General features: G+C 38.8%; 1 protein-coding gene and 1 non-coding gene across 4 annotated transcripts; one reads left to right on the top strand and one right to left on the bottom strand.

Annotated features, from left to right (window-relative positions):
- Nucleotides 1-15,046: 15,046 nt before the first annotated feature.
- Nucleotides 15,047-49,653, bottom strand: CUL4B (cullin 4B). 3 transcript variants are annotated; one of them, XM_012475544.2, is made up of 21 exons: nucleotides 49,558-49,653; nucleotides 48,263-48,805; nucleotides 46,104-46,219; nucleotides 35,229-35,332; nucleotides 34,642-34,711; nucleotides 33,727-33,800; nucleotides 32,765-32,927; nucleotides 32,398-32,487; nucleotides 32,015-32,097; nucleotides 31,282-31,349; nucleotides 29,773-29,891; nucleotides 28,498-28,690; nucleotides 27,411-27,515; nucleotides 26,804-26,914; nucleotides 26,257-26,348; nucleotides 25,088-25,195; nucleotides 23,981-24,094; nucleotides 22,956-23,061; nucleotides 20,886-21,058; nucleotides 18,515-18,667; nucleotides 15,047-15,599 (listed from the first exon to the last, which is right to left on the bottom strand). In XM_012475544.2, the coding sequence occupies exons 1-21, from the start codon at nucleotides 49,583-49,585 to the stop codon at nucleotides 15,504-15,506; spliced, it is 2,709 nt and encodes a 902-aa protein (XP_012330967.1). In that variant the 5' UTR covers nucleotides 49,586-49,653; the 3' UTR covers nucleotides 15,047-15,503. The 3 variants fall into 3 exon arrangements, with proteins under 3 accessions (XP_012330967.1, XP_012330974.1, XP_012330983.1); XM_012475551.2 differs by having other exon boundaries at nucleotides 26,263-26,348; nucleotides 49,558-49,652; XM_012475560.2 differs by lacking the exon at nucleotides 49,558-49,653 and adding an exon at nucleotides 49,375-49,393.
- LOC135269391 (small nucleolar RNA U13) lies at nucleotides 32,600-32,703 on the top strand. Its single transcript, XR_010337682.1, has one exon. It is a non-coding gene; the product is annotated as a small nucleolar RNA U13 (small nucleolar RNA).
- Nucleotides 49,654-72,089: the final 22,436 nt, after the last annotated feature.

Here is a 72,089-nt window from a genome sequence, read left to right as displayed (position 1 = left end):
GTACCCCTCTATATATCCCTCCTTTCACCCCAACCCATACTAACTATTGATCTGTTTTACACTCTTAGTTTTGCCTTTTGCATAAGGTAATGTAGGAATTATATTGTATGTAGCCTTTTGACTTTGGCTTCTTCCACTTGGAATAATGAATTGAAGATGTATTCATGTTAATGAATGTATCAATAGTTCATTCCTGTATATTACTAAGTAGTAGTATTCCATTACACAGATGTACCATTATTTACCCATTCACCAGCTGGGGGTTGTTTCAGGTTTTACATTTACATATAGGCTTTTGTGTGAAAATTAGTTTTAATTCCTCTTGGTAAATACTTAGGGGTGGGATTTCTGGGTACCCTTAAATTTTAATATGCATACAGTCCAAAGTTAGTATCTTTATTCTCTTTTTGAACAAAACAAAGATCTTAATACATTTAACTCCAAACTTTTATCTTCTATCTTAGCTTGTCTAGTATTTTAGTGCTACTCTTATTGTAATCTTCCCCAACAAAATCAGTAATTTTTATTTTTAGTCAATGCTTATTTAGGTATTATGAATATATTTCATCAATTACTTTGGTCATCATTGCTTCTTGCATCCCACTCCTTTCTTCTAAAAAGCACATGTAGGCCAGGTGCAGTGGCTCATGCTTGTAATCCCAGCACTTTGGGAGGCCGAGGTGGGCGGATCACTTGAAGTCAGAAGTTAGAGACCAGCCTGGCCAACATGGTGAAACCCTGTCTCTACTAAAAACACAAAAATTAGTGAGGCATGGTGGCAGGCACCTGTAATCCCAAATACTCAGGAGGCTGAGGCAGGAGAATCACTTGAACTCAGGAGGCAGAGGTTGCAGTGAGCCGAGATTGTGCCACTCCACTCCAGCCTGGGTGACAGAGCGAGACTGTCTCAAAAAATAAATAAAAAATAAAAAGCACATTTTAATGGCGTGCTTTAGAAAATAAATTGGAAATTAAATTAGCAGAATGTTTTAGTGTTATACTAGAGCCTGATATCCCCAAAATACTCATTCCCAGATGACAGAATCTAATGATCTGTTTAAGGTAGGAATTATATATACTGGTTTGAAATAATATTTTCTTGTTCCCTTTAATTGCAAAGGAAGTGACCCTCCATTTATTAATTCCTACATAAGAGTAGGGTGAAAAGGCTAATATAAGCCTCATGCATTCAAAGAGGCTTGAAGTTTTCATATTATTCTTACCTTTGGTTAAAACATTTGACTTGTTTATATCTAATTTCCTCTTAAAACAATCACATGCAAAACCATATTGATTAAGTAGGATACTTGAAATTCCTGAACATTATATAAATTATGTGAAAAATTTAATGTTTGAAAGATAGAGAAAAATGTGCATACAGTTATCTCTCTGTCTGATAATCCTTAACTCAAAGAGGAATTAGAAATAAACCTTTGAAAGACGCTAACTCCACAGTCTGAATTGGTGCTTGTGTCTTAGGGCAAAAGTGTAATTCATTATGTAGGCCTGATTGTAAGAAAAACTGTCCTTGCTTCTCACTTGTGTTATCTTTTAAAAATCCAGCAAATTCCATACTGCCCTTTTAGGTATAATGTTAACCATTATGAAGACTCTTATGACCACTTTTAAAAATGCTTTCACAAGATAGTCACACACCAATGATTTAAACAAATCAACAACCAAATGAAAAATGCCTTTATACTTAACAAAAATTTCTTACTATCTGCCAAATGTTAAAAAAAAAAAAAAAAAGACTTCAGACATATAGGCTGGGTGTGGTGGCTCAAGCCTATAATCCTAGCACTTTGGGAGGCCAAGGAGTCCAGATCACTTGAGGTCAGGAGTTCGAGACCAGACTGGTCAACATGGTGAAACTTTGTCTCTACTAAAAATACAAAAATTAGCCGGGCATGGTGGCACATGCCTGTAATCCCAGATACTCAGGTGACTGAGACAGAAGAATAGCTTGAACCCAGTAATCAGACGTTGTGGTGCACAAAGATCATGCCACTGCACTCCAGCCTGGGCGAGAGAGTGAAACTGTCTCAAAAACAAAAACCAAAACCAAAAAAACAAACTTCTGACCTATAGACAATGAAAAGAAAATGCGTTTATGCATAGAAGGGATTTTTATATTACCACAAAACAATTGAATACCTAAAAGCAACTCACTCTGATATTTATATTGCTTTCAACTTAAGAATGTCTCATTGGCTATTTCAGACTAAGAAATATGAGAAAGATTTCATCTCTAAATAGGCACACAATGTATAAAGAGCTGTATAGAAGCAGTTTTTGTATATACTATACTATTGAAGCTAGGTTAGTATTAATTCATACTAGTTTGCTATAAACTTAAGATGCCCATCATAATCCCCAGGTTAACCACTAAGAGAAAAAACCCTAAAAGATACATATGAAAAGAAGCCAGGTGAGGTGGCATGCACCTATACTCTCAGCTACTCAGGAGGCTGAGGAGGGAGGATCACTTGAACCCAGGAGCTCTAGGCCAGCCTGGGTAACACAGTGATACCTTGCCTCTATTTAAAAAAATACACATAAAAGGAAATGAGAAGAGAATCAAAATGGTATACTACAAAAAAAAATCAATCATCACAACAGAAGGGGAGATTTACTCATCCTTCCATGGTTATCTCCCATGTAAACATGAGGTATACAAACGTCCCCCCTTATCTGCAGTTTTGTTTTCCCTGGGTACAGTTACCTGTGGTCAACCATGGTCCAAGTATATTACATGGAAAATTCCAGAAATAATTCATAAGTTTCAAATTGCATGCCATTCTGAATAGTATGATGAAATCTCATGCCATTCTGCTCCCTCCCACCCAAGATGCGAATCATTCCTTTGTCCAGCAGATCCATGCTGTATACACCACCCATTACTGAGTAGCCATCTTGGTTATCAGATCAACTGTTGTAGTACTGAAGTGCTTCTGTTCAAGTAACCTTTGTTTACTTAATAATGGCCCCAAAGCACGAGAGTAGTGATGCTGGCAAATTGTAACAATTGTTGTATTTTATTGTTGTTAATTTCTTACTGTGTCTAATTTATAAATGAAGCATAGGTATGTATTTATAGAAAAAAATGTATATATAGGGTCTGGTACTACCTGTGGTTTCAGGCATCCCCCAGGATTCTTAGAACATATTCTCCTCAGATAAGGGGGACCACTGTACAAGCTATTAAACTTTTTCTCTTGTGAGTCTATCTTTTGTTACAGGAGTCCACCACAACTACGGACAGAGAGAAAAGTATCTTTCCTCCCCTAGAGTTTCTGGCAATAAGGATAGGAACTCTGGAGTACCCTGCTCACTCTGGAACCTGCCAATGAGATCCTGGGAAAACTGATAGAATCTGGCTAAGGGTAAGAATTCTTACCAAAGTCAACTCTCCTGGATCTGTCTGCAGGACCTAGTAGAGAAGAGGAAGGCAAACACTTTTCCTTGTTCCTTACTTTCTAACTTTTGATTAGCAGGAGAAAAACATCTGTACAAATTGATTTTTTGGATTATGACTCTGGCTTGATCCTTCCCCTCTCAGACAGCTTTTGTTTTCCTGTTGGTCTCATCTTGTGTCCTGAAAGCTTAGCTTGGCTTTCTACCTGTCTGATTACACAGGTTATCAAGCCTGTGTTTGCAGGCAGCCAACTAAAAGCCTGGCAGCCCCCAATAATATGGCTGGACAGAAGTGGGGGTTGTATCCTGCTTGTAGCTAGGGTCCTACCAACTGTTGCCAGCTCTCAGAGGATTCTCTTTTGGCTATCTCTGGGAGTGGCTCTAGATCTTGGGAGGACCGTATCTTTGCATCCTCTATGGAGACACCTCTTGCGACCACAGTTAAGCCATTAAGGGCTTATTGGTTTTGGTCAAGTCACTTGATAAATATACCTTTGAAAATGTCCCCAGAGGGGTGACAGGAATTGCATGCTAGGTTCTGGACAGAAATAGTTATAATTAAAAATTAATCAGGCTGCCCTTTGGCCCACTTTCCTCTTGCTGAAAGTCATGTAGTACTAGATACTGGCTATTTGCATTTACATTTTTCCTACAGATAGGATCTCTGACACTGGAATCATAAGGCTTTTATTTAAGGACTACTTAAGATATTTTTCAGATCCTGAATTCCAGTGGAAAGGCTGAAGGCAACCAGTTTCAAGCTCCTCAGAGAAGAACCAAATCAGCATAAGAATATACTTTCTTTTCATTTTTATTTTTAAAGATAGGGTCTTGCTGTCACCCAGGCTGAAATGAAGTGGTACGATCATAGCTCACTAAAGCCTCAAACTCCTGGGCTCAAGTTATCCTCCAGCCTCAGCCTCCTTATTAGCTGGGGCTACAGGTGCATACCACCACACCCAGCTAATTTTTACTTTTTTTTTGTAGAGATGGGGTCTCCCTATGTTAGCCAGGCTAGTCTTGAACTCCTGCCCTCAAGCAATCCTCCCACCTTGGGCTACCAAAGCATTGGGATTATAGGCGTGAGCCTGGCCAAGAATAGTTTCTTCATCTCCGTGTCCTATGACTTCACCCTGCACTCTTCAACCAATAACAATCTCCACACTTTGGCCCACTCCAAAACCCTTTAAAACCCTAACCTGCAATTCCTCAGGGAGACAGACTTGAGGTTTTCTTCCATTTCTTTTTTTGGTTATCCTACGATTAAACCTCTTTCTGAGCCGGGCACAGTGGCTCATGCTTATAATCCCAGCACTTTGGGAGGCCAAGGTGGGCAGATCACTTGAGGTCAGGAGTTTGAGACCAGCCTGGACAACATGGTGATACCCCGCCTCTACTAAAAATACAAAAATTAGCAGGGCGTGGTGGCGCAGGCCTGTAATCCCAGCTACGTGGGAGGCTGAGGCAGGAGAATCGCTTGAACCTGGGAGGCATGGGCTGTAGTAAGCCGAGATTGTGCCACTGCACTCCAGCCTGGGCAACAGAGTGAGACTCCATCTCAAAAACAAAACAAAACAAAAAAAACCTCCTTCTCTGCTGTAACTCAGCATCTCAGCATATCAACTTGTGTGTACATTGGGCGAGAAAACTATCATGGTTACACCTTTGGTTTAAAAGAAAAAGAAAAAAAAAAGAGTTCAATTACACCAGGAATATTCTCTATTCCTTTTGATCCTGCTCCCCACATGGAAACCTCGGTCAACTAAAATTCCTTTCTCAAAATCCTGCAGACTATATGCTCTGCCAACTCTGGCCACCTTCTTTTTGCTGACACAATTTTGCCAGTAACTTGAAACTTCACTGGCTTCTTGAAAGATCTCCCCAAACTGGCTCTGAGACCTCTTCTTCCCCATTGCTTCAGCTCTGCCTTCTGCCACTTTCTATCTTTAATTCAGTTCCTTTGAACCTTTATCTGTTCCCCTTCCAAGCTCCTACCTCCTCCGTCCCTCTGTCTATCACTGCCAGACTTTTTACCTTCCCACTCCAGCCCCTTAGTCTCTTGAACTGTAGAACTCTGGCTCTCAAGGGACTTAGGGACCTCCAAAAGCAATTACCTGAAGCTGAAAAGAAAGGCTAGTTAGAAATAGACTGGATGTTGGGCCGGGCGCGGTGGCTCACGCCTGTAATCCCAGCACTTTGGGAGGCCGAGGCGGGTGGATCACGAGGTCAAGAGATCGAGACCATCCTGGTCAACATGGTGAAACCCCGTCTCTACTAAAAATACAAAAAATTAGCTGGGCATGGTGGTGCGTGCCTGTAATCCCAGCTACTCAGGAGGCTGAGGCAGGAGAAATGCCTGAACCCAGGAGGTGGAGGTTGCGGTGAGCCGAGATCGCGCCATTGCACTCCAGCCTGGGTAACAAGAGCGAAACTCCGTCTCAAAAAAAAAAAAAAGAAATAGACTGGATGTTTCATCCACTCCGATGGGCTTTGGAGATAGACAACCACTAGACATCTCCTCAGTCATCTACATTTTAGTCCACAGCTTCCTAAGACTGACCTCTGAAAATAGGCAAATATGCACAAAACTCCTAGGAGAGAACTTTCATCCTTTCTCTGTGCCTTTGAGATGTACAATTTCTTCTCTAGGGCCTGAGGGCTATCTCTTTTGAAATGAAAATCTCAAGGAGATGACTCTCACCTGAAGGGAAAAAAAGAGCTATTTGGAAACCAGGCAAATGAAAATCTTGTCTTTTCCACAGATATTTGTAAAAATCTTTAGCCATCTGAATAGGTAACCTTAACTTACTCTATCTGCCAGAAACACAATTTAGATCCAGCTATTCTTTTACAAACTAGTGAGTTTTATATTACTGTACCTGACACATGGCTAAAATTTTTAAATGAAAGCTGTAAAATGTTTGTATCTGTATGTTTATGTATGTCTATGTACATGTGACATTTTTCTATCCCCATGGTATTACCTAAATTCATTTGTAAACAAGCTCAACTTCACTGGCTTTAAGAAAAATATTCTTGGCTGGGTGTGGTGCTTAAGCTTGTAATCTTAGAACTTTGGGAGGCGAAACAGGATTGCATAAAGTCGGCCTCAGCAACATAATGAGACCCTCGTCTCTATAAAAGAAAATTTAAAGATTAGCTAGCCATGGTGGTTGGTGCATGTAGTCCTAACTATTTAGGAGACCGAGACAGGAGAATTGCTTGAGTCCAGGAGTTCCAGGCTGCAGTGAGCTATGATCCTACCACTGCACTCTAGTATAGGCAAGAGACTACTCAAAAAAAAAAAAAAAAAAGTGGCTGGGCACAGTGGCTCGAGTCTGTATGTAATCCCAGCACTTTGGGAGGCTGAGGCGGGCAGATCATCTTAGCTCAGGAGCTCAAGACTAGGCTGGGCAACATGGCAAACCCCATCTCTACAAAAAATACAAAAATTAGCTGGGTGCGGTGGCACGCGCCTGTGGTCCCAGCTACTCAAGAGGCTGAGGCAGGAGAACTGCTTGAGTCCGGGAGGCGGAGGTCGCAGTGAGCCAAGATTGCGCCATTGCACTCCAGCCTGGGTGACAGAGTGAGAACTTGTCTCCAAAACAAAACAAAAGGACAGAAGAAAAAAAAAAAGAGAAACCTCATAAGTGTGTATTTTCTCAGAAAACAGAAGAACTAACCCAAATGCTTTTCAAGTTCACTTGACTAGTAATCTTTAGTAAATATTGTTGGTTTAGTTACAAAAAATGCCTTCAGGGTTGTCAGCATCAGCATTAAATATAACGCAGACACACAACTTTTATTCTATCTGAGTTTACTAGTCGAATAAGCTTCTGTTATTTCTACCAGATGTTTATAAAATTAAATTCAACCTAAGAATAAATGTACAAGTAAAAATGCAGTATCCATCACTACATATATATCAACCACAGCAGTAAAACAAAAAACCCATGATTTTAAAAAGAAACACACACAAAAGATGACAGTAATAAAGCCATTAAAAAACAAAAAAGATGATATATAGAAAACAAATAGCAAAATGACAGAAGCCCTTCCATATCAGTAATTATTTTAGATGTAAAATAATTAAACTCTCCAATTTCAGAAGTCAGGGATTGGTAAAATGGATTTAAAACCAAGATCTAATTATAGACTGTCGACAAGACACTCACTTTAGGTTCTAGATACAAACAGGTTTAAAGAGAAAGGATGGAAAAAGACATTGCAAGCAAACCAAAAGAGGGCTAGGGTTGCTCCACTAATGTCAGATAAAATAGACTTTTAAGTAAAAATGTGTATTGTTACAAGACAAAGAACAATAACATATATTGATATAGTTGTCAATACATCAATAAAATATTAATACTCATAAACATAGACACCCCTAACAGTCCCACTATATATGAAGTAGAAACTGGTAGAATTGAAGGGAGAAATAGGCAGTTCTACAATAATGTTGAAGACTTCAATATCCCACTTTCAATAATGGATAGAACTAGACAGATCAATAAGGAAACAGAAAAACTGAACAACACTACAAACCTACTTGGCTCAGTAGACATATACAGAACATTCCACACAAAACAGCAGAATATACATTCTTCTCAACTCCACGTGAAACATTCTCCAGGATAGATCATGTTAGGTGCACAACTCTCAATAAATTTAACAAGACTGAAATCATACACATCTTCTCTGGCCACATGGAGTAAAATTAGAAATCAATAATAGACCAGGTATGGTGGCTCATGCCTGTAATCCCAGCACTTCAGAAGACCAAGGTGGAAAGATTGCTTGAGGCCATGAGTTCGAGACTGGCCTGGGCAACATACAGAAACCCAATCTCTACAAAAAAATTTAAAAAAATTAGCTGGGTGTGGTGGAATGCGCCTGTAGTCCCAGCTACTCAGGAAGATCGCTTGAGCCCAAGAGTTTGAGGCTGCAGTAAGCTGTGACTGTGCCACTGCACTCGAGCCTGGGCAACAGAGCGCTACCCTGCTAAAAAAAAAAAAAAAAAAAAAAAAAACAAAAAAAACATAGAATAGACTCAAGTTACTAAAATCAGAAATGAAAGTGGGATATTGCTACTGACCTCACAATTAAAAAGGATGATAAAAGATTGCTATGAGGCTGGGCACAATGGCTCATGTCTGTAATACCAGCATGTTGGGAGGCCAAGGTGAGAGGATTGCTTAAATCTAAGAGTTTGAGACCAACACAGCAAGACGCCATCTCTACAAAAATTTTTTTAAAAAACTACGTAGGTGTGGTGGTGAATGCCTGTGATCCTAGCTACCTGGGAGGCTGAGGTAGGAGGATTGCCTGAGCCTGGGAGATCTAGGCTGCAGTAGCTATGGTTGTGCCCCTGCACTCCAGCCTGGGTGAAAGAGTGAGACCCTGTATCAAAAAAAAAAAAAAAAAAGGGATTGCTATTAACAATTGTATGCCAACAAATTAGATAGCTAAGATAAAATCAAGGCGGGTGGATCACAAGGTCAGGAGATTGAGAACATCTTGGCCAATATGGTGAAACCCTGTCTCTACTAAAAATACAAAAATTAGCCTGGCATGGTGGTGCCCACCTGTAGTCCCAGCTAATCTGGAGGCTGAGGTGAGAATTGCTTGAACCCGGGAGGTGGAGGTTGCAGTGAGCTGAGATCACACCACTACACTCCAGACTGGGCGACAAGACCGAAACGCTGTCTCAAAAAAAAAAAAAAAAAAAAAAAGAACAAATTCCTAGAAATATACACATGACCTAAAACTGATGCAAAAAGAAATAGAAAATCTGAACAGACCTGTAAGAGATTAAATAATTCAAAACATCCCTCCAAAAGAACAGCCTAGGACTGGACAGCTTCACTAGTGAATTCCTTTTTACCCCTCGTCCTCTCACTTTCACACTGGTGAATTCTGTTAAAGAAGAATGAACACCAATTCTTCTCAAAGTCTTCCAGAAAACTTAAGAGCAAATGCTTGATAGTTCATTGTATAATGCTAGCATTAACCAGCTATCAAAGCTGGACAAAGATACTGTAAGAATAGTACAGATCAATATTCCTCATGAATATAGATGCAAAAATATTCAAATACTAGCAAATCAAATCCAACAACGTATCAAAAGGATTATACAACATGACCAAATGGGATTTATGCCAAGAATGCCAAGGTGATTCGACATATGGAAACAGATCAATGTACTACACATGAATAGAATTAAGGAAATAAGCCACATGATCATCTCAATTGATACAGAAAGAGCATTTGACAAAGTTCAACACCCTTTAATGATGAAAACACTCAGAAAGCTAAGAATGAAAGAAAACTTTGGGCTGGGCACAGTGGCTCACTCCTGTAGTCCCAGCAATTTGGGAGACCAAGGCAGCAGATCAGTTGAGGCCAGGAGTTTGAGACCAGTCTGGGCAACACAGTGAGACCCCTGTCTCTCTATGTATAAAACATTTATTAGCCAGGTGTGGTGGCAGGTGCCTGTAGTCCTAGCTACTTGGGAGGAATGCTTAAACCCATGAGGTAGGGGATTCAGTGAGCCAAGATTGTGCCATAGCAGGCTAGTCTGGGTGACAGAGTGAGACTCCATCTCTAAAATACTAAATAAAAGAGAAAGAAAACCTCCTCAATAAGATAAAGGGCATTTATAAAACACCCACAGGTGACATCATACTCAATGGTGAAAGACTGATAGCTTCCCACCCAAGAACAGGAACAAGTCAAGGATGCTCACTTTAGCTACTTGTATTTAACATTGTTGAAATCTCCAGTCAGAGAAATTAAGCAAGAAATCCAAGGCACTCAAAATGGAAGGAAGAAGTATACTGTAGATGACAAACTCCTTAAAAATCCATAAAAATTCTTAAGGGCTAACAAATCCAGCAAAAACGCAAGATGCAAGATCAACATGCAAAAATCAGTTGAACACGGTTGTATACACTGGCAATGAACAGCATGAAAAGTAAATTCAGAAAACAATTACATTTATGGTAGCACCAAAAAGAACAAAATATTTAGGAGTATACTTAACTAGGGAGATACAAGAAAAGTACACTGACATGTATAAAACTTTATTGAAAAAAAATTTTAAAGACCTAAAAACAGAAAGGCATCTTTTGTTCATGGATTAGAAGACTTCATATTGTTAAGATGACAATACTCCCCAAAGTGATATACAGATTCAATACAATCCCTATCAAAATCCCAATGGCTTTTTTTGCAGAAATGGAAAAGCTGATTTTAAAATCCATGTGGAATTATATGTAAGGCACCCAAATAGTTAAAACAATCTTGAAAAAGAGGAAAGGTGAAATACTCATATTTTCTGATTCCAAAATTTACTAAAAAGCTACAGTAATCAAAACAGTGTAGTACCAGTGTAAGATTGATATATAAGAAGAATGGAATAGACTTAAGAAATAAACCCACACAGCTATGGGTCCAGAAATAAACCCATACAGCTATGGTCCACTGATCTTCAACAAGGGTTGATAAGATCATTCAATGGGAGAAAGAATAGTCTCTTTGACAAATGGTGCTGTGACAACTGGATAACCACATGCAAAAATAAAGTTAAACATTTACTTCATATCATATACAGAAACTAACTCGAGATCAAAGACCTAAACATAAGAAATAAAACTGTAAAACTCTTATAAGAAAACACAGAAGTAAACCATGAGCATTGATTTGGCAATGGTTTCTTAAATATGACACCATGACATGTAGAGATCTAAGTGAAAATAAAAAAAAAATGACACCAAAAGCACAAGCAACAGAGAAAAAATAGACTAACTGGACTTCATTAAAATTAAAAACTTATGTGCAAACGTCACCACCCAGTAAGAAGGCAATTCACGGAACCGGAGAAGACCTTAGCAAATTATTTAATATCCTGAATATTAAAATAATTCTTATAACTCAACAACAAAAAGACAACCCAACCTATTTTAAAAAGCCAAAAAAATGTGAATAGACATTTCTCCAAAGAAAATGTACAAATGGCCAAATAAGCACATGAAAAGATGGTCAACATCATTAGTCATTAAAGAAATGAGATTCAAAATCACAATGAACTACCACTTCACACTAAGATGATTATAATACCTGAAAACCAGAAAACAGCAAGTACTGAAGATGTGGAGAAATTGGAAACCTCATACATTGCTGGTGGGAACAGAAAATGGTGTAAATTCTGTGGAAAAGTTAAATGGTTCATTTATAAGCACAGAACTACCATATAACCCATCAGTTTCATTCTTATATTCCCAAAAGATTTTAAAATAGGGACCTCAACAGATAATTGTACACAAATCTTCATGGCACCATTATGTACAATAGCCAGAAGGTGGAAACCATCCAAATGTCCAACAACTGATGAATGGATAAACAAGATATTGTATATACATGCTACTATTCAGCCATATAAAGGAATGAAGTACAAGACATATGACGTGGAGGAACCTTGAAAACATGATGTTAAGTGAAAGAAAACAGATACAAAAAGTCACACGATTCCATTGATAGGAAATATCCAGAATAGGCAAATCCAGAGACAGAAAGTGGTGGTTTCCAGAGGCTGAGTGAAAAGGGGGAATGGGAAATGACTGCTTAACGGTACCGAGTTTCCTTTAGAGTTTATGAAACTTCTGGAACTACATAATGGTGGTTGCATACTGTGAATGTACTGTCAGAATTGAACACTTTATCATGGTTAGAATGGTAAATTTTACGTGTACTTTACCACAATAAAAAACTTAAAGTTTTGAAATTTGAGAATAAATGAGGATCTGTGTTGTTATAGCTGACAAAACTAATAAGTTCTAATGTGCCAATGCAACACATTCTTACATTCTACATCAAATAGAAAGGGTTTTACAAAAGAAAGGTTACGGTTTTTTCCACTATGCTAGAGATAACTTCTAACGATTGTTAAACATAAAGGTACACTATGTGTCCATTCAAAAGAAGAAATATCCTTTTTTATAAAGGAGGAAAGGGGAAAAAGGAAAATAATTGAGCAAAGTGTTTGATTTGACCAAGTGTTTACAGGTGAACAAACTTCACTATTCAAATGTAAAACAAGTTTTTTTTGTAGGATACTGAAAAATATTCATTAATGAAGCATTAGCAAGATATCATTTTACAAAGCGTAAGTATGCAAATTTTCATTAGTACTGCTCTTTTCTTTTTAATGAACAATTTGTTTCAGCAATTTTATGTAAATAAGAGAACAGAACATGCTTACAACACTCCTGCCATTCACAGCATTAAACAGAGTGGTCATGAAAACAAAAGCCAGCTAATTTTAAAAGATTTATGAATATCAACATTAAAAAACAAACTTCTCAAATCTTTAGATACAGATGCCTAAATAAGCTGTTTTTCTGAACTGTACACTCATGTACGCAGCAAAAATATCAAGAGTGTGGCTAAACATCATATTAAGACTTTCAAGCAGACTCAGGAACTGGATTCAAAAACTCTGAGGAACATCTTACTTATGAGTATTTGGCCCAGAACTCAAAAAAGTATTAACAGAAAAGGAAGATAAAATGCCATAACTAAAATAAGAGTAATCTTTTCTTCTCCCCTGAACTCAAATCTAGACTCATTTCATACTGACTTTATGAAACAATTTGACATTGAGGATTTGAATGAAGCCATGTTTATACCTGTATTTGCATTTTCTACAATGATGTTCATGAATAATTATTTACCTTGAGGATTCCTGGGAATTTTCCTCATCTTGTTAACCATACCCTCCCCCATACTCTTATAGTATTACCACAAAACAATCACAAAATTTTAAAAAGTTTAAAAATAACAAAATTGACAAATGTGAGTTCATTAGAAGTTGTTAGGAAGATTTTAAGTCCTGTGGTTTTATAACTTTCTTACAATACTTGAATTTTAAAGATCTTCTCTAGAAACTTTTTTTAAATAAAAGTTTTATTGGAGAAAAATAGAACCACCACGTACACAGGGAAAAGAGCACAAAAATTCAACTGATACAGAACAACAACTGAAAATCACAATTATCCAATGTAGTTTGCTATTACTTTTCAGTTTCTTAAACAGCTCCCATCAACTTTTTTTAACAGTCTTGCTAATTTTTCAGCTAAAACAGCATCAAGTTTTCAAAAACTTAAAAGCTTCAGGGAGGAGACCTGCTTTCAAGATAACAAAGATGACATCAAGAGTTTCCTTTTAACAGGACCAACTCTATCTAAAAGTTGCTTAAGAATAACTTGAATCTTGTGTAATAGTCTACACCTCAGAGACCATCAGGGATGTTAGAACACTGTTGTTGATGGTCCGGTATGAAGAGAGGGCAAACAAAATAGCTGCATTTGCTTGTCAGCTGAGCTCATATAAAGAAATCAGGGAGGAGCTGAGAAAATATAGGCAATGGCTGCTCAATAAGAATTGTAAGTTCTGAATACCACATATAGTTAAATACCAGTGTGCAAGTTGATGCAATTAGAAAGAAACAGGCAACTTTTAAAAATACTTGGCCACAGGTCTTCGAGAACTCAAGAAAACAATCAACAGTAGACGTAAGATTCAAAAATCTCCTCAGGTTGAACATTAGGACATAGGTAATCTTCCTAACGGCTCCAACAGGCAAGGTAATATGCTGTGGCAAAAAGCATTAAGTAGTTTTGATTTTCAAAAAACGAAAACAAAATTTTCTGCTTCTCCTCCCCTCAATGCTTCAAGGAAATAGAAGGAAGCAAAACAAAAACAACAAAACACTGATGGTAAAGGGAAGCCTTTTGCTCAAATTATCAATTTGAAAAACAGTACTTTTGCCATTTTGTATATCTAAACAATCTGGGGACATTTTCCTGAAAAGCAGGTGTCCAATGGCTAAGAGAACTCAACTTCAAGCAATTCTGAAAGGAAGACCAGCATGACACAGAATGTCAAATTCCCCAACAGAGGCTGTGTGGGAAAAATGAGGGAGGACCTTTATATCTAGGGTTTTAGGAAGTTAAAATGAGGATGACAGGAAAGGCTTATTTATCAAACAAAGAGAAGAGTTGGGATGTTTCCAAAAAAACTTTGGTAGAAGAAATAGAATGCTAAATCCTAGGAAGCCTGTAACAATCTACAGTTGGTCCAAGTTGAAGACAAAACTGTCCTAACAACATTTAAAGTCTAAAATACGTTGAAAACTAGTTGACAAGTTTTTGCTCCTGTAACAATTTACAAAACACGTTCATTTTGGTCTCTTTTGCAATTTTCTTATTGTATTCATTTTTAATATAAAGAAAGAGTTGGATTTTTTCTCTTCTATGATGTTCCTCTAGTACAACTGATCATTAATTTTCTATTTTAGCTATTTTTATAGGTATGTGTTAATCAGCACAGTAAACTCGGGGCTAAGCCATATATACACATCCCATACTCATAAATGGAAATTTTTAGGATGTGAATATACAAGATATTACATAAGCAACTGTCCCCCTACTTGAAAACTTGTTTCCAAATAATTTTTCTTTTTAAAAAACATCCCTTTCAGTGTGACAGAACATTACCTAGTAAAATATCAATAGCTATGACAATTCATTTCTCTTTTCAAGGGAAACCACAAAATGGGTGAACAACCAAGTCAAGGGTGGTTTTTCTATTTGATAAATACATCCAGAACTCTGTACAGTAAATAAAGTTTGCATGCAGTTTAAGTGTCTTTAAATGACATTTTAAGCAAATAAACCTTTTGCTTCATATTTAATGGTGTATAAGAACCCTCCCCCCTTTTTAATAGCCACAGGGATCTCTTTCCCAGTTCCAAAGAGGAATTCGTGAAGACCAGGTACGTTCTTAAGTGTTTTCTGCACATCATACTAAATAACATGCAAAGAGTTCAACAACATTCTTCTTAAAGGTAAGTATTACTCTTTAAAACGGGCATGTTAACCACTGAGAAAAAGTCCACTCAACTATTTCCATTAATTACACTGCTTCATTTGGTCATCGGTAGTAAAAAAGGAGTCAAATAATATTGAATCAACAGGTTAGTTTATCCACTGGCTACTGCATATGACACCAAATGCAAGGCCAACATTTTATGCAATATAGTTGTACTGGTTTGGATTTTCTTTATCTCTTTCCATGTAGTCCCGATCTATTAAGGATTCTATTCTCTTCTTAAGATCAGCAGGCTGTAAGAGAAGGCAAACTTTGAATGTAAAGTTCATTATCATTGGCTCAAGCCCATTTAGTTACCCCATTAAAAAGACAACAGTTTTGGCTCATGAACTTAATCTCTTTTTAAAAAATTTATTTAAATCCCTTTTTTTGGGAAAAGTATCATGAAAGTAAACCAAGTTAATAAATTTCATATGCACTGAAGATTCTTTAACACCTGAAGTATTTTTGATTTTTTATTTTTTTTGTAGTTTTATTTTTTTTAATAGACAGGGTCTTGCTATGTTGCCAAGGCTGACCTTGAACTCTTGGTCTTGAGTGATCCCCCTAGCCTCAGCCTTACAAAGTACTAGGATTACAGGTGTGAGCTACCATGCCTGGTCCTGATTTTTTCATTTTGGAATACTTGCATATATATAGTGAGATACCTTGGAGATGGGACCCAAGTCTAAATACAAAATTCATTTATGTTCCACACATACCTTAAATAGCCTGAAGATAACTTTGTATCTTTTATACATGAAACAAAATTTTGACTGCAACCTGTCAAATGAGGTAAAGTGTGGAATTTTCCACTTGTGGCATTGTGTTGGCACTCAAAAAGTTTCCAATTTTAGGGCATTTCAGATTTTGGATTTTCACATTAAGGGTGTTCAACCTGTACTATATACTATACACACATTAAACCGTCATACCTTTGTCATCTTGTTACGCAATACTTTCTATGCTTTTCTATTTTAAAGAGGTCTTCCCAGAAGCAGCTGCCCTTTGCCTGATTAAATACAAAAGACTACATTTATTGTAACTTCACATGAGGACTATATGGTAGTTTAAGGACACAGAATACTAGTTTTGTCAAGATAGTTTGTGAAGGACACCTTTACTTTGGGCAAGAGTTAGTTGGTTTCATTTTTATAAATTAAGATTTAAAATATATTGATGAAATCACTATTCAGACCGGGTGCAGTGGTTCATGCCTGTAATCCCAGCACTTTGGGAGGCTAAGATGGGTGAATCACCTGAGGGTAAGAGTTTGAGACCAGCCTGGCTACCATGGTGAAACCCCACCTCTATTAAAAATACAAAAATTAGCCAAGTGCAGTGGTGCACACTTGTAGTCTCAGCTACTAGGGAGGCTGAGGCAGGAGAATTGCTTGAACCTGGGAGGTGGAGGTTGTAGTGAACCAAGATTGCGCCACTGCAATCCAGCCTAGGCAACAGAGCAAGATTCCATCTCAAAACAACAACAACAACAAAAACCAAAATCACTATTCAAAAGAATACTGGCTGAGCACAGTGGCTCTCTGTAATCGCAGCACTCTGGGAGGCCAAGGCAGGTGGATGATGAGGTCAGGAGTTTGAGACCAGCCTAGTCAATATGGTGAAACCCTGTCTCTAGTAAAGATACAAAAATTAGCCAGGCCTGGTGGCGCACACCTGTAATCCCAGCTACTCAGGAGGCTGAGGCAGAAGAATTGCTTGAACCCGGGAGGCGGAGGTTGCAGTGAGCCGAGATGGCGCCACTGAACTCTAGCCTGGGTGACAGAGTGAGACTCTGTCTCAAAAAAAAAAAAAAAAAAAAAAAAAAGAATACTACATGAAATGGCTTGATAAATGAAGCATCTCATAGTCTTCATATTTCTGGTTTAATGCATCTAAGTGACTTGGATTTCTGTATCTTGAGATTTAAAAGTAATCAAGAAAGCTTGTACCTTTATCTTCATGATTCCATTCTAAGCTCTTGGATGACAACCACTATATGTCTTATGTATCTAGCCTGTAAATATAATATAATCTTGTTGGCTAATAGAAGGTTTTTCAGGATAAGTAAAATGACCACTTGTTCAAGAAGGGAAAAGAGGGAAGGCAGTCTGATGCAGCAGCGAAAATTTTATCCAGTAATCCCAAGGTTTGGAAATCAAATTACTTTCTCTTGATGGTGAAAGACCTAGAATATCAGCACAATATTAACTACAGTGATCCCCTAATTTCCCTAGCATCAATGATCTCTCTGGCTTGAGGTGAAATGATTGTTAGGCAGAGCATGAGGGTGAAAGTGTGGTAATGAGGACGCAATATTATGTTTGGAGAAAATAAAATGCTTACCTTATTAGAACTAAGAGCTACTGAGTGCTTATTATGTACCAGGTCCAGTGCTAAGATTTTTACATTCATGATCTCATTTAAACCTCACAATAACCCTACAAGGTAAGTACTACTATTATCTCCATTTTACAAAAGAGGAAATGAGATCAGCGAGGTTAAGAGATTGATGGAAGTCCAACGCTCATAAGAACCCTAACAGCTAGCAGATCTATCCAAACTCTACCAATGTTTATCACCCAAGGGTTTGGTTAGCTACCTCCTAAAACTTGGAAAATAGGCCAGTACAACATCACATTAACTGACTTTATTATTGGGCATTCATATTGGAACATTTTCATTTAATAATGAATTTCACTTTACTAGAACTACTACTACACTTTTCAAAAAGATGCTTAATGATGACTAGTTATCTGTATCGTTTTTAATAGATGATTTCTTATGTAAGCTATCTAAAGAGAAGATTTAACTAAATCTACAATAACCAAATCTGTGAATATGATGGTATTTCAAAAGGAAAAGAAGTAAATAAACCAAGAAGTTCAAAAGAAATACAGTGAAGAAACTTGTAAATTTCAAAGACTCATTTAGCAGCTAGACTTTCAGGTATCCAAGCGTTTATAAGTTATTTTCCCCTTTTATCACTGCTGCCCACATATGCTAAGAAAATTTTTTTTGGAAATCATATGCATCAACATGGGAAATTAAAACTTCTCTCTCTCTAAATGGTCATGATGCTTTAATCTCTGTTTGTAACATTTGTATCTGAAAATCTAATGTACTTTTATTTATAATGTGTTCAGTAGGAAAACATGGAAGTACCTACCTTAACTGGAAATTTCAACTGGTTGTACACTTCTGAAACAAGGAGATTGTGGCTAAGTGTCTTTCTCATCTTCATAATTCGAACAATTGCAGCATCAATTTGATACTGTCTGTCTTGAAATACTCTTTCTGTAGTACTTGCTTGTTCTTCAACCTAACAAAAAAGTTTTAAACCTAAGAATTATACCAGAAGCAAAATGTGACTACATAAATTATGCATTTTAGAGACATGACATTGCTATTGCTTTAAAGGTACTGAGTTATCTAAATGGGGTCTTATAAACATAGACACTGACAGAGGAAAAAAACCTACAAACATAACTTTTTTCTGTTCTGATTATATTGCCCTATAACAATGAAGTAATGCCAATACTAGTTAATAGATAAACATCGTCTTTGAATTGCTTTTCTAGAAGTAGAGATAGCTGATGCAGAATTTACCATTTTCTTTTTTTACTCTGTCTTTGAATCTTCTAAAAGTGTGTATCAGTTTCAATGGGCTGTTAACCAGATTTCTCTAGGACAGTAGCTTGTTTATAAAGTGACTAACTCTGACCTCTGACTCAAGGCATGGTACTAACTGGCTAAGCAAACTAGCTAAGAGTCAAACTCTTTGAAAATTAATTTTTATTTTGTAATATATAAATCAGACATGCATGCCATTCGTGCTTACAATCCTTCAAGACTTACAGAAATGTAGGCATTTAGGAGTTGGTTTACCAATCTTGATGCTAAAATAAAAATGTTCATCTTTAGCAATTAAACCAAAAAACCTGTTTGGGCTTTTTGCAACAGTTTCTTCCTGGTACAGCATAAATGTTCTAAAAGGACATGGTAATCCTTTAAGGAAATATCCTGTCTTTGATGTGTATGTGAAAAAGACAGGAACTTGTCTAAAGATACTTGTTGCTGTCCTACATCAAAACTTTTTTTTTGGCCAGGCACGATGGCTCACACCTGTAATCTCCGCACTTTGGGAGGCCGAGGCGGGTGGATCATGAGGTCAGGAGTTAGAGACCAGCCTGGCCAATATGGTGAAACCTCATCTCTACTAAAAATACAAAAATTAGCCAGGAATGGTGGCGCGTGCCTGTAGTCCCGGCTACTCGGGAGGCTGCAGGAGAATCGCTTGAACCTGGGAGGCAGAGGCAGAGGCTGCACTGAGCCGAGATCATGCCACTGCACTCCAGCCTGGGTGACAGAGTGACACTCCATCTCAAAAACAAAACAAAACAAAACAAAACAAAACAAAACAAAACAAAACAAAACAAAACTCTTTTTCAAATATTGCATTAAACCTTACTGGAACTGAAACCATCAGTTTCAGAATGCTATAGCTAGTTTCATTAATAGAAGTATCTTACAACTTCAAATGGCAAAAACAAACAAAATATTCACCTTCACGGTTTATTTATTTATTTATTTATTTTATTTAGACAGAGTCTCACTCTGTCGCCCAGGCTGCAGTGCAGTGGCGTGATCTCAGCTCACTGCAACCTCCATATCCCAGGTTCAAGTGATTCTCATGCCTCAGCCTCCCCAGTAGCTGGGATTACAGGCACGCACAACCATGCCCAACTAATTTTCATATTTTTAGTAGAGACGGGGTTTTGCCATGTTGGGCAGGCTGGTCTCAAACTCCTGACCTCAGGTGAACCAACTGCCTCGGCTTCCCAAGGTGCTGGGATTACAGGTGTGAACCACCGCGCCTGGCCCACCTTCATTGTTAATCAAAGAAATAGTGAATAAATCATTCAGATTTTTCACCAAGCAAGTTGGAAAAAGAAAATATAATCTTTAGTGCTGGTGGATACAGTAAGACAGGTTCTCATATGCTGCTGGACAGAGTATAAACTGGTCCAGCCATTCTGGAACACAATATGACATTATATACTAAGACTCCTAAAATGTTTACACCCTTAACCCAAAAAATCTACTTCCTCAAATTTATCACACATCAAAGAGATTAAGATTTAGGTTCGAACAGGTTTCTTGCAATTTTATTTATAATACTAAAAAGTTGTAAATTTAATTGCCCCAAAATGAACAGTGGTTGAATAAATTATAAGAGCCATGTAAAAATATTACACAGCCATTTGCCATTTTTTGAAGCTATTTAATGTCATGGAAAAATTCTAAAGATTGAATATTAAATAAACAAGTTAGGATATAAAACCATGTTGAATATCAACCCAATCCTGTACCACCACTCCCCCAAAAACCCAAAATCAAATGCAGAAATAGATTTAGCTCAACATAGGCACAGAAATTGTTAATGGTATTGGTAGTATTACAGGTATAAAATCTTTATATATTTTGATTAACATGTATAATTCCAGTGTGGTAGGACTAGGAGAAAGTGAAAGAAATACCGTTTCTTTCATCTGGATTTGATTAATCTTTATCCTGAAAAGTTTGTGTTTGAAATCATCATTACAAATGAACTTGTCACCATCTTCGATATCTTTGCCCTTTGGATTTTTCGCCAGAACTCTAGCTTTGCCACAGGCTAAAGACTGCAGTGTTCTCCTTAACTCTCCATCCTCTGAAGAAGAAACAGAGGTATAGTTATTTGCTACTAGCATGAACAACCAGTACATTCTATCTCAATCGAGCTTCCACTCCATCCCCCTATTAAAACTGTTTCATTTTTTTCCCCAAGGTCGTCATCAACTTTTCTTTGTTCTATCCAATTTTTTCCTAGTCCTCTTCTTTTTTTTAGGAGATGGAGTTTCGCCATGTTGCCCTGGCTGGTCTTGAACTCCTGAGCTCAAGTGATCCACCTACCTTGGCCTCCCAAAGTGCTGGGATTACAGGCGTGAGCCACCACGCCCGGCCCCTAGTCCTCTTCTAAAGGTGTCGATTATCATACCATGTGGGCAACTACCAAATCTTCCAAAATGACATTTCACTTCTCTCTTAAATTGCCCACACGCTTAAGGGGCAATTCCACCTCTCTGTTTTACTACCAACTGTAGTTACATCCAAATTTCGATTCATCATCTTCTCCATAAAACTGTGTCCTCTTTCCAATTGTCAGTGGTGATACTACTAACCTTCTCAGTTGGGAAACCCTGAAATCATCTTTTAACTTTTCCTTCTCCTTCATCCTCAACATAATAGCTAGCCACTGCTTCCACAGAGACATGTTTTCTCCATTCTCATGGCCTCATTCTAGTCTAAGTTCTTTCCACTTTATGCCTCAATTATCCCAATAGCATCTAAACTGGAATCCCTTCATTTTTCCAGTTGTCCTGTACATTGATTTCAGTAAGTTGTCCAAATAATTACTTCCACCATGCCACACAGTTGAGACACTACAATGTAAGTTTCATCTGCTAGATTTATCAGGTTCTCCACAATCAGTACCTACTCATCTTACCTAATTTTATAACTCACTACTTTATGTTACAATTAAACTCTTCATGATTCTTATGATTCTATGCTACAATTAAGCTCATCATGGGCCTATACTGTACCCATTCCTACCTCCAAACCTTGTCTCAAAATATTTCCCCTTGCTGTATATGCCTCCTCCCTGACCAAAACTTGAAGGCCCAGCTCAAATCCACTTTCTTCATGACAGCTTTCCCAATTGTGCCAGTCCACAGAGATCTCTTGCTTTCTCGAACTCCTAACACACTTGTAGTCAGCATTACAAGCCAGTACTTACTGGTTTTGACATATTTCAAGTGTCATTTCCCCCTTTCCCTATGGTTATATTAAGAGTTCTGGGCCAGGCATGGTGGCTCATACCTATAATTCCAGCACTTTGGGAGGCCGAGGTGGGTGGATTACCTGAGGTCAGGAGTTCAAGACCAGCCTGGTGAACATGGCAAAACCCCATCCCTACTAAATATATAAAAAAAATTAGCCAGGCATGGTGGTAAGGACCTGTAATCCCAGCTACTTGGGAGGCTGAGGCAGAAGAATTGCTTGAACTCGGGAGGTGGAGGTTGCAGTGAGTCAAGATGACGCCCCTGCACTCCAGTCTGGGTGACAAAGCAAGATTCCATCTGGGAGGCAGGGGAGTTCTGGTTGGGTGCAGGGGCTCATGCCTGTAATTGCAGTACTTAGGGAAGCTGATGCAGGAAGATCCTTTGAGCCCAGAAGCTCAAGAACCAGGCTGAGCAATATAGTGAGACCCTGTCTCTACAAAACAGTTTTAAAAATTAGCCAGGCATGGCGGCACGCACTTGTAGTCCCAGCTGCTTGGGAGGCTAAGGCAGGAGAATCACTTGAGCCTGAGCCATGATTGTACCACTGGACTCCAACCTGGGTGATAGAGTGAGACCCTATCTCAAAAAAAAAAAAAAAAAGCCCTCAAAAGAGTTCTGTTGCAAGGGATTACTCCTATAAATGTATCTCCCAGACCTCTTAACATAGTGGTGTGCACATAGTGAACACTTAAACGTTTGCTAATCAACTGATTCAACACAAACCTATTCCAGTTGCCTGCTTGATCTCTTCTAAACTGAACTCCTCTCCCTCATTAAACATTAGCAGCACCAGTGTTTGAAAAAGAGAGACCTGGAGTTCTTTTTTACCCTGTTGGAGAAATAAAGGTATTTAGCCACCACTTTTTTAAAAACACATGAAAAATTAATCAAATCATCTCTTATAGGAAAAGCATTTTTCAATTAGTGGATTCAGAAACATGATTAGCCTTATCCAACAAAGGCAGTTGAAGTGGTAATAACAGTATTTCAGTGTGGGGTTCTAGGTGTGACCCTACCTAAAATAGGGGGAAGGATCAGCTGACTTTTTAACAGGTCTTTTTAAAACCTTATAATTAAAATAGAATAAAGTAATAAAAATTAATCAGCCTTATGTGTCATTCTAGATATTCATCATAAGCAGTAAGAAATCACTATTTCAAATGTAGTTTTGATTTGTTTGACTCAGATTAGTCATGAAAAGCTGAAGTTTTTTGAGATTAGATATGCGTATTGTTCCCCTTAACTCCCACTCTATTCGCAGCTCCCAGCAACAAGATTTCTGTCAAGGAGTGGCAGTGTTAGGCTGGGTGTAGTCACTCATCCCTGTACTCCCAGCACTTTAGGAAGTTGAGGTAGGAGGATAGCTGGAGCCCACGAGTTTGAGGTTACAGTGAACTATGATTGTGCCACCATACTTCTGCCTGGGTGACAGAGTAGGACCCTGTCTCTAAAAATAAACAAATAAATCAAAATAGGAAGTGGCAGTGTGAAGTTTTCATCCACAGGTGAGGAAAGAGTAGGGGGAAGTTCAATGCATTTTGTTTTGCAGAAGGGCCAAATCAACTGTGGAAATACCACACACCTAAAATTACTTAAAAATATATAAAAGCTGTGACAAGGTATCACTGTTGTCATACAGATATCTAGGATACATTTATAAAACAATAGCTTAAACCTTCAGGTAAGAAGGATGACCTAAATATTAAAGATAAAGATAAAAACTGAAAGTTTTGGGAATATCTACTTACCTCTTTAAATTCTGCTTTTAGCACACAGTGTCCTAGGGTTGACTGCCACTGAAGTTTCCTGCCACTATGTTTGCCTAGGTAAAATGTCTTGAAAATCTCCTGAAGTTTTACCATCTAAATAAAGTAAATAAAATAAGGCTTTATTTAAGCTCTGTATCCAATACCACATTTACCACTTTTTATACTTACATCATGTGACATAATTTCTGGAAAATTTTAAGACTATATCCAGTAGGTCCACCAATTACTTTAATGAAAAATAATGATCTCCCAACCGCCAAATCAAATGGGATTTATTAGGATTTATAAAACCCCTTGCTCTCTCTGTACTGTTTAATCATCCCTTTTTGAAACATTCACCTGCAGCAGATTTTGTGCCTCTGCACTATGGTGGTTCCTTTATCTTACTGTTGCTTCTGCACTGGTTTCCTTCACAGGTTCCTCTTTCTACCATCTGCCAAATGTGAGCCTTTTTAAAAATTGTGCCTCTGCCATTTTTTCTTCCTCTTTGAGAGAGATCTACTCCCTGGCTTTCATAATCATCTCCATGGAGGATTCTCAATATCTATCTGTCTAGCCTTAATCCCTTTTATGGGCTTCAGTCCTGGGCTAGACAGTTTCCTAGGAGTCAGGACAGATTTAATCAAGCACCCATCATTCAGCAATCCCACCTATGGGTGAAATATGCACAAGAATTCTTAATAGCTAGGTAGAATGAGGGATATAATCTGGAAAGATGGAAGAAGAGCCAGGGAAACTGACCCTGCACCCAGAAATTTGGCATTATCAGCTATGTGCTTAACTGGACTTAGAAATACAAAAGTAAAATATTAAAGCAGTTGGTATTTGGTGTTGATGTGTTTACTGACATACACTTTTAAAAGTATCTATGCCAGGCCTGGTGGCTCACACCTGTAATCCCAGCACTTTAAAAGGCCTAGGCAGGGGAGATAAAAACTTGAGCCTAGGAGTTCAAGACCAGCCTGTGCAATACAACGAGACCCTGGGTCTCTAATTTTTTCTAAATATCTACTTTTAAATGACAAGCAAAATGGAAGTGCTATGACTTCTATGCCTATAACTCAGGTTCTGAACAGTAACTCTTACCTCTGGTGGTAAATGAACTTCCATAGGCACATATGTTGGCCAATAGCCCATTGTCAGGATATTCACAGTTAACTCAATATTTCCTGGAACATTCTGATTCTGCATATACTAAAAGAAGATCAACACACACACTAAGATCTTAAAACTGTGTAAATTTCCTATCATAATAACCTAGTTAAGAAGTTCCCTGTTATGAAATTACATGCAAATACTGGCCATCCTTAAAATAAAAGGCAACTATTAAGAGGACTTTAAATGAAGCCTACACAAAATGCACTAGGCAAGTATAGAGGTTAACATTGATACAAAGACATACAAGGATCACATGACCTCATTATAGGCATTATCAATTTAAATAATATTTCACATATAGCTGGGCTGTTATAGGATCTATTCTCCATTATTTTCCCCAATAACACCTGCAGTCCCCACCTTTAAATACCCCTATGTGGCTTAAACATCTTGCAGCAACCCCCGTTCCTCACCCCACCAGCCAGCCCAAGTCTCCAGTTTTTCACTTGCTCCACTGCCTGTCTGCAGGGAGAGACCTGGAGTAGGGAAGGAAGAAGAGGGGAAAAGGGCAAAGCAGATAAGCCCTATTCTGTAGCTACTATAGGATCTATAATCTTACTGGCCCTGATTTTTTTCTTAATTCTTTCACTTCTACTTCCCAACTTAGCAACATTGTGGGGTACAGAAATCACTATTAAAACCCCAAAAGAGGAAAATTTAATTTGCCATCATTATCACCTACCTACATCTTCGAAACTGTGGATCTAGCTTTCTATTCCCAATGTCCCCAAAGACTTTATACAGCTACATTATCACTTCTCTTCTCCCCATTTCAAGCTCTGAACATGCAAATCACCAAATGGTAAGGAAAAGCCCTGTTCCCACTATCTACCTATAGCTCTTCTTGTACTGACCTCAGTTCAACTCATTTTATTTTTATTTTTGTGTTATTCTGGGTGTTTGTTAAAAATAACTCCTAAAGTAGGTCAAATATACTTATATTTCATCTATGATGTTTTTCTACTGGGAATGTCACCTTAGTTGACATGAAGTAATTACAACATACATGTTTCTATTTATCCTCTTCTGTAGAAATCACAGCGAGCAGATAACTAAATATAACTAAGTTTGAGGAATTAAGTAAGAGTTTAACTCACTTTTACCTGTTTGAACTGAATCATGATGTCTTTAGAAAGTTCCATGTCTTTAAACATTCCTTCAAGTTTGCTGGTGAAAGCAGCTCCGCATTCTATTAAAGGTGTTTGTACATGTATAATATTTTAAAATGGTAAAAATAAAAGATGTTTAAAATGGGAAACGTGAAATACAAAACTTATTTTAGTATGAAGTATGATCTGTAACTATTCATAAGAATAAAAAGAAATCCTTACCCCAAAGTGTATGCCCCATTAATTCAGAGTCAAACTCTTTAATCCTGTAGTAACCTTATCTACTATTTAGGTATAAAATAAATGGGACATTTTTATACAAATAATAAAACCAAGAACAAGGTTTTATCTTCAAAAACACAACAGCTCTGGATATATGTACAGTAAGTTGGAAACCTCAGGGGCTTGCTCAATTTATGTTTTCACCATATATACATAGACATGATTGACAAAGAGGAAACTGATTGAAAGAGTAAAAAGATAACATTCTCCTTCAAAAATCAAAGAAAAGGAATGGGAAGAATGAGAAACCTACCATGTTTAAGTTTGGACAGCATTGATTTTTCAGCATCTACAGATGCACTCTTCCCAACCAACAGGCGCTTGGCTAAATCTTTCTTATAGAAGGCCTCAAAAACATCCTTGCCTATGTAAAAAACATACAAAATTTATAATATTCCAATAAAAAGTTCTGACAAAACTGCTTCAAAGTGCTTTAATAAATCACACCATTATTCCAAGTTATTTTACTTTACACATTTTATCTAAGTTTGTTAAATGCAAGCGACAGTAGAGATTCATTTTTGTGCCAGACATTTTGAAGTTTTTATTGTAAAACATTTTTGCATTTAACTGTCTTTATTGCATTAACTTTTCTTCAGAAAAGCTTTTGTGGACTGGTAGTTTTGGTGCAAATATTGGAGAGATTAAACCAAGTGGCAAAAACTAAGGCACTTCATACTAGAAGAGTCAAAGCATAGGACGATTAGGTAACATTCCTCAAGTATTCCCCCAATGAATTAAAAACAATTCTAAATCTGTAATTCCCAAATAAATATTCCCTCCAGGTTGAATATACTTACTAGCTTCTCTGCTGAGTGCTATTTTAAAAGAAAAATATTAAAACATTAGTAAATACTTACCATAGATAAATCTAAATATGATCATAATTTTATCCAACATTTTCTCAAGTTCTTCATCTGTAGCTTCTTTGTTGCCTGCACGAAGCTTTGAATCTACATACTTAGCTAAAATGGGGAAGAAGGTTGTTGTTTAATAACCAGGGGAATACATGAAATACTGGGCACTATACCCAAAGAAGAGCATGATACACTGAGTTTTTCAATACTTCAGAAATTTATATGCACTTTTTAAAGTCTCCAAAGTCAGGGAGATCAAATGACTTGTTCAATGCCATACAGCTAATATCAGGGCCTGAACGCAAACCCAAGTGTGCTGACTCCAGATCAAATGTACTTTCCACTATTCTGATGTTTATGGATATCCTGTGGGGGAGGCCTCATGTAGCCCTATGAAGGCATAATCAAAGCCACTGAAAGACATGGGACATCTTCTGGAGTGCCTATTTTACAGGGATAATAAGCAATCTTAAACATTACTTTTCTATTAAAATAAACTAGACACATCACAGAGTAGAAGGTAAAATTTGCTACATGTTTAAGGATAAATAATAGATAGGCTGCAACAAAATTTCATCCTTTTGGCAGAGGACCCTAGACCTTCTCAGGTTACCTCCTCCTCTGACACTAAGGGTACTTGGGTGGAAAAACTTGAGAAGCACTGTAGTATATACCACATCCTTACATTAAATGGACCCAGATTATTAGGTTTATTTTTGCCCTGGACTTTTTCCTTTTTCACTGACAACTGTAATTTCATGCTGCCCTTTCTTACAGTTTGAAATAATACCCTGCCGCATTTCTAAATCACTTTAGGCTTGGAAAACAGATAAGCTTATTATCAATAAAGGTAAACAGGGCCCAACATACTGTCTTACAAAGAAGCACATTATGTTTGACATGTAGACTTTCATTCAGTATTTACATCTAGGTTTTTAGAAACACTTTTCAAACTTAATATACCGGCTAAGCAACCTCAAACAAATGAGGAATTAGTAATACTACAACCTTGTAAAAATTTCAGACTGATTAAGATTTTATGACTCAAAGAACATCATTAAACAACTGGAAAAAGGACTGGAAAACATACCTATAAGTTCAGCTGGTTTATTTGGTCTTTTGTTAATAAATGTTTCGAATGCTTCTTTCATGGCATTGATAAATTTCTCATTCTTCAGAAAGCAGATATCAATTATATGGTCAACCTTATCTTTAAAATCCAGCAATTCTTGAACCATGGTTTTATCTTTTTCAGGATTAATTACAATAGTGCTGCCAAATGCCTAAAACAAAAAATTCCCACTTTTTACTGAATTGTCTACAATGAAATTGTAAATGAATTATCTACAATGAAAACAATCCCCAAATCATATTTTAAGTGGCACATATATTTAAAGATCTTAAAAAAGTAAAATAAAGCTATTTTTAAGATGAAATCTTGCTATGTTGCCCAGACTAGACTCAAACTCCTGGGCTCAAAGGATCCTCCTGCCTCAGCCTCCCAAGTAGCTGGGGTTACAGGCATGCACCACTGCACCTGGCAAAATAAAGCTGCTTATGAAATGAGGAAAAAAATATAAAGTGCTAAACTATCCAGACTGATAACCACTCATCTATAATCACAAAAATAATAAGGAATGATCACAGTGCATATGATATTGTAACAGGGTATTATTAAAAGCCTCTGGGATCTTTTCCTTATTTTTAAAGAAGTCAGCTTTCAATTTCCTTAAAATGGCAATCTGGCTTTAGTGTAAGATTGAAAAAAGGAAAGAAATTTGGGGCTCAAAGTCTTCTTTCTTTTTCTACACTCATTGCTTTAAGTGCTAGAGATAGTAATCATGCCAAACATCAATCAGGTTTTATAGCTAATATGCCACACAGCTACCATTCTCAGGTTAACTATTCTCAAAATTCCCATTACTTTTCAAAACAAATTTAAAATTCCCTTAAAAAAATTGGATCAAGGCCAGGTGCGGTGGCTCACGCCTGTAATCCCAGCACTTTGGGAGGCCGAGGTGGGTGGATCACTTGAGGTCAGGAGTTCTAGACCAGCCTGAGCAACACAGTGAAACCCTGTCTCTACTAAAAATACAAAACTAGCCAGGCATGGTGGTGTATGCCTGTAATTCCAGCTACTTGGGAGGCCAAGGCAAGAGAATTGCTTGAACCTGGGAGGCGGAGGTTGCAGTGAGCCAAGATTGCACCACTGCACTTGAGCCTGGGTGACAAGAATGAAACTCAGTCTCAAAAAAAAAAAAAAGAAAAGAAAAAAAATGGATCAAACAAGAAATGCTTGCCAATATGCATTCTTGATGTATAGATAAGCCATAAGAGAGAAAAATCACAGGTAAATTGTTAATACCTTGATGTATTCAATCCACTGCTGCAAAAGAACCTGAACTCCACCTCGAACTCTACTGAAGAGCTGATACAGGAGGGACAAATCTTGAATTCGGTTTTCATCAAGGAGATTATTTAAACCTGTATTTTAAAACATTTTGGCATTAAAATATAGTGAATAAGATTATCAGACATTTAAATAAAATCTGAGTTGTAATCATTATTGTGATACTGGTTTGAACTACGCCTAGTCTGTATGTGAGTTGTAATGTAAGATTTCCTTTGACTTAAACCCAACCATCTCTCTGGGTGAAAACAAAATATAGCAACTTTAGTCACTATAAAAATAAAAATAGGTCAGGCACAGTGGGTCACACCTGTAATCCCAGCACTTTGAAAGGCCGAGGCAGGAGGATCAATTGAGCCCAGGAGGTTGAGACTAGCCTGGGCAAAATAGTAAGACCTCGCCCCCATTTTAATTTAAAAAGTTAAAAAAATTTTAAAATAAAAATAAAAATGGTTAACTGCATAATGGTTTGTACCATTTAGAATGATAGATAAGAGGCATAAAGTTTATAAAAACTGGTTCACATAAATATACATTATAAATACCTCATATATACATTAGCCATATTATGTACATAGCTACATTTCAGAATATTGGAAACGGTCTGTGATATGTCAAAAGCCATGCATAAATAGGTCAAATTTAAATGAGTCTCTAGGCCGGGTATGGTGGCTCACACCTGTAGTCCAAGCACTTTGGAGGTCAAGGTGGGCGGATCACCTGAAGTCGGGGAGTTCAAGACCAGCCTGACCAACATGGTGAAACCCCATCTTTTTTTGAATGAAAAAATAAAATAAAATGAAATAAATGAGGCTCTAATAAACATTTGATTTTCAGGATGAAATAACAGTATAACTGCATTAAATTTCTAAATACATAGATTTTTATACAAAAGAAAATATTGTTGGAGAGAAAGGTAAGGCTTTTACCTATTTGTGGCATTCTCAAAGCAAAATGCAGGGTATACGCTAAGATCATGTGGGATTAGAAGTGCTTGGTTTTACATGCCATGAACAACAACAGAAAACGCTCACCACTTTAGTATAAGATGGAATACCTTTCCTTACTGAAAGCTTACAAATTAAGTCAAGAATTTCCCACTTTTTGTCTTTTCTTTTGTTTAAAGAGATGAGAGTCTCACTATGTTGCCCAGGCTGAACTTGAATTCCTGGGCTGAAGCAATCCTCCTGCCTCAGCCACTCAAATAGCTGATACTACAGGCAAATATCAACCACTGTTTCTTTACTGGTATTGGTGGATCCCTTTCTTCTAGTTCCTGTATCTTTCAGGTAAGAAAACTGGCACCTCCAGGAAGTTTACTGTGATTAATAAGGATTATGTCCATCCTGAGAAATGCAGCCACATGCTATCAAAACTTTTAAAAGGGCAACATCTTTAAAAATTCCCTACTAGTTTGCCACTACCATTTAAAAAGCAATCTCTTATTTACAAATTGCCAATTACCTTTCTGAAGAATTGCTGTTAAGTGTTCACCTAGGAGTTGTTTTTCTACAGTAGCAATTAATGACTTCCTGCGAGGAAAAAAAAAAAAGTTTAGTGTTATTTACATTTGACTTCCAGAAAATGTAAAGCCTCTCCTGAGGAAAAAAAAAAATCAAAGAGCTCATTTTGTGTTAATTTCAAGATTCCTATCCTATGTATACATTTATTGGTGCTTAGAGTTACTATACTTTATACCTAAAAGAAGAAAATACAAAGGAATTGATGGGAAAAATTTTTAAAAATGCCTATTTTAGAATTCGATTTACATCATGAAATAAATATCTCCATGATCTTGCTGTAGTTGGCTTTTTCCAAGTTTTGCTACTTTTATCAGGAAGGTAAAGAAATACTATTTACAGAGGCCCCTCGATTGACAATACTTAGGAAAGCACAGAAATAGGGGAATCCACTGAATTTTAACTGGCCCGAAGAGTTTAATGATCACATCAATCTCTAGTATTATTTCTAAATTACATTCTAAACACACACACACACACCCTAATAATTGAATCCTTAATGAAAACTAATTAACTAGGGAAAGAATAACTTGAAGCTTGCATTATGAAAACAACTGTTAACATTTCAAATCACAACTGAAAACAGTTAATTGTTAGGATGCCTCAGTTAATTGTTAAATGCCTATAAGTCATTTAACGACAGTTTAAGACAATTACATTAAGCATGTAATACTTACTGGGTGGTCTGATCTAAGTAAGTAATAAGTCTGTCTGCTTCTTCTTCTAGACGTTTGTTAACATGATGAAGATATTCAGGAACCTACAAAGATAGTTTTTTATATTATTGTTTTCCTCCCCATAAATCACTCAGACAATGTCAAGTCCAAAAGATCCTGGGAGCAGCCCTGTCAAATGTGACAGGGTAGAATCATATGTAAAATTATAGGTAGAGTTTATGATCCAGAATTCTGGCCTTTAAGAAGAGAGAAAAGAAAGGAGCACCTAAGTGAGAGAAGAGCATCACAATGGTGGGAAGATAAATGCAAAGGGAAGTTTATATTCTACAAAGTAAGGTCTATTGTGAGAGACAGTGAATTTATTAGTCATGATTTTTAAATACCTCTCTTTCTTGCATTAATTTTTGGCCTTCAGCTGCATAGAGCCGGTTAGTTTCTTCCAAAAATCTTTGTTCAAAAGAATCTTGATAAATCTGGGAGGGAGAACAAAATGAAAGATATGATTTACTTAGTAAATATTTACTAAATGTCCTCTATGTCTACGTAAACAGCATTATGGATTTGGTTTTTAAACATCAAACTAGGATCCTTTTGTAGTTTAGAAGCATGCTGATTGGGGTTTTATGCTCATGTATGAGATGTGCTTCCTTCAAACCTTGTTATGACATCAGCACGTTACCTGTCTGATGTGGGGGAAAAAAACTAGGAATAGCAATCAACTCTGTATAATATGTGTAGTGATTAACTTACTTGCAAATCAGACAGCATGCTTAAAAGGCTTCGGAGTAAACTTCTATCAATTGCTTCACCATTCCTTTCCCTCTCAATCAAGAGGAGGATGCCATCAATTGTCTTATTCTGGACTTTCTGATCACTTATAATATGAGCCCTAAATAACTCCAGTCCCATGTCCCTAAAATAAAAAACACATATAATCTAAATTACTTGACAATACCACTTCTGAAGAGGTTTGCTTAACTTCTTACCACAGGTTACCATGTTAATTATAGCCCCAGGCTTTGAAGCAGCAATTGTAAAAGAATAAAATCCACACATTTAATTTTGAATAACATTATTAGATTAAAGCATATAGGAAACTCATTTTGTCTTTAACGAGAACTGAAGCTAAATTCCTATTTTCCTCCATAACTAAGTTTTGTTGTATTATTTCTTTTTGTGGATTTCTTTCTTGCTCAAATCAAGAGACAAAATTAGTTCAAAGACATAAAACAGTTGTCACTGTACTGGCATCGAAAGCTTATCTGGTTATTTATCAATTGGTTTCAATACTCAAGAAGCAGGGAATTCTGTCATTGCTGTAAGCAGATGATAGGTACATGATAGGGGGAAGAGTTCATGATACTATTCTATTTTCGTGTATACATGGACTTTTCCATAATGTTAAATGAGTGAACTCTTGATGATCAGCAGCAAACTGAATCACAATCATAGACATTCCAGAGCAAACTTTAGTACCCTTGATTAACAAAAAACTTCTTCATAAATTAATATATGCCCAGGGAATGTTAGCCATCTTCAATATTATCAAAGACAACACATTATTAGGAAGATAAAACTGCTACAAAGGAAAGTCTAGAAGCCAAATGTGAATTTTTAGAATATTTACAGTATTGCTTATACGCTTTAATTAGTGTAATTAAGATCTGAGTATGATTTGGAACAATCTTTACATGTTTTACTGGCATCCTTACCAAATGGAGGGTAGCATTGAATTCTGAAGAACGTAAGTTCTATCCAGAAACAAAAAAATGCTCCTGATCATGATCTGCCAATGGAAAAAAAAAAGAAATCAAACAATTTTTATATGTTGTGAAGTTGAAATATTTGCTTTCAGTAAGAATAAAACTGAAGGGTTTGTCTGTATATATATTAGATTACTAGGATCTAATATGCAGATAAACACACCTATCTGAGAATATGCCCATATCATTTTTATTATTCGACTGTCTTAATCCTTGTTGTGTTTTCGAGAAAGGAAGGCACTTAAAATGACCCTCCCTCTGACTTATTATCTGAGAAGTAATTGAAAAATAACAGGGAATCAAGGGGACACTCATATAATTCTTCCTTAGCCACAGTGCTAGGCAATGAAGCTGCCTTACATTATACATGTCAGGTTTTTAGTTTTTGGTTGGGGGTGGGGAGGATGGATTTTAAGATTTTGATCTGTAGAATATAAGGTATAAACTAATACCAGATTAAGGAAAATGGAAAAGGTTGTCATCTGAATAAACTAAAATAAGGACCATCAGGCACCTTCACAGGTAATCAAGTAGTGAACAGGAAAACCATCAAGAGAGAAAAAAAATAAGAGTGACAGACAAAATGTAGCTTTTTAATGAATGAGATAAATACATTTTTTGTAAGTGTGACAAAAATAAAAATGAACCTAAGGTGTGAGTCATTCTGAAATGCAAGTTTACCTATAACATGTGGTTTTAAAATAGAAAACTCAACCAAAACTAGTTTCCAATATAGAAAAGGAACAGATATTGAAGCAATCTCCCTATTGCTAAGTTTTAAAAATTAACATTCCTGCATTTGAAGAAATGTTTTTAACTATTAATACAGCATTTAACTGAAATATAATACCTTTTCCAGCTTACCATTTGTCTGCAATGGTTTTGCCAGCATCTATCAATCTTTTTTAGAAAAAGAACACTATCCAATGAATCCCTGAAACATATGTTAAGGATATTTTAAAGCATTTAGTACAAGTAATATGTGCCATGTGACAGACAGCACATTGGTCTTAAATATGAATACCTTGTATACTAAATGAAACCAAATGGAACTTTATTATGGACCAAAGTGCTATTTCTTTATTTGTAAAAGGAAAAAAAAGTGGATTATACTAAAAAACACCTTTAAAAACAAGTCTTAGACATAATTGAACCTCATGTTTTCAGTTTATGATTTCCCTTAGATTATTTTTCCTCAAGTAGAAATCTATTAGGACAAAAAGGGTAAAGACATAAGGACATCATATTTACATGAATACCACATGTAGTTCGGGACACGAATTAAGGCTGAAAAGTCAAAATGTATTTCTTCTTTCTCAAAAAACACAAGGCACAAAAAATATCAAACCTACAAAACACAGGCATTCTACTTCAACCTGGGTTAAATAGTGAGGGGTAGGGACGGAGAGGAAGACAAAACTACTTAAGATTTTTTGTTTTAAAAAGGATATTCTCTGAATTGATGAATCTGTGCTTTGATGTGATCTTCACAGATCTGTCTCAGCTGTTTGTACAAGTTTGCAGAAATCTTGTAAGAACAGAGATTTTCTACAGCCTGCAAATTAAACACATACTTTCTTGAGGAGAGGATGAAGGATTTCTCAACTATTTATATCAGATTCTTATTAATTTGATATTTCTATCACATCAGCTTATTAAAAAGGGTTATTCATCCACTTAAGACACAAGGTAAAACAAAATATATCAATGTGAGTGGCAAACTTTTTCATAACCAATATACTGTATCAAAAAAGAACAAATTACAGGTTGAACATCTCTAATCCAAAAATCTGAAATCCAAAATGCTCAAAAATCTGAAACTTTTTGAATGCCAACATGATGCTCAAAGAAAATGCTACTTGGGCTGTGTGCAGTGGCTCATACCTATAATCCTAACACTTTGGGAGGCCAAGGTGAGAGGACTGCTTGGCTAGGAGTTCAAGAACAGCCTAGGCAACTGTGATGGTTAATATTGAAGGATACAAAGTACTGATCCTGGGTGTGTCTGTGTGGGTGTTGCCAAAAGAGATTAACATTTGAGTCAGTGGGCTGGGGAAGGCAGATCCATCCTTAACCTGGTGGGTATAATCTCATCAGTTTCCAGTGAATATAAAGCAGGCAGAAAAACGTGAAAAGGAGAGACAGGCCTAACCTCCCAGCCTACATTTTTCTCCTGTGCTGGATGCTTTCTGCCCTCAAACGTTGGACTGCAAGGTCTTCAGTTTTGGGACTCAGACTGGCTCTCTTCAGCTTGCAGACAGCCTATTGTGCGACCTTGTGATAGTGTAAGTTAATGCTTAATAAACTCTCCTTTATATATACATCTCCTACTAGTTCTGTAGTTCTGTCCTTATAAGAGAAGCCTAATATAGCAAGAAAGCAAGACCCCATCTCTACAAAAAAATTAAAAATTAGTTGAGCATAGTGGTGTGCACCTGTAGTCCCAGCTATTCAGGAGGCTGAGGCAGGAGGATCACTTGAGCCCAGGATTTTAAGGTTAGAATGAACCATGATCATGCCACTGCACTCCAGCCTGGGGAAAAAGCGAGGCCTTGTCTCAAAAATAAAAAAGCTGTCTTGTTGTTTAAAATGCTCATCATTTTCACAAGCAGAGCTTCATTTTGGGTTTAAAAAAGAATTTCACCAATTGTTTATGTATCAAATGGGTCAGGCAGTCCTACTACAACTGAATTAAGATTTACTTAAACTTTCTTAGGTTTTCCTGAACAGAACAAAGCAGAAATTACTGCTAACAGTATGATAATGAGTATGATATAATACCAAGAAATTTTTGCCAACATTTCAGCTTAACAATAGTTAAATATAGATTTTAAAATTTGTGCCCAGGCGTGGTGACTCATGCCTGTAATCCCAGCACTTTGGGGGGCCGAGGTGGGCAGATCACAAGGTCACGAGTTCAAGACCAGCCTGACCATGGTGAATCCCCGTCTCTACTAAAAATACAAAAATTAGCCGGGTGTGGTGGTGCATGCCTGTAATCCCAGCTACTCAGGAGGCTGAGTCAGGAGAATCACTTGAACCCAGGAGGCAGAGGTTGCAGTGAGCCGAGATCATGCCACTGCACTCCAGCCTGGGCGACAGAGTGAGACTCCGTCTCAAAAAAATAAATAACATTTGTACAACTGAATTGACACCAATTACAAAAGAAATGACTGCATTTTTACTTCATTCTAATAACTGAATTGGTCTTCTTTTATACTCAGATTCCAGAAGGATGACCTTCAGATTTCAGTAAGTTTCTTGTTATGTATATATCAAAGACTTTCAAATTTAAAACAACAGGCATGGGAAGAAAACTCTGATATAATCTACAATTCTAAGCGGTAATAACTTAAATAGAGTACTAGAATTCCTTTCTAACCACAACAGAAGAAAAAAATTCCATTAAAATGGACTCTGCAGGGGGGCATCCAAATTCTGTGGGTTAGAGTGGAATTTTCTAAATATGTAGTTAGAAGTCACATTCCCAATATGCAGGTCCAGTAAATAAATTAGCAAATGAAAAGAACACTTGGCCTGGCGCGGTGGCTCACACCTGTAATTCCAACACTTTGGGAGGCAGAGGATGACAAACACGAGTTCAGGAGTTTGAGACCAGTCTGGCCAACATAGTCAAACCCCACCTCTACTAAAAATACAAAAATTAGCCGGGTGTGGTGGTGTGCACCTGTAACCCCAGCTACTCGGGAGGCTGAGGCAAGAGAATTGTGTGAACCTGGGAGCCAGAGGTTGCAGTGAGCCGAGATCACACCATTACATCCCAGCCCGGCAATAGCGCGAAACGTCATCTCAAAAAACATGAAGAAAAGAAAGCTTAAAGGAAACCTCTTACACCACAAGAGAGAAGTCACCACACCTCATCGGGAAACGGCAGGCCAATTAGATTGAGCAGTTATGGAGGAATAAGGCTGAGACTCTGCTGGCCTGCCCACTTCTCATGTGACCTGGGGCTAGGTCACAAATGCCTAAGGAAATTTACCTTTATTTCATGTGCCTCTCTGTTCACACAGGTCCTCTGTGGACTGGCCTCCTTCCTCCTTTAGTATTTCTCTCATTGTATCTTACCATTCCTTTTGAATGACTCACATTTATATCTCTGCTTAGATTCTGTCATATGACTTAGTGAGTACTTCATCTTTCCACATTTCCCATTTCCAGTACTTTTCTAAGTCTTATTTATCCCATTTCCTTCTGCTATGTTCCTTTCTCACATAAAACAGTTCTCTACACATCTACTTATCTTTTCACACAAGATACCATATTCTCTTACTAATCAATTAGGTCCCACTCCTTCCACTAAGTTCCTACTTGCCTCAGCTACCAGTGACTCACATGGCACTTGCACCCATCTTACCATACTGACTTGTCATTGAGTCAATACTATTTATCTCCCTCCAACCACTGGATACTTCTTACACAATACTACTTATCTTTTTATGTGTATATCTTGTCTCTCTGACCCCTTAATGACAGATTGTATGGTCATCTATCTATAAGTTCCTTAACACCTTTTGAGCTTTGAACCAAGTGAATACATTAAGTATTCAAAAAAACTCTAGCAATGTGTCCTGCACGTAGGAAGGGCTTCTAGTATGACAAAAGTTGCTAGAAAACATGTAATTACAATTGAGTGTGCTAGATGCTATGATAAGGCTAAGTAGAGAGATGAGGCCCCTAACCCAGCATTTAGGGGAGGGCAAGTCAGAAAACCCTTCCTGGGAAGAAGCAAAGGGAGAGAGTTCCGAAGACCCAGCGGGAAACAGATAAAAGGTAGTGGAAATAGTGAGAAATCGAGAATTAAGCTGGGCTTTATAACACACAGCCTCACCTGTGTTCAGCTGGAGGGTGGTTTAAGAACTTTAAGAAAGGGAGCAGCATCTAAAGTGAGTTTTGAGGTCAAGTTCAAAGGGAACATTCTGTTTTTCTAATTTAGCCTTGACTGCTTAACCTACAGATCAGATCTAGTGATTTTCCTTCCTCAACAACTTTCCATCAAGCTTTTCCTGTACTGTGATGGAGCAATCACAGGTATAAACAAACAAACAAAAAAAACCAGAATTATGTGGTACATGGTCTGCTATCATTTATGTAAAAAAGGGGCAAAATAAAAACATACACAGTTGTTTTTACATATATAAAACATCTCTGGAAAGATACCCAAAAAATTAATAACGTCTGTCACAAGGAGAACTAACGAGGGGGTTGGAGGATGGGGTGGAAGTGAAGCTTTTCACTATATGCTCTGCAATACTTCTGGGGCTTTGAACCAGAGGAATATATTAGGTATTCAAAAAACTTAAATACTTGCCTTCCCCAATGAAAGCCTTTCTAACTTCCCCACCACCACACTTTTTAGGGTGGCGTTCTAGGCCAATCTTACCATTTTCGTCTCATGTCTGATTACAACTTTTTTTTTTTTTGAGACAGTCTTGCTCTGTCGCCCAGGTTGGAGTGTAATCTTGGCTTACTGCCACCTCTGCTTCCCAGGTTCAAGTGGTTCTCCTGCTTCAGTCTCCCAAGTAGCTGGGATTACAGTCATGCACCACCATGTTCAGCTAGTTTTTTGTTTTTTGTATTTTTAGTAGAGATGGGGTTTAACCATGTTGGCCAGGCTAGTCTCAAACTCCTGATCTCAAGTGCCCTGCCTACCTCAGCCTCCCAAAGTGCTGGGATTACAAGTGTGAGCCACCTTGGCCGCCCCTGATTATAACCTTTTACACATCCTGTGATCTGAGTAGTCCACTTTTCTCACTTTTGAGCAAGATTTGGAGTGGTGTCTCTAAAACAGTGGTTCCCAAAATGTTTTGACCCAAAGCCACAGTAGGAAATTTATCTTATGTCACAATCCATTGTACATAAATTTATGTAATTAAAATCTTCATGAACCTATACATCATTACTCTGTGTGATGCATTCTGATATTTGCTACTTTATTTATTTTAAAAAAATGCTGGTCATGAACTATTAATTTCATGGATCTATTAGAACATAAGTAGGGTACTTATGCTCTCTCACAAGTACTAAGTGCTCTCCATAACCCCAAGATATCAGTCCAGTTTTGGACACAGTAAGCAGTCATGGACTGAACAAGGAATGATTGTTTACTAAGTACTCTTCATCCTATTATGTGCTGGGATGGAAACAGGAATAAGAAGGTATTTGAGATAAGCTCTATTTTACTCTAGATCTTTGAAAGTACTTTTAAAAATATATTATTTTAAATATGTATTTATCATTTATGTATTTTTACATATTAGTATTTATTATTTATACTAATAAAACCTGGAAGTTCAATAGCGTAATTATTACTATTTGTAATAAATAGATTCTAGATAACTTTACAAGTCTCTTTTTTTTCTTTTAAGACCTGATTCTTGCTCTGTCACCCAGGCTGGACTGCAATGCTGCGATCTCAGCTCACTGCAACCTCTGCCTCCTGGGTTCAAGCAATTCTCGTGCCTCAACCTTCCCAGTAGCTGGGATTACAGGCGCGCACCACCATGCCTGGCTAAATTTTGTATTTTTGGTAGTGATGGGGTTTTACCATGTTGGCCAGGCTGGTCTTGAACTCCTGACCTCAGGTGATCTGCCCACCTTGGCCTCCCAAAATGCTGAGATTACAGGTGTGAGCCACCGCACCTGGCCTGACAAGTCTTTTAAATAAAACTATCTTTTAACTTAAGCTTCCACTAATTACTAGTAAATATGATGCCTTAAATCCTTTGAAGGAACTAAGGTATAAAATACAGACATTCTAGCAAGCTTTTAACCCTTATTCTTCCAAATCCCAGGTCTTCCCCTCCAAAATCCACAGGATACATAAAAAATGTGTTTGTGTATCTTCACAAGGATAAGCTAAAAACAATGTCTGGAAAAAAAAAAAAAAAAACACTCCAAAAATATATATAAATTAGTAGCAAATGACATATGCGAATGTTTACTGAACAACAGACAATAAAAAAGATACTGAATTACCACCAGGATGTTGAACTCTGGTCACTGATCTATAGAGTGGAATCTTATTTTTCAAGCTATGTTTAGAGATAGTAAGTAAAGCACAAAACAAAACTTTTCAACAACTGATATAGCAATAAGATCTACATTATCTCCTTTTATGTCAAGTAAAAATGGCTAAGATACTCTAAATATTCAAAAACTAAGAATCTGTTTAACGAAAACCAACTATACAATGAAACTTACACTTTTCTTTTTATTTCTAGTGAATGGGGTTTAAAAAAGAATGAAAATTATGAAAGGCTAAGAATTTTTAAGTGCACATTTTTAAAAATCTTAGTATTTAATAATCTATTGTATATCTCAAAACAACTAAGAGTAGAATTTTAATTGCACATTTTAAAAAACAGCAACAACAGGGCTGGGCGCGGTGGCTCACGACTGTAATCCTAGCACTTTGGGAGGCCGAGGTGGGTGGATCACCTGAGGTCAGGAGTTCAAGACGAGCCTGGCCATCACGGTGAAACCCCATCTTTTAAAAAAATAAAATAAAATAAAATAAAATAAACAGCAACAATAGTACTGATTAACGATTCAGTAAAAAGAGAAATACATAATAGAGTAAGCTTTAAGATATCTATAGGGTAACAAAAGTTACACAGAATCCAACAGCTAGTCATCAACACTGCTAAGAATCTAACTGCTTTCTTATAACCACTGACTGCTTAAGCAACCAGATTTTACAATGGGTAATAACCTATTCTATTTGCTTCTAGTCCTGTGGTCATCTACTCTATAAATGAGTCATTAATAGAAAGGTTCATTATTTACGGTTTATTTCACAAAAAGAAAACCAGAGTTTCCATTATTAATAATAAATAAAATCATTTTCATCATAATTGAAGTATGGACTAGGCTTGACTTTAAAAACAGCTAGAGATTTATAGTAAAGATAAATGTTACACTCTCCTGTACAAACTTCCAGCATCTCCAAAAAAGGTAGCTGATCTTAAAATACTGTACTAGGCCGGGGTAAGCCTGGCACTTTGAGAGGCCAAGGTGGGGATGACTGCTTGAGGCCACGAGTTCGAGAACAGCCCGGGCAACATAGTAAGACCGCCCCCCCCCCATATCTCTATTTAAAAATAAATAAATAAAACACTGCAGCATGAGCTCAGAATAGGATTATGAAAATAATCCTATTTAAAATATTACTTATTAATAGTTAAAAAAAAAAAACTCACACCAAAACAAAAATTCCAACTTTAAGATACCACGTGAAAACAGGACACATTCTTTATAAGCATAGAGGGATACTATTCCTAGAGATTTTCTGTCTTTTTCTATTATTTTTTCAATTTCACTAATGGTGTCTGCTGAAGCACAATTGGAATGTAATCTATTTATCAGCCAGTTGTTCTGGCCCAGTGTAGATTTAGAATTTAAAAATGTGTGGCTTCAGATCTCTAAAATAAAACGTAATTTTTAAATAAAGATTTATTTTCTAAAGACTCAAACTATGATTGACGACACATACCAATATATAGCAAGGACTGTGATAATTACTTTTTTGCAGTATTTCATTTACGTGTAAAAAAACCTTGCCATATAGGTAGTGGTTAGTCTCACCATCTTGTAAATGAGGAAACCAAGACTTAGAGAAGTAACTCGCCAGAAGTCATATGATGAGTCACAGATCTGTAACCTAAGGCAGGCTGAACAACTCAAAAGTCAGTGCATTTAATCAGTCTTATTTGTAGTCAATCAAAAACAAGCAAGCAAGCAAACAAAAAAGTCAAATGAAAACATTAATCATTGCCTCACACCCACAGGATATCAAGGTTGCCAAGGAAAGATAATTTTAAAACTCAGGTCAAATTCTCATTTAAAATTACTTTAAAAAGACAATGTTTGCTTATTGCAAGTGTACTAAGAACAGCATGTTCTTTTATAGAAATTAAAAACTTAGTAGGCAGTACATGCAACACTAGGGACTTCCATACTTAAAGCTTTAAAGCAAAATGTTTTTTCATGCAGAAGTAAGTTCTGAGTAGATATATGCCAGTAAGTGTTTAATTCAGAGAAAAAGGGTGGGACAGGGGTTTGGAGAACTTCTGTATAACTATATATTTCCCTATTATTCCAATTTCAGGAGAGTATTTTTTCTTCTTTTCTAATTTCCCACTCAGGTAGATTGAGAGAGTACTTCTAATTACATTTCAACGAGTCAAAATCAAACAAGCACCTGAAGTCCAGATTATATGAAATAGCTTAACCTCCTTTATTCTCCTTTTTGAACTTGAACAGCTCAAAATAATCTTTCTGAGAACAATCCAAAGGAGCATTTATAAAATTAAGGTCAAAAACTATAAAAGAGCTAAAAACCAATGCTTTTGAATTCATTATAGCAAAAGCAGTAAGGTATTAAGAAAAATGCAAACAGTGAAGTTATAAGACTTGTGACTAGGTTAAAGAAATGCAACTGAACAACAGCAGGTAAAATTTACAAAGTACAAGAAAACAAAAACAAAAGATGCAAGCTCTATGCTCTTGAAATAAAAAAATTTAACAGAATCAATGTATCAGGAAAAATATTTTCAAATCAAAAATATTCAAGGTAAAGTAAATAGGGTTCATTAACAACTACAATAAACATTTGTTATAAATATGGAATATATAAAATAACACATTGAAATTAAATATGCTATATACCAGCATACCCAAATAAACACCATATACTATCCAAATAAACACCACTTATATACATGCACAGATAAAAACACTTTCAATGATAAAGAGCTTTTTCCTAAAGTAAAACAATTTAATTGCTTCAAACACTGTAGCACAGTGGTATTCAAGTACCAGGGTGTATTAGTGAGCTGGTACAGCAGTAAAAGCGCACTGAACTAGAAATCCAGCATCGCAGGTTGAGTTGCCCCTGCTCTGCCAGTATGTGACTCTGTGCAGGTTATTCAACTTCTCTGAGACTCAGTCTCCTCATCAATAAAGTGGGAATAGGACAGGCATGGTGGCTTACACTTGTAATCCCAGCACTGTGAAAGGTGAAGGTGGGTGAATCACTTGAGGTCAGGAGTTTGAGACCAGCTTGGCCAGCATGGTGAAATGCTGTCCTTACTAAAAATATAAAAATTAGCAGGGCATGGTGGCAGGCACCTGTAATCCCACCTACTCAGGAAGCTGAGGCAAGAGCATCACTTAAGCCCGGGCAGCGGAGGTTGCAGTGACCTGAGATGGCGCCACTGCACTCCAGCCTGAGCGACAGTGAGACTCCATCTCAAAAAAAAAAAAAAAGTGGGGATAATAACTACTACCCTACGTACTCCAGAAAGGGTTTCTGAAATGCATATATGAGATACTGTAAGATAAATCCCCTTTGCAGGCTGTCACATACACCATAAAAAAAAAAATTGAACCATGCTCTCTTAAGGCCTTTCCAAGTCTGGTTTCATATTTTGACTTTTATTGTTGTACATCTTAGAAGCCACATATATACTATGCCAAAGGAGCAAAACGAAATGGGCTTATTCTTAATAGCTTAGTACTACAACTACTAGCTGACATTTACACAGCATTATAATGCTTATAATATTACACGGCATTATTACTATGTATTGCTGACTAATTTTCACAGCAACAGAAACTGGTGATCTCAATTGATACACAACAAGTGAAGAAGCTATACTGTGGCTTGTGAAAAAGTTTGACTAGTGATATCATCTTATATTTGTAAGATTATAACGCCTGGAGATGTTTTCCACAAATATCTTATTTGATGCTTATAAGCAACCTTGTGAGAGAGGTAAGGCAAATATTATTTCTTCTACTTTAGACAGGATGAAATTTAAACTGAGAAGGGTGGCTGGGTGTGTTGGCTCATGCCTGTAATCTCAGGACCTCGGGAGGTTGAGGCAAGAAGATTGCTGTAGCCCAGGAGTTCAGGACCAGCTGGGCAACATAGCAAGACCTCCATCTCTTAGAAAAACAGGAAAAAAACTGAGAGGGGTTTAGTACCTTGCCCAAGATTACGAGGGTAACAGCAGTCAAAACTAGATCCCAAACCCATCTTCTGACTCCTAATCCAGGATTTGCCCATCACCATACTAGCTCTGCAACTAAAATAAACAAATACTGATAAATTGAACCAACATCATTTCTTATAAGGTATTCATCAATACAAAAATTCAAGCTATTGTACTCTGAAGTATCTTTTAACACCAAATCCCTGACACTCTAATGGAAAGTAACTTCTTTATTTTTTAATTTTATTTATTTATTTATTTTTTTAGGGCCAACAGCCTTCTGAGCTGAGAGCCTCAGAGGCTGACAGCATTCGGGGCTGAAGGCTGGAAAGTAACTTCTTGAATTAGTTGTGTGTCAAATACACAGTAGGGAAAAAATTCTTGGTAGCAAGAGACTGCCTTTAGTAACTGCACTTACCATTACATTTAAGTTAAACATTTCAGTAAGGACCCATTTGCTAAGTAAAGAATCTGAACCTCAAACTAAGCTGCTGGACTACAAACTGCTGCTCATTTCTGGGCTAAGGTGTGTCTTGTAGCCCAGGATATAAGAAAAACATAAAGAGCAAGAAAAAAGAAATGTCTACTATTAAGAAGAAGGTAGAATAAATGATATGAATAATATCTGCATGTCTTGAGGCCTTTCCTAAGAAAGAATTATTGGCCTGGTGCAGTGGCTCACTCCTGTAATCCCAGCAGTTTGGGAGGCCAAGGCAGGCAGATCACGAGGTCAGGCGATTGAGACCATTCTGGCTAACATGATGAAACCCCGTCTCTAACTAAAAGTACAAAAAAAAAAAAAAAAAATAGGCAGGTGTGGTGGCACGCATCTGCAATCCCAGCTACTCGGGAGACTGAAGCAAGAGAATCACTTGAACCCAGGAGGCGGAGGTTGCAGTGAGCAGAGATCACAGCATTGCACTCCAGCCTGGGCCACAGCGAGAGACTCCGTCTCAAAAAAAAAAAAAAAAAAAAGAATTATCACACTAGAATGACATGTCACTAGAAATCATCTTTCGGATCCATGCTATAAGATTTCATTATAGGTAGAATTTCTATTATACCAAGGTACACGTAAATGTAATTCCTAATCAGAACGGTCAAAGACAAGCACAACTTATACTGGTATGACTGTATCCATAGTTTCTGTGAGAATATGTGGTCTAATAATAGAGTTCATCAAATAATGGAGAAACTAAAATTAGAAGGGAACCAAAAGTCTACTTAAGAACCTATTTTGGAAAGCAAAATCCACATACATTCCACCTCAATTTATGGTAATCAAATCTGGTTATCCATATTAATACATACCTGGTAGAGTTCTTCTAAATTATACTTAATTGAAGTACTATTCTGAATAGCTTCCACTGCTTCTTTCAGTTTTTGCCAGGTTTCATCTGTGTAGTTTTCTGGTAACTTAGGCTTATCTAGATGATATGTAAAAGGTTGGTATCAGAATACTATGTCAGATATAGTAACCAAAGATCCATAAAATACAATAGTATTACTATTTTTAGGGTAAATTGTGATCTATATAACTATTACACCTAATCATTAAAGTAACCACTGTATTTAAGCTTAATATAAAGAATAAAATTTGAAATGCCATAATACTGTTTAAGTCATTTTGACTCACCTATTAAAACTGAAGGTGAGGTTTTTCTCCTATTGATTGTATTGCTTCAAAAAAATAAAAATTCAAGAATGACCATAAAAAACAACAATCCTGATCTTATTTCATCATGTGTAAAACCTAAGTCGACATGAATTTTTAACCTGAGACTTAAAATTATGTCTATGTGTAAAGTATTTTATAAACCTCTTAATCTTCCCAACACTACCCTGAGGAATCTATTTTACAACCGAGGAAACTGAGGCTGGAACTCATTTAGTAAGCTTGCCCAAGGTCATCATAGCTAGTCAATGGCAAAGCTGGGATTCTAATTCATGTCCGTTTGACCCCCAAATTTATGCAACATCTACAGAAATATATACATCTTAACATTTATGATCACGGTGAAATTTTTAAAGATTGAAACATCCAAATAACTCCAGAAAATAGCTGCATTTTCAGAATAGAAAGAAACATCTTACTGTAGGCTTTAAACTTCATTGACTAGCAATGAGCAGGGGAAGAAAAGTTTAATCGGACCAACCAAATGCCTTAATAATGTGCCATTATTTTAGGAAGGAGAGGAAAAAAAAAAATCTCTGAAACAAATTTGCAAATGCAATCAGGATCATTACTCATTTCTTTAAAAACCTTTGGCTATTAAATCCATATATTTTTAAGTGAAATAATGAACATGTTAGTCAATTACAATTCATATCAACTTCAGAAAGCTCTACGATTAAATCAGAAACTGAGAGCCTGGGTATGGGAAGGTAGTGGTATAAAAAAGAAAGGGTTAAAAATAGACAACACCATAGCCATCTGCTTGAGACAAAATAAAGCATATTCCTGATTTCCACACAATGTTGGAAACACGAGCATAGAGAACCTAATCTTCTCAATACTAATATTTAGCCACAAAGCACTTATCTCATATATATTACTTAAGTTCATTCATTTACTTCTATTTTTAATGAACATTGTAAGCACTGATTACCTGGCAGTTAAGGGTGTTGAAAAGTAAGTCAGAAAAACAGAAACATATTCAACAGATAAAAATTAATTCAGCTCAAATACATTTTTAAAAATTGCTGATTCTATATTTGCATCAATGCATTTATAATCCTCTCCATCACATATCTCAAACACAGTCTGAACAAATTTTCCTAAGAGCTGCACGTCGATACTTTAAAATCCATTTTAGTGATGGAAAAAATAAATGTAGTTATTGTTCCTATCTTTAGACTAGTGGTACACAGAGTTACTACTTCTGTGTATACCCAGTGTTTTTCACTTCCAAACCCTACCTTTGGAAAGAAATGCAGAGAACATAAATAAATTGTTCTCCAAATATTGCTTCCAAATGAGTTTCATGAATACAGTATAAATCTAATTCTAAATTTTATTTGAGCATTAAAAGATCACCATTGCTACCTGCATTTCTAGGCACTAGATAATGTGGCCTACTGAAGCATAAAAATAAAAATCCCAGCAGTGCCAAGGCTTGCTATGCACCTGAAATAAATAAACCTCTTTAGAATACAAATTTCTCACCTGTAAAATCCGGATCAATCATACTGATTGTCAATGTTATAAGGAATAACAGATTAAATACAATAGGTTGAGAAAGACCTCAAAATACTGCACAGAAACACCCGGTGTATGCTTCAGCACAAGGATCCTAACCACCCCCGGAAAATGAACCCTCCACCAAAAAAGGACCTCCCCTCCACCTCATTGATTATGCATAGAACATTAGGCCACCTCCAAACTGTTTAATATATTAACATAAATAGAGCACGTGACCCCTCGAGTGTCAAATCCTTAGTAGGTGATTATGGATTTTGGCCTTGGTTACCTTTAAAGTTCTTGATCACTAACTTCTTAGCAGAGCCAGGCTTGCTGTTAGCAAAGCTAGAGACGGTGGTAGAAGATTTGGCTAGGCCGTTTGCATGATGCACCGAAGCCACAGAAGAGATTAATATACTCTTATTTTTAAGTTGCTGCTGCTGAGATGTTGCAGCAGTTGGTGAAGATGAGGAGGAGGAGGAGGAGGATTCCTCAGCCATCTTCGCATCAAACCCTACAAACTCCAGGGTGTCTTCAAAACGCAGCTTCTTCTGTACCGGTACGTGGCTGGAAGCAGCCACTGAAACCCCCAGGCAGAAGGACGAGGTTGAAGGGGATGCCGAATCCCTGGGTTGTAAAGGAGGAGTGGAAGAGGAGGAAGAGGTGGAATCAAAGTCTTCTCTCTCGTTACTACTGTTACTGCCGCTACTGCTGCTGCTGTTTAACTTTCTCTTCTTGGCAGAGGTGGGCGGAGTGGTGCTGGTATTACCATCAGTGGCAGATCTGACCTCCTGAGCAGCAGCAGCAGCTGAGGGACTGGGGGAAGAAAAACCTGTTGGAAACATGAAAATAGCGGGGTCAACAGGCAGAGGAGCATCAAAAACCTACGTTTATATGCCTGCGTGCGTGTAGGAGAGAAGGTGGCAATGCTAGAGGGGGAAGGGAAGAAAGAAGAGAGGAGAAACACAGAGGACGAGAAGGAAAGTGAAGGGAGGGCTACACCGGGGGAATGGGAGGGTTTGGGAAGGCGGGTAGGCTGACACCAGGAGCGAGCAGAACGAGGGGGGAGAGCGAATGAGGAGGCAGACAGGTAAACGGCCGTGCCGTCCCCCTCCCCTGCTTTTCGATCTCTCTCCCCCCTTTCTGCGGGAGCGACTCAGCGAGTCTGTGAGGCTGCAGCTCCTCCTCCTTTTCTCCCTCTCCCTGGGAGGGGAGAGGCGAGAGGCTGTGGTTGGGAGGAAGGGGGAGGGGGAAAGAACCGGGGCTTGTTATTGTCAATAGCACAAGAGGCTAAAGATGGCGCTATTTCCGGTCACGCGGAGCCGAGGGAGGGGCGGTGTCAATCTCTGGGAGTGGGGGTGAAGGAAGCGCTGCAGCCGCCCGGGGGGCGGGGGAGCTCACTCATTGGGGGGGCGGCGGGAAAGGGGCGGCTGAAGCGCCCTAGACGCTCGCGCTAGTTCGCTCCTGCTCCCGCTCCTCTTCTCGCTCCCCGTTCCTGTCAGCGCCTTCCTTCCCTGGCCCACCGGGAACTCCCACTCCCTCCTTAACGGTCCCGCGGGAAGCTTCGCGCCGCTGCGCCCTTACCGGAAGTGACCGGGCAGACACTTTTCATAGCGCCCAGATCCCGAAGCCCCCAGGTCCGCAGGACTTGAGTTGGGGGGGTGGGGGAGGGAGAAATGGGGGGGAAGAAAAGTGGTAGGGAGGAGGGGGCGGGCCTTCGAGACACCTTCGGAGCTACTGATTGGAGCTTTCTGAGGCGAGGGGGTGGGGGGTGGCGAGAGAAGGAGCGGGAAGGAGTCTGAGGGGGAGGGAGGGTAGTGACGGCGAGGGGCGGAGTGAGGTAGCTGGGAAAACGGAGGTGAAGGAAGAGGAGGAGAGAGGGAGGGACGGAATAAAACGTCAGTGTACGGGAGAATGGAAACTTTGAAAGAGATAAAAGAATAAGGAGTGGTCGCAAGGCTAGGGGAGTAACCTTAAATAGAGGAAAACATAATCATGCGATTATGCCCGTTGCTGGAGAGGAATGTCACGATGTTAACATAGGAAAGGAGAAGAAAAAGAGCTAAGATAGGAAGAAAAGGACTTTTTGATTCGGTGCCGCTATTAATTGTTTCTCTCTTATCTTAAGGCACCACAGACCCAAGGCTGAATCAGGCCTGAGTTTTGATGCCGTTCTCATTCTTGTAGCTGTAAATCCTTTTACCTTCCTACCAGGAGCATTTTCTAAGCTGGCTGGCCAAATTAAGGGTGCATTCTAAGGTGAAGAAATAGGAACGTAACTAACCCCTCACCCACCCAGCACTATGCTCAGACCGTCCTAACCCCGACTCCATCAGTCCTTAACTCAGTAATTTATAGACCAAACAAAGCTAAGACCCACTTCCTCTTTTTGCCAAATCTCAGCTTACACGCTGTCCCAAAGGAGAAACATTTTAGAACAATATCGGCAAAAGTCAATGTCCTCTACCAATGTGTTTCATGAGCTCACGCTTTAAATTTGATTACTGATTTTTAAAATCTTTAAATTTGGTTAAATTAGCAACAATAAACCTTGTAAATTCCCTGTTGTGTGTTTTTACTTAACCTTGAGGCATTCTCAGAGGGAGGTAACACCATGTCAAATAAAACTCAATTTGCCAACCTGTTGATCATGCTAACTGCAGAAGCATTCAGTGAGCATGTATGGTAAGGCACAATGCAAGGTCTCTGCCCTTGAGAAGCCAGTAGGGGAAGATAGTTTCAAAGCTAATTTCCATAACAATACTATAACAAATCTACAAAGTGCTGTCAGAATAGGCAAAACAAGAAATCTGGGGGAAATCTGGAATAGTCAGGAAGAATTCTACAGAGATTATGTTGACGCTGTGTCTCAAAGTGGGAGTTGCCAAAAAGACAAGAGGGAACAGGATGAAAGGCATTGTGGGAAATGGAAACAAGAGCAAAGCAAGGAGTTGTGAAAAGGCCTGGCCTGTTTATGGAAACATGGAAAGTGCAGTGAGGCTGGAAAGTAGGATGTCTGGCTGGGAGTAAGGAAGAGAAGGCTCAAAAGTGCCTGGCACACCAAGCCAAGAATTTGGAGTCTATTCTGTAGGCGATCACAGATAGCAGGGGGACAATCCAGCAAGCAGGGCTTTTACAAACCAGGAGTGACAGGATTGTGAGTGGAGTAAAAGCAGCTTGTATGGCATAGCTTGTGATAGGTGAATCAGAACCCTGCAAATAAATCAACTTTCTAACTTTGTTTAAACAGGCCCACTTGTTTTCGTGTCTTGAAAAGTCCCTGATTAAAATGCAAATCAACCTTGGGCATTATCAAACAATATCATTGCTATTTGATGACAGCCTGCTAAAAGCAAGGTTCTACTGGAACTTAGAACCCAAGGCCCCTGAGAAGGGAGAGGGGGGCCTGAAAGGGGACAGATGGAAGCACGCCTATCTATTTTAAATATATCACAGTTTTGTTTGTTTGTTTGTTTTTTTAAGACAGAATCTTGCTGTGTCATCCGGGCTGGAGCGCAGTGGTGTCATCTTGCTTGGCTCACTGCAACCTCCACCTCCTGGGTTAAAGCGATTCTTGTGCCTCAGCCTCCTTGAGTAGCTAGGACTACAGGCATGTGTCACCACGCCTGCTAATTTTTTTGTATTTTTAGTAGAGACAGGGTTTCGCCATGTTGGCCAGGCTGGTCTAGAACTCCTGACCTCAAGTGATCCACCAGCCTCAGCCTCCCAAAGTGCTGGGCGTACCATATAGTTCTTGCTGCCCAAATAGAAACAGTAAACTCTTAAGGCCAGGAAAGATGCATTAAAATATTGAGCTTTCCTTTATCATGTCTCATATTTTACAAAACGCTGAACAACTGTAAATGCAGGGTAAATGCTTATTGAATTGAATGTTTCATTGAATGTGAATAAAATCATGCTGTGTCTTTATAAGGGAGGATTAACTGGCTCATTTTCAGGATTTAATGAACAAGGTTGGTCTAATTCATGTAGTTAAATTCTTTAGGAGGCTATATGAAGTGGTAGCAATTTAAAAAATACAAATATTAGTGCAACTGAAAGGGAATGGACATAAGAGAAAGCTGTTTTTGCCATACAAAGATAAACTATTCTACTAACCTACATGATAGCTAAGTCCTGTTAATATTTAACTACATTCTAGTAATAATAGTTCTCAATCTCACATGGTTATCTAAGCCCTTCAGTCTTCTGAGTTATAGCTTGGTTTTAAAAAGCACAGATCCAAGCCAGGTGCGGTGGCTCATGCCTGTAATCCCAGCACTTTGGGAGGCCAAGGTGGGAGGATCATAAGGTCAGGCATTTGAGGCCATCCTGGCCAACATGGTGAAACCCCGTCTCTACTAAAAATACAGAAATTAGCTGGGTCTGGTAATGTGCGCCTGTAATCCCAGCTACTCAGGAGGCTGAGGCAGGAGAATTGCTTGAACCCGGGAGGCGGAGGTTGCAGTGAGCCAAGATCACACCACTGTACTCCAGCCTGGGTGATACAGTGAGACCTTATTACAAAAAGGAAAAAAAAGGCTAGGTGCAGTGGCTCAGGCCTGTAATCTCAACACTTTGGGAGGCTGATGCAAGTGGATCACCTGAGATCAGGGGTTCAAGACCAGCCTGGCCAACATGGCAAAACCCCATCTTTACTAGAAATACAAAAATTATCCAGGTGTGGTGGAGAGTGCCTGTAATCCCAGCCACTTGGGAGGCTAAGGCAGGAGAATCACTTGAACTAGGGAGATGGAGGTTGCAGTGAGCTGAAATTGTGCCACTGCACTCCTGCCTGGGCAACAGGGCAAGACTCTGTCTCCAAAAACAAAAACAAAAACAAAAACCTACCAAGTTGATTTGTAAAATATCTTTCACATCAAGAACCAACTAATTGAGGCTAGCTGAAGAACATAAGCATATATTTCATACACCCAAATGTTTGCCAACCAATGTTAAACACATTCTCAACATTAAAATACATTTTTAAGGTTGAACTCTCAGGAGCCACAATAATCAAGATGTGTAATGTAGGACACCATACAATTATAGCCATTATGAGACTCAACCAGACTGGGCACTTAACACATATTTCATATTTAGGATCTTTCATCTTGTGAGTTCAACTCATACCTTACAAACATTAATTAAACTTTACAATGCTACCACATGAGGTATCGTTATTATTGGCCGCCTTTTAACCAAGCTGTTAATAAAGGTAAGTATGTGCATAAAGGAAGAAATATAAAGACAGGGACTAGATCTTATAATGTCCATTCCTTTATTTCTGTGGACATCTCCCTAAAAAGGCAGAGTGTAACCCGTTTCCATTTTTGATCACAGGGATTCCCCAGGGTGCTTGGGGAATCAACATGTGTAATGTAATGTAGGACACCATACAGTTATAGCCATCCGGGGTGCTTTAGGTCCTCTTCAGATATAGCAGTGGCTTGCCACTAGATAGATACTCCTGGAAGCCTTCCTATCCAATGGGTGGGATTTTCCTTAGGAATAGGAGAGACTGTTTGCCCAGGAGAATCTGAAGATGTTTCTGAAGCAAGCATTGTTTAAGAATGTATCAACAAAACAAAAACAAAAAAGCTAGGCGCTGTGGTTCATGCCTGTAATCCCAGCACTTTAGGAGGCCAGGGTGGGTGGATCACTTGAGGCCAGGAGTTTAAGACCAGCCTGGCCAACATGGCAAAACCCCGTCTCTACTAAAAACACAAAAATTAGCTGGGCATGGTGGTACATGCCTGTAATCCCAGCTACTTGGGAGGCTGAGGCAGGAGAATCACTGGAACCCAGGAAGCGGAGGTTGCAGCGAGCTAAGATTGTGCCACTGCACTCCACCCTGGGTGACAGAGTAAGACCTTGTTGGAAAAAAAAAAAAAAAAGGAATATGTCAAAAAAAAAATAAAAAACCTGCTAGGTAAAAGGCAGTTTTTTCTTCATCCACTTTTCTGAAGGACCATCTTTGAAGCAGGAAAGTACAGAGAAGGCAAACTAAGCAATGCTGAGATAGTAAAGATAGTATCATAATGAGGGCTTTGTTATGCTATCAACACCAATGGGCTGCTGAGGAGTCCAAAGCTCAAGCAAAAATAATCTAACTACACAATGTGAATTAAAATAATCTAACCACACAATGTGAATTCATCCGTTTCCCATCAATGGGCTGCTGAGGAGTCCAAAGCTCAAGCAAAAATAATCTAACTACACAATGTGAATTAAAATAATCTAACCACACAATGTGAATTCATCCGTTTCCCATCCTGGGGTTGCTTTATAAAAGCAAGGAAAGTAATAACATGTGCTGAACCTATGTGCTAAGTAAAATGTAAATAGGTAACACAGATTTCTTTCTGCCTTCCTCCCTTCCTTCCTTTCTTCCTTTCTGACGGAGTCTCACTCTGTTGCCCAAGCTGGAGTGCGTGGCACAATCTCAGCTTACTGCAACCTCCACCTCCCAGGTTCAAGCAATTCCCTGCCTTAGCCTCCCCAGTAGCTGGGATTACAGGCGCCTGCCACCATGCCCAGCTAACTTTTCTATTTTTATTAGAGAAGGGGTTTAACCATCTTGGCCAGGCTCGTCTTGAACACCTGACCTCGTGATCCACCCACCTTGGCCTCCCAAAGTGCTGGGATTACATGCATGAGCCACCGTGCCCAACCTAGATTTCATATTTTTAAGAAAATTGTTTGTCTTCCATGTAAAATGTTCTCATCGCCTGAAGTATTACTGACTTGGTATATCAATCATTCAAGCACTTCATTCCTTAGCTCAGAGATTGTATCTGTCATACCTGTGAACCATCTGGAAAGCAGATTTAAGGACTCAAAGTTAGAGATAGGCTGTTTTCCCTGGGGGTTTGGGAGTGGGAAGCCAGACCAGCCACAGATGAATTCTCCCTTAGGTGCTGCTCAGCACTTGCTTATTATGGAGTTGTTGGGCTTTTTTTTTTTAGCTAGCTGATGTGCCATGGCATGGCCTATTTTTTTTTTTTTTGAAAGAAAGAAAGAAAAAGAATAAAGAAGAGGAGGAAAAAGGAAGAGAAAGAGAGAGAGAGAGAATGGGAGTATTGCTTTCTTGCCCAGGCTAGAATGCAGTTTAGTAATGGGTATTGAAAACCTCTTTTATACCAATAATTATACTTGATGTAAACAGGAAGGAATAAGGGAAGAAAATAACAAACGAGCAGCCAACCAATATTTCATTTAAACCTATGAAATGCTATGCGATTACTGAGGAGTGATTTACTTCCAATTATGTAGTCACTTTTGGAATAGGTGTGAGGTGGTAATGTATGTTTTATGTATTTGAAGTGGAGAGTTCTATAAATGTTTATTAAGTTTACTTGTTCCGGGTCTGAGTTCAAGTCCTGGATGTCCTTGTTAATTTTCTGTCTCGTTGATCTATAAAATCGTTAGCTCTTCTTGTTACATTGATCCTTTTGCCATTATGTAATGTCCTTCTTTGCCAATTTTGTTCTTTGTTACTTTAAAGTCTACTTTATCAGAGGAGAGAATTGCATCTCCTGCTTTTTATTTGTTTATTTTTACTCTCTGATTGGTTGATAAATCTTCCTCCTTCTCTTTGTTTTGAGTCTTTGTGTATCGTTGCATGTGAGATGGGTCTGGATGCAGCATACTGATGGGTTTTGGCTTTTTATCCAATTAGAATATATATAACTTTAATACTAGCATTTGATGCTAGCTGGCTGTTTTGCCTATTAGTTAGTGTAAATTTTTCGTTGTGTTAATATTCTTTTCTTTTTGATATATTTTTGGAAAGGCTGATATTGGTTGTTCCTTTATATGTATAGTGCTTCTTTCAGAAGCTCTTGTAAAGCAGGCCTGGTGGTGGTGAACTCTCTAAGTACTTGTTTGTTCGCAAAGGATTTAATTTTTCCTTTGATTATAAAGCTTAGTTTGGCTGGATAGGAAATTCTGGGTTGCAAGTTCTTTTCTTTAAGGATGTTAAATATTGGTCCCCACTCTTTTCTGGCTTGTAGGGTTTCTGCTGAGAGATCTGCTGTAAGTCTGATAGGTTTCCCTTTATGGGTAACCTGACCTTTCTCTCTGGCTGCCCTTAGTATTTTCTCCTTCATTTCAACCCTAATAAATCTGGCAATTATGTGCCTTGGGGTTGGTCTTCTTGAAGAATATCTTTGTGGTGTTCTCTGTATTACCTGGAGTTGAATATTACCCTGCCTTGCCAGGTTGGGAAAGTTTTCCTGAATGATATCCTGAAGAGTATTTTCCAACTTGGATTCATTCTCTTCATCACATTCAGGTACACCTATCAAACGTAAATTAGGTCTTTTCACATAGTCCCATATTTCCTGGAGACTTTGCTCATTCCTTTTCATCCTTTTTTCTCCAATCTTGTCTTCTCGTTTCATTTCACTGAGCTGGTTCTCGACTTCTGATGTCCTTTCTTCTACTTGATCAATTCGACTGTTTAAACTTGTGCATGCTTCGCGAAGTTCTCGTGTTGTGTTTTTCAGCTCCATCAATTCACTTATATTCCTCTCTAAATTGTCCATTCTCGTTAACATTTCGTCAAACCTTTTTTCAAGGTTCTTAGTTTCTTTGCATTGGGTTAGAACAAGTTCTTTTAATTCACAGAAGTTTCTTATCACCCACGTTTTGAAGCCTGCTTCTGTTATTGGAACACACTCGTAATCTATTAAGCCTTGTTCCGTTACTGATGAGGAATTGCGATCCCCTGTAGAGGGAGAGGCATTCTGATTTTGAGTATTCTCTGCCTTTTTACGCTGATTTCTTCCCTTCATTATATATTTATCCGTCTGTTGTCTTTGTAATTACTGACTTTCTAACTAGGTCTCTGAGCAGACGTCCAACTTGTTAATTTCCAGCGCCGAAATCTGAGCAATCCACTGCGCCAGCCAAAACCGCGGTGTTAAGATTGATGGTGCTTTTCTGCCCGGGAATATCCGGACTCTGCACCAAAAACTGGCACGCTAAGGCACCAGCAAAACCGCCGCGCCGGCCACAAGAGTCGCCCTGGCGACACGTGGGGCTTCTCTGCTGGGAATCTCCTGGTCCGTGAGCAACAAATATTCGTCTGAAAGTGTGGCGTCCTCTCGTTCTCTGCGCTTTCACTGGGAGCTAGGAGCCCGAGCTGCTAGTGATCAGCCATCTTGGATCTCTCTCTCGGCATGTCCTATTTTAACATCCTGTTCACTTTATCAATGACTCTCAAAGTCCCCCCAACCCCACCCTGCTTCAATGTTTGATCTTCTAATGACGCTCAGCTTTTCTTTTACTCACAGACAAGGCCAATTTAGATTGTTTTTTCCTTTGAGACAGAGTCTTGCTTTGTCACCCAGGCTGAAGTGCAATGGTGGGATCACAGCTCATTGCAACCTCCATCTCCCAGGTTCAAGTGATTCTCCTGCCTCAACCTCACAAGTAGCTGGGATTACAGGTGTGAGCTACCGTGCTCAGCTAATTTTTTTTGTAGTTTTAGCAGAAACTGGGTTTCACCATGTTGGCCAGGCTGGTCTCAAACTCCTGACCTTAGGAGATCTTCCTGCCTTGGCCTCCCAAAGTGTTATGATTATAGGTGTGAGCCACCACACCCAGCGCCAATTTAGATTTAAATCAGGGCTTCCCAGCTCACTATACAATAGAATGACCTGGGAGTTGTTTTTTTAAAAAAATCTTTACCCAGGTCCAAACCTAGTCAGTCCAATTCAATCAAAATCTCTGTGAGTAGGACCTCAATTATCAGTATTTTTAAGAAGCTCTTGGCCAGGTGTGGTGGCTCATGCCTGTGCCTGTAATCCCAGTCCCTTTGGGATGCCAAGACAGGATTGCTTGAAGCTAGGAGTTCAAGACCAGCCTGGGCAACAAAGTGAGACCCTGTCTCTATTTAAAAAAAAAATGAAAAATTAGCTGGCTGTGGTGGCACATGCTTGTAGTCCCAGCACTTCGGGAGGCTAAGTTGGGAGGATTGCTTGAGACCAGGATTTCCAGCTGCAGAGAGGTATGGTGCCAATGCACTCCAGCCTAGGTGACAAAGTGAGACTGAAGAAAAAAAAAGCAGCTTTCCAGGTAATTCTACATACCTCCAAGGTTGAGAAACCATAGTTGTAGGTGAAGTAAGTATGTCTTGTGATTTCAATGGGGCTGATAAGCCCTTGTACTCCCTTTAATGCCTGAAATTTCATGATTATTTATTCACTCATTTGGATAAAACATTGCCTCCTTCTCTAGAAATCCTTTTTTAAAGTGCAAATTAGCCAAGGAAACTTGGTTCCTAACCCTTTAAGGTGAATGCCTCTTGGGGAAAAAAGGCTAATATGAAAGTCCTAGGAGGCTGGAGGTGAACAGAACTAGGAGAAGGCACTGAATTTTACCAACCAGGAAGGAAAGATTTCTGAGAGTACATTTTGCTGACCTCACAGTATTGCCTAGGGCCAATCATGCTTTTTGATGACTGCATATTTAAAACTTAATCAAGTGTGACAGCTTATCTCAGCTGCTAAAATCATACCAAAAGAAAATTGAAATATTTTTATAAGCAAAGCAGAGAGCAGACATTGGGAATGTAGGTTTAGAGCTATCCCTAAATGCCCAACTTTTAAATTATCCCTCACCTAAGGGAAGTTTCTATTACCAAGTCATCGATTTTTCCTGCTTCTATTACTAACTGTCCTTTATTTCCACCAAAGGCATTATTTCTCTCTCCAATTTCTTTGGTCATTCAACAAAAATGTATTGAGCAACTACTTTCGGCAAGGCACGGTGATAGATGCCATGAGGGAATACAGAATAACACAAAAATCAGTTTGTAGTTGATTTTACAGTTTTTCAAAGCACTTTCACATACAATCTTATTTTATTCTCATAAACACACTGTGAGATAGATCAAGTACCATCCCCACTGTACAGATGAGAAATAGGCTCAGCAAAGAAGGTTAAAATTGCTTGCTAAAGTCACAAAACACCCAGATCTAAATCCAGTTCTTCACTGACTCCAAATACAGTATTTCCCATAGTTTACAATTTTGTAAGGAGACTCGCCATAAAATAGTCTCAAGTAGTGGACAAGTTAGAAAAAGAAGTTCAGAGCCCCACTCACCAAGAGAAAAAAATGAATAATAATAAAATAACTCCTTTATTGAAATGAGCCAAATCACAATGCCCAAAAGGAGACCAAGCTTGCATGCAGTTCAGGCCATCATCAAGCAGGTAGGACAAAATAGCAGGCAATGCACATTTAAGGAGATTGTGGCAATTTTGTTCTACAGAATCAGTCTATTCTCTAGCTGGACCCTCAGCCAGTGGCTGATCTTCACAGGAGGTAGAAACCAACTGCTTCTCCTGGCCAAATCCAGGAAAACTGAATGAACTCTGCCCACAGACCCATGGTGATCTACTCCCTGAGTATACAAAGACAACCCTTGCCCTCACTTCTCAATTGGCCTAGTGGATGAGACAATTACAAGACAGAGTGATAAAAGCCACTATGGGAACGCAGAGGTGGGACACCTGGTCTAGCCTAGGAGGGTGAGGTGGGGTGCAGTGGAGGAAGGGAAGGGAGTTAAGAATAACTTCTATGGGAATTAGCCAGCAAAGGAAGTGAAGGGGAGCAGGGGGCATAAAGAAGGAAGATAAGGAGCACATTTAAATCCTAAAGGTAAGAGAGAATAAGGCACATTCAGGACATAGCAAGGAGACTATTTATTAGAGTGTAACTTCAGTCCTAACCAGAAATTCTGAAAAGCTAATGAAGGAAATCAAGATAGCATCTCAATCTCAAGTCTGACACAGCAATCTTAGGCCTCTTAGCACCAAATCTTACTCGTATACCTCACTTGCTATTGGAGCTGTGGCTACTCATAATACATTTTGCTTTGAGTCACACTGGTTCAGGAATTGGATTTACAGATCGGGCTCACTCTTAGATAAAGGAGGTAAGAATCACAGAGGGAGAATAGGGTTTGACATGTGCAAAATAGACAAGGGCAGATGTGATAATAAGACCACGATACTGGGCAACACTAAAGAAATTCAGGGCGAGGCACTTTGGGAGGCCAGGTGGGCAGCACTTTGGGAAGCCGAGGTGGGCAGATCACGAGGTCAAGAAACTGAGACCATCCTGGCCAATATGTTGAAAACTCATCTCTACTAAAAATACAAAAATTAGCTGAGCATGTTGGCGCATGTCTGTAGTCCCAGCCACGATGGAGGCTCAGGCAGGAGAATCACTTGAACAGAGGAGGTGGAGGTTGCAGTGAGCCGACATTGCGCCATTGCACTCTAGCCTGGTGACAGAGCAAGACTCCGTCACACACACGAAAAATTCAGATGAACTACAGCATGGTTTGGAAACTACAGCCCATGGACCAAATCCGGCCCTTTACTGTTTTTGTAAATAAAGTTTTATTGGAACATTGCAATATTTGTCTACATATTTTCTGTGGCTGCTCTTATGCTCAAAGAAGAGAGTTAAGAGTTTTGGCAGAGACCGTATGGCCCACAGAGCCTGAATAGTTCCTACTAGTCTTTAACAGAAAAAAACCTGCCAATCCTTGCATTTGAATATAGTAATTGTTAAAAATAGATAAGAAAAAAAACAACAAAAAAAATAGATACATAGCAGAAAGGAGGAAGTAATTTAGAACATGCTAAGGATTTTCTATTCCTAGTCTGCATGCAGACTTCAAAGGATGGCAAGAGAATATTCTTTGATAGGAAAACGGGTAAATAAATTGCGATATAGTTATATAATGAAATCTTATACAGCATTGAACAGTGAATAAATTACAGCCATGTGAATAAGTCTCAATGTTATATGAAAAACACAAATCACCAAAGTACGTATCATTTGATAACTTTTTAAATAAAGTTCAAAAGTAAGAAAAACTTACAGATACATAATATGGTAAGGGTATTAAAGTACAGAAGGGAAATAGCTGGATGATGTGGCATGTATCTGTAGTCCCAGCTACTTGGGAGGCTGAGGCAGGAGGATCGCTTGAGTCCAGGAGTTCAAGACTAGCCTGAGCAACACAGGGAGATTTTTTTAAAAAGGGGAGGGGGAAATAATGAATATAAGATCCAGGATAGGAGTTTGCTCTAGGGAAAGTGTAGGAAGAAAATTTAGGGAAGGGGAATTTAAGTAGATTCAAAAGCATCAGTAATGTTCTAGTTCTTACACACAGATGATAGATTCCTGGATGTTTATTTAATAATTATGCTCTATAAATTACACATCATATATCTTTTGTAGGTATTAAAATTATACAAGTCACCATAGTGTTTTCAGAAATTTTTTAAAATTAAAAAAATTACATAATAAAAAGGTTTTTTAAAATTTAAATTTAATTTTTTTTTTTTTGAGACAGAGTCTCACTCTGTCACCCAGGCTGGAGTGCAGTGGCGCAATCTCGGCTCACTGCAACCTCTGCCTCCCGGGTTCAAGCGATTCTCCTGCCTCAGCCTCCCGAGCAGCTGGGACTACAGGCATGTGCCACCACACCCAGCTAATTTTTTATATTTTTAGTAGAGACGGGGTTTCACCCTGTTGGCCAGGATGGTCTCTATCTCCTGACCTTGTGATCCACCCACCTCGGCCTCCCAAAGTGCTGGGATTATATGTGTGAGCCACCGCACCCGGCCATAAAAAGGTATTTTTTAAAAAGTTTCAAGACAGGAAGTGGTGACTTGAAGACAGACCATGGCAGTATGCAGAAGAATAGCTGGCAGAGATGACAAATGACAACTAGGATTGATTTTTTTAACATTTAAGCATATCTTGCAGATTTCTGGAAATTACTCAAGGGTGGGGGATGCCTTACAACCTGGTGGAAGAATGGACTCTCTATGGTCCACAATATGGGGGCTTAACGTTGTAATCTGTATATTAATTATACAAATCCAAACTTAATTTGTAGTATCAGGACAGTGAGATCTAGAGATATATGGATTACTCGAAAAGGGGAACAGTGTGTGCAAAGACATGGAGGCATGAGAAAGATCTTGGCCCATTTAAGCAACTGTTTAAGTGTAGTTGACCCTTGAACAATTGGGGTTTAAACTGTGATGGTCCATTTATACATGTATTTTTTCAATAAATACAGTCTGCCCTCTGCATGGGTGGGTTCCACATCAGCGATCAAACAGGGATGGAAAACACAATTTGCAGGATTGGAAACCTGTAAATGGAGGGCCAACTTTTTGTATTTGTGGGTTCCGCAGAGCTGACTGTGGGAGTTGAATATGCACCTGCAGATGTTGGTATCTGCAGGGTTCCTGGAGCCAATTCCCTGCGGATACCTTGGAACAACCATATTACCATGCTGTGTGACTGATGTTCAGTAGGCCTGTGGAGGAATGGTGAGAGATGAAGACAGAGGCGGGCTGGGCTCAGGCAGTATTGTATGCCGTCCTCCAGTGTTTAGATTCTATCCAATAGGTCATGGGTAACCACTGAAGGGCATCAAAAATGGAAGGGAGTAATATAACCAGAGGTACAGTCAGAAATGTCTAGGTCTTGGCCAGGCGCAGTGGCTGATGCCTTTAATCCCAGCACTTTGGGAGGCCAAGGCGGGAGGATCACTTGAGGTCAGGAATTCAAGAACAGCCTGACCAACATGGTGAAACCCTGTCTCTACTAAAAAAAATACAAAATTAGCTGGATGTTGTGGCACATGCCTGTAATCCCAGCTACTTGGGAGGCTGAGGCAAGAGAATTGCTTGAACCCGGGAGGTGGATGTTGTAGTGAGCCAAGATCGTACCACTGCACTCCAGCCTGGGTGACAGAGCGAGATTCAGTCTCTAAAGAAAAAAAGAAAAATAAATGTCTAGGTCTTGACAACCTTTGACTATAAAATAAGGTGAAATCTCCACTCAGTCCCTGTTCCCCAACTAAATCCAGACTCCGAAGATAACCTCAGTTAAGTTTGCTGATTAAAGATCTTTTTCTATGTATTTAACCAACATGCACATTTTGCCTTTTTTTTCTTTAAAAAAAAGGATCACACAGTATGAATTTTTTGGTGACTATTTTTTGCTTAATATTGTATCATAAACATCTTTCCTTGTCACTATACACAGATCTACTTCACTATTTTTAAGGACAACACAGTATACTATATACGGATACATATTCCTATCACTTAAAACCAATTATCACACATTATTGTTGTTGCTTTTTTCTCTTACCTTATGTTGCTGAACTGACAATTTTCTTTGTTTCTTTTTAGAACCATTAGTGTTTGGGAAGTCCTATATGCTATTTACATTCTATTAATGGTCACCTTTCAGTTTTACTTATGCAAATGATATATAAACATTCATTTCCTAAGAAAAAACTTAAACAATATAGAAGAATATAGGATAAAAAGTGTAAGTGTTGGTGGTCAGATGAGTAAAAGAAAAATGAATAAAATAAAAGAAAAATAAATAAAATTAAAAGTGTGTCTTTTCCCTGTTAAATTTGGTGTATCACCTTCCTCAGCATTTATGTACATATATACTTGCATATATACAAACAGAAGCTTTGGTATTTTTTAAAATGGCATCACTACTGTACATATAGCTCTACACTTTGCTTTTTTCACTTAATGTATATTAGAGATCGGTCCATGACAGTATATAGAGATCTACCTCATTCTTTTTAAGGGCTGAATACTATTTTACAGTAAAAATATACCACATTTTATTAAACCATTCCCCTATTTTTGGACATTTGGATATTTCCAATTTTTGTGACTACAAACATGCTCCAATGAACATCCTTATAACAAAAATCTGTGCATGTATAAAAGCAAGGGGAAGCTATATTTAAAATGTTGATAGACTGTCACATTTACCCTTCAGAAATGTTGTGCCAACATATGATCCCTACCTTCTGAATGACCATTGATTGCCCCATATCCTTAGCAACACTAAATTTTATCAAACCTTAAAGTTTTTGCCAAAATATTACATGAATTCATTCTCACTGTAAAGCAACAAAAACAATACAGAAAAAACAGGAGTGCCCTCTTGACCACCATCCCCTGATCCCAATTCTTTCTGGGAAAATTTGTTTCTACTTTGCTATTAATTTTTTGGTAATTGTTTCATTACACTTGTTGATCTTCTGAGGAATAATTTCTTTCTTTCCTTTTTTTTTTTTTTTTTTATGACACAGAATCTTACTCTGTTGCCCAGGCTGGAGAGCAATGGCGCAGTCTCCACTCACTGCAACCTCCACCTCCTAGGTTCAAGCAATTCTCCAGCCTCATCCTCCTGAGTAGATGGGATTACAGGCACTCACCACCATGCCTGGCTAATTTTTGTATTTTTAGTAGAAATGGGGTTTCACCATGTTGGTGAGGCTGCTCTCGAACTCCTGACCTCAGGTGATCCACCACACCCTGAGGAATAATTTCGTAATTTACTCAAGCTTCCTAGACACGTTAACAATTATTTAGACTTAACTCTTAAATTTTATTAGTTCATTTACTCACCACCGGCTTTTGAGGTAGTAGCCTCATCATCACTCCCATCTCCTGATCCAGATGACTGTGACATCTGTCCTTTGCGTCTATGATAGAAAAGAGAGAATTCACTTTTAAGGCAGTCCTCTCCCATATCCGTATAATGTTATGAATTCATTGACTCTGGTTTCCCAGCCAATGTTATCCTATTTATTCTATATCTTCAAGGAAATCCTCAAAATTTTGGTCTGCTAATCACATCCTTCCTTGCTAACCCTTGCAATTATAGTGCTATTCTTTTACTTGTTTTTTTCTTCTGTCATTTAAAGCTGATTTGGGTAGGAAAACACATTTGTTAGGATGATCTTAAGTTGGAAGCCTGACTTGCCCTTTTAAATTACAATGGCTTGAATTCCCACCGGCTTGAATGTCAACAAAACAGATTCCCCTCAAAGTGTCCTCCAGCTACTTCTCCAGGTTCTTCAAAGTACTATCTCAGGATCTGAATCTGGTCACAAATTTTCTTCTGTTCCTGCTTCTTCATTAAGCTGCAGTGCTATGGTCCTTGAAGGCCATTTTGTGATCACTGTAAGGTCTGTTCTCACCGAGGATAAAACAGAAGAAACTGAGGCCAGCACAAGAAGATTCAATGCGAAGGAATTTATTCAGGCTCCCAGACAAGGTTCTGCGGTCCGACAGGAAGGGCCGGAGAAGTCGCACGGACTCCTCGCAGACGCAGGGTTTTATAAGGAGTGGAGGCGTGGGACAAAATGGCAGGGAGTGAGGCCCGGATGGAACAAAATGGCAGGCAGGCAGTGGAGCCCGGATGGGACAAAATGCTATCGGGTAGGCCCTGGTGGGGCTTTTTTCCGGACTCCCAGTTTGGGGGGGGTGTCCAAGCTCCCCACAAGGGAAGGGGGTGTGTCCGAGCTCCCCGCAAGGGAGGGGGTGTGTCCGAGTGCCCCTCAAGGGAAGGGGGTGTGTCCGAGCTCCCAGTGAGGGAGGGGGGAGCTTCCGAGCTCCCCACGAGGGAAGGGGGTGTGTCCGAGCTCCTGGCGAGGGAGCGGGGAGCGTCTGAGCTCCCGGCGAAGGGGTGGGGGTGTGCGTCCATGCTCCTGGCGAGGCAACCGGCCTTACAATCACCACTTGGCTGGGTAGGATCTTCACCACAAGTAACTATGACTCTAACGAGCTTTTCCCTAAGTTCTCCATATCACAGATGAGTAAAGGCTGTAACTTTTAACATACCTCTTATAAATGTTTGGGAATAACAAAACTTAGTACAACATTGAGAATAACTTAAAAGTGCCTAAAAATGTGGCTTTGCTTGGGTCTTGTGATCTGTAACCAGGTGCATACCCAGGTCCACCTTCAATACCTTCCTAAACAAGATCCTCCCCGCATTCCAAAATCTCAAAAGGATGTTTTAGCTTACCTTCAGTCACTGGAGAATCTGTTGTTTTCTTCCATCTATGGTTCGATCTGTCTAAAGCAGAGGGCTAGGAAGACCTTTTGAAAACACATTAGCAATGCCCGCCCTTTAAGGCTAGGTCCTAACCACCAAGGCTGGACTTCGTGTGTATTTAAGGCCTTCAAGTTTGATAGACAGCAGATCTGACCAATTCCTGCTGGGGGAAACCCCACTCCATTAACAGGGGCCTGGTTGGAGCCAAAAGAAAAGCAACACAAAACAAAACGAAAATTCCAAAAAATCTCAAATTATACAGTTCCCAAAGTCTGGGTTATTCTCTGTTTAAAAATATTACCTATGGGACTTCAACAGATAAGCCCAGGTTGTTCTGTACCAAGACTGGCAGTTTCTAAACTGAACTGCTGGGGAGGGATTGTGTCCTCACAATTGGGTAGTGTTGACATTATCTCCATGAGGAGGGGAAGGGGCATCAGGCTCTCCACGTGGTCTCTGCTGAGTGGGAAAAGGTGGGGGATAGGAGATGGGGACTGGAGCCTTCTAAGAGCAGAAGTCTAAGCTCATGCTCCGCCATTGTTGGCATGGGTAAAGGTGAGTCTGCAGTTTTTCTTTTTTCCCATGGTGTTTGGCTTGACTAGATTAGCTATCTAAAATTTTCTCGATTGCTAGGTTGCTCCTTTTTTGGTCATTTGTCTTGAGAGACGAGTTTTGTTAAGGCTTTAGTCTGTGTCTGTTGGCGTTTCTCACTGTTGTGAATGGGATATATATATATGCACACATAATGTTTAGTTCTGTTATTATTAGAATAAGAGAAAATTATTGGAATATAACAGAAGAGGCCGGTCGTGGTGGCTCAGGCCTGTAATCCAAGCACTTTGGAGGCCAAGGCAGGCGGATCACCTGAGGTCAGGAGTTCAAGACCAGCCTGACCAACAGGTGAAACCCCGTCTATTAAAAAAATTTTTTTTTAAAAAAGGAATATAACAAAAGAATGTTAATTGTAAAATCTAGATGGCGGGTGTATTGGTGTTCACTGTAAAAATTCTTTACAGTGTTTCTGCATGTTTGAACGTTTTTTATTTTTTATTTATTTATTTTTTTGAGACGGAGTTTCGCTCTTGTTGCCCAGGCTGGAGTGCAATGACGCGATCTCGGCTCACTGCAACCTCCACCTCCTGGGTTCAGGCAATTCTCATGCCTCAGCTTCCTGAGTAGCTGGGATTACAGGCACGCGCCACCATGCCCAGCTATTTTTTTGTATTAGTAGAGAGGGGTTTCACCATGTTGACCAGGATGGTCTCGATCTCTTGACCTCGTGATCCACACACCTCGGCCTCCCAAAGTGCTGGGATTACAGGCTTGAGCCACCGCGCCCGGCTGGCTGAACATTTTTATAACAAATGTTGGAAAATAAAAGGGAGCTATTTAATGATACATTGAAGAGGAAAAATATGAAAACGATGAGATTCTGTATGTTTATTTTACATCTGGCTTGTATTAGTTAGGACTCTTGTTTGCAAGTGACAGAAACCCGACTTAAATAAGCTTAAGAAAAAAATTGAGTTTATTGGTTAATGTAACTGGGAAAAGAATAGGGCAGATCTCAGACCTAACTAGATCCAGGGACACAAATGGTATCTACCCTCTCACTCCATCTCATCTTTCATCTCTGCTTTCTCTCTGTATCACCTAATTATCTAAGACTCTTTTACATGGTGGAGACCCGACATTGCTACCAATTGCTCTGGGGTCACATCCTTACAGTTCAAGATCCAAGGAAAAGAGAAAGTTACTTCTTTACCTTTGATCTGGGAAATTCCAAGGGAGGTCTTGTATCTCTGGCCTGGGTCTCATGCCTACCACTTGGAGCTACCACTGGGTCCAATGGGGTTGGATATTATGATTATGGTATTATGATTAGTCCATCCTGGGTTAGGTACCCAGCCATAGTCAGGGGAGGAGCTATTGCGATTATGTGTCCTACCAGGACTATATTGAAAGGATAAAGTAGGAGAAGGTATCCAAAAGGAAGAAGAATGCTGTTGCTAGAAGCAGGGAGGAAGGAATGCTGGGCAAAGCAAAATAGCAGGTATCCACTACATAGACTTATTCGTTTTGATGATTTTAGGTTAGGTTTCTTGGATTCTCAATGCATATAATCAAATCTACAAAGAATTATACTTTTTCCTCTTTTCTCTTTCTTTTAGATTTATACAGCTTATTTTGTTTTCTTGCTTTGTCACATTCCAGAACCTTCAAAACACTATGGTGGACATCTATGCTTTATTCCTGAATTTCAGGGGAACTGACTTGATTATGATACTTTCTGATGGTTTTTTGGTACTCTTTACTGTGTTTAGAAAGTTGTTTTCTAGCTGGGTGCCATGGCTCATATCTGTAATTCCAGCACTTTGGGAGGCCGAGGTGGGTGGATTGCTTGAGCCCTGGAGTGCTACAGCAGTGTGGGCAATGTGGTAAAACCCAGCCTCTACAAAGAATACAAAAAATTAGCTGGGTGTGGTGGTGCGGGTCGGTAGTCCCGGCTACTCCAAAGGCTGAAGTGGGAGGATCACCTGAGCCTGGGGAGGCGGAGGCTGCAGTGGGCAGAGATCACCACACACACAAAAAAACAAAAGTTTTATTCTGGTTCTCATTGTACTTTCTATACTCATTGTACTCATTTATAAGGAATAACCGCTGATTTTTATCCAGTGCCTTTTGGCCATCCATTGACAGATAAGACTACATCAAAGTTAAACATTTTGTAAGGAGGATAGTGAAGTACAGAAATCACTTGAAAACATGAAAATGGAGAAACTGTGATGCAGGCTTTACTTACATGAAACTAGGAGAGGTAAACGCTACGTGAAGACACTACTTAGAGCCGGGTATGGTGACTCAAGCCTGTAATCCCAGCACTTTGGAAGACTGAGAAGGGAGGATCACTTGAGCCCAGGAGTTTGAGACCATCCTGGGCAACATGGTGAAACCCCATCTCTACAAAAAGTAGCATGGTGTGGTGGGCACACATCTGTAGTCCTAGCTACTAGAGAGGCTGAGGTGGGAGGATTGCTTGAGCCCAGGAAGTCAAAGATTCAGTGAGCCTGAGTGTGCCACTGCACTCCAGCCTCAGCCAGAGTGAGATGAAGTCTAAAAAAAAAAAAAAAAAAAAGAAAGAAAGAAGGAAAGAAAACACTATTTAGGCAGATCAGATGGAAAGCAGATGGACAGGTGACTAGATTATTTTAGCTAGCCCCAGTAGAAGCACTCATTATAATGCCATGGACTGTTTTAAGTGCTTTATGTATGTTACTCCAGCAAAAGAAGTCTATTATTTGTAGAAACTAAACGAGACATCTGGATGCTCATTATGTAATGTAGCTTTATTTGTAAAAGTTCATTGAGCAGTACAATTATGATTTGTGCATTTCTGTATGTTATTTATCGATAAAATATTTTATAAATAGACTAAAATGCAAATAAGTGAAAATAAACCACAGAGGTTATAGACTTGAAGACAAGTAGGGATAGTAGAGTATGCTAGACTGAAAATAAGAGGAATAAAGTCTAGGATTCTATTTCTCACATCTAGTTCCTGGAATATAATCAGCCAGGTTTATATCCCAGACAGGAGATTTAAAGGATCCTTCTTTGAAGAACTGAGCCACATCAAAGAATAGTCTACTGATACAGGTACCTCAACCAAAAAGCATCCTGCCGTCCAATCGCCATACCTCAAAGCCCACCCCTTCTCCCAGGCATTCAGAACTTCCAGCCAGCTTTTTAGTGCCTCACTCTTAAATATGAGCATATCACTAAAGATTTCAAACAATTCAAGGAAAGTTCCAGAAGTGAAACAAACAAAACCCAAAAAACAGAAAAGGTGAGGTAGGAGAAAATATAAACAATGTGGAGAACAAATAAAAACATTAAAAAGGCCGAGCGCAGTAGCTCATGCTTATAATCCCAACACTTTGGGAGGCCAAAGCAGGAAGATTACTTGAAGTCAGGGGTTCAAGACCAGCTTGGCCAACATGGTGAAACTCTGTCTCTACAAAATACAAAAGATTGGTCGGGCTTGGTGGTGCACGCCTGTAATCCCAGCTACTTGGGAGGCTGAGGCAGGAGAATTGCTTGAACCCAGGAGGTGGAGTTGCAGTGAGCGGAGATCGAACCACTGCACTCCAGCCTGGGCAACAGAGCAGCACTCTAATTCCTGAGGACAACTCCTAGGGAGTCCTAGTGGTGGTTGATGGTCTCTAAGAGTTGTTGATGCAATTTGCATTAAAGACTTCTCCTCTTGGTGCTGAGAGTGACTCTATTAGATCCCTGAGTGAGGAGGGCCTAGTCTTTAAACTCAGAGTTCCCTGGTAGAAGGATGATCTCTGGGCTGCTTTGCAATGTTGGCTTTGCTGGGACTCAGGAAGTCAAGGCTCTCTCTTGGTGCAGTGGAAAATAGGGAGCAAAGGCTGCTGTCATAGAAGGCCTAATTTAGCAAAGACTCTCTGAGCTTCGACCGACCTTTCAGACCTGTGTGTGGAATTGGGAGATGCACCAGAAGGCAGAGGCCTTATCTCTGGTCATTGTGATTAGCATCAGTAAAGGCCACTGTAATCTGTAATAGGGTTCTGCAGGCTGTGCCCACCCCACAAGTTATGTGTGGAAAAATGAAATCTAGCCTATACCCCACTAGTCAACCAAGCCTCATGTCCTAATTCAGGGGTGCCATGGTCAGCAGAGAAAGGCAAACTTTCATATACCTGGCCTATCTAAAGAGGTGCCTTTTTCAAATTAATCTATCCCAAGAGGAGACTATTTTTTGCAGTGTTTCTGCTCTGAAGGTCATGACCTTTCCTAATTTGCCCTAAGGGGTCTTATGTACTAGCTGCAGCCTTTGCTCTTCTAAAGCATTGATATGCAGATTCTAGTTCTTTAAGTCCTAATGGTCCTTTATCAGAGGTCCTGAGTAATCATAATATAAATATTGTACAACAGTTTAAAAAAAAGAAGAAGAAATCCTGAGTAATCAGAAGCCTTCCCTGGAAGAGGCCCTTTTCCTTTGCCTCTCTGAATGAGCCCGGGCCAGTCTCCTCGCCTCAGGCAAATTGACATAAGAAAATGACTTTGGTTGGAGAGGTCTTTGTAGCAATAGAGAGAAAAAAAAAGAACAAAAAAGAGAATGACTTTGATCAGATTATATCAAAATGGCAGCCTACGCACTTGTAACTTTGTTCTCATTCTCCCCACTCTAATCCCTTAAAACAGTACAATGGCAAAATAAACAAGAGCAGTATAATTAAAGTGTACCATCAGCAGTCCAGAAATTGTGATGAATCCCCTGAGGATAGAAATCAGTTAGAATCACATTGATAAGAGAGGAAGAGAAGCCTCATCCAAAACCTACAAGAGAGGATTATGGGAGTAAATTCAGAGAAAATCAAATTTCAAAATAAATAAATGCAAAAGCATGGGAAGGGGGAACTTGCAGTTAATTAAAGAATTGCATTCACTACAATTGGAATGGAGCAGTTAAAAAAACAAAAACAAAAAACAAGAATTGTATTCAGAAAAAAAGGGTCACTTCTGTGGCTGTTCCTGTCCCTTCTTCCCCCAACTTATTCCAAAGTCAAAACTTGAAATTTCACACTAAAGAAAGTGAACTACTTGCTTCTTTTTTTCTTTTTTCTTTTTTACACTACCTGCTTCTAAAAGTTTACTAATGTGAGCGTAGGATCCTAGAAAAACGAACAGAACAGAACAGACCTCTATGTAATCTGGACTTTCAACAAATATAGGCAAAAAAAACCCAAAACCAAAAAACAAAACAGAAGCAATTTTGATTGTGAGAGAAATACACTCCTGAATAATACACACCAGTGAAATTGCCTTTGCAAAATTATGACGGTAAAAGGCCTTTATGCTTTTTCCCTTCTTAGATCTTGTTTTTTGAGAAAAAGGGTTTTTTCTTCTCAGTTGACTGAATTATGTTTCTCCATTTACTTCTGTCTGCCCTCTTGCCACCCTTGATGCCCACATGAGGACCTAAGATGATTCCTAACAGCCTGGGACCCCTCAGGAAAAACAGAAGGCACCGCAGACTCTGTTTGGGGAAGAACCTCTGTTTTCCTCACAGAACCCCAGGAGTCGTGAGCAGATAGATTAGAATATAAGCCTCGACTCTATTTTGCATTGGCCTTTTTACTTTGCATATTGAGAGAGCTTT

Source organism: Aotus nancymaae, unplaced genomic scaffold, assembly GCF_030222135.1.
Source record: "Aotus nancymaae isolate 86718 unplaced genomic scaffold, 86718_ANA_hifiasm-v0.15.2.pri h1tg000004l, whole genome shotgun sequence".
Taxonomy (NCBI): domain Eukaryota; kingdom Metazoa; phylum Chordata; class Mammalia; order Primates; family Aotidae; genus Aotus; species Aotus nancymaae.
The sequence above is the reverse complement of the archived record's forward strand: the minus strand, read 5'-3'. Positions and strand labels throughout refer to the sequence as shown.

Bases quoted from the DNA above. Each gene is read 5' to 3' on its own strand.
- CUL4B (XM_012475544.2), bottom strand. From the start codon at position 49,585: ATGAAAAGTGTCTGCCCGGTCACTTCCG. The intron at 32,928-33,726 runs GTAAGGATGCCA...TTTTTATTTTAG, and splicing joins TCAATGCTACCCTCCATTTG to GGACATGGGACTGGAGTTAT. The intron at 28,691-29,772 runs GTATTAACAATT...TTTTTGTTTTAG, and splicing joins AGTGGATTGAATACATCAAG to GCATTTGGCAGCACTATTGT.